Below are 72089 nucleotides of genomic sequence, written 5' to 3'. Positions count from 1 at the left end.
TATGGAAATATGCCTCACTGATCAAAGGGAGTCTGGTGCTGTGGTCACTGCCACGGACTTGGGGTCACTGCCATTCAGGACTCAGGACACAGTTTCACATGCGGGATCGGCTTGTGTTGAACCGGGTTAGTGGCACCATGTGTCGCTGGCTTGTGTTGAAAAGGGTTAGTGGCACCACGTGTCGCGGCTTGTGTTGAACAGGGTTAGTGGCACCACGTGTCACGGGCTTGTGTTGAACAGGGTTGGTGGCACCATGTGTCGTCGATCTTCCACAGTGTAGGCCGGAGGCAGCGGTCAGCAAAGGCCCACAACCACATGACGTTGAATTGAGCTGCACAGATTGGGAGCATAAAGTCTTCTTAACCGATCATACTCTCTTACACAATTTGCATCTGCACTAATCTTGAATTGTTAGCCCTGCTAACCGCATTGTAGGCTAGAGGCAGCAGACATCAAGGGCCCACAGCCACGTGGCGTTGACTTGAACTGCACAGAGTTAGTGGTACTGGCTGGCCTCACTGGTAGCAATGTCTGTTGCCTACTGGACTGCATCATCTGCAATCATGAGTCACTCTGAATTGTGAGCCCTACTGACCGCAGTTTAGGCCGGAGGCAGCGGTCAGGAAGGGCCCACAGCCATGTGTTGTTGACTTGAGCAATGTCTCTTTCCTACTGGACTGCGTCATCTGCAATCTCGACTCCATCTGAATTGTGAGCCCTACTGACCGTTGCGTAGGCCGGAGGTAGCGGTCAGGAAGGGCCCACAGCCACGTGTTGTTAACATGAGCAATGTCTCTTGCCTACTGGATTGCGCCATCTGCAATCGCGACTCGATCTGAATTGTGAGCCTTGCTGTCCGCAGTGTATATCGAAGGCAGCAGTTTGTACAGACATAAGTCCGTGGTGCTGTGCCGCTGGGGGCATGTGTGGCGTAAGCCAGTGATCAGCTGAGGAGGCTGGCGGTCACGTTGGTGGTCTCGTGGCAGGGTGAGGGGCGCAGCCATGGCAGACGCTTTGGCCTTCCCACAAGTGAACCACGCCCAGAGCTCCGGCCTGTTTATTCACACTCCTACACTGAAGTGGTGTAGGTCGGACTAGCCCACTCCAGTTACGCTTATGCTTACCAGGGGGGATGACACAGCTACATGACTGAGATCTTCCCTAGTGTTTGACATAACATGGTTGGGCCCACTGTCCACAACACTACAAGCACCAGTAGTATTTGTGCACATGGAGAGGTGTGTGTTCTGCATACTGAGATGTGTCCAGCACATTACCGCTACACTTTGCATTGTGTGCATTGTTATTCATGGGTGAATTGCTTCCTTCACATATAGTTTGCCCACACCCCCAACAACCTTCTTGGACCCGGAATTGTCCCTGTGCGGTTGGACAAACAAGAATCTTAGTCATGTATAGATTTACATATAAAACATTTTATTTAAACAAAACAACAACAAACAAAACTGAAGGGACTCTGGTGCTGTGTTCGCATGTGGGATCGGCTTGTGTTGAACAGGGTTAGTGGCACCACGTTTTGCTGGCCATGCATATGGAAATATGCCTCACTGATCAAAGGGAGTCTGGTGCTGTGGTCGCTGCCACGGACTCGGGGTCACTGCCATTCAGGACTCAGGACACAGTTTCACATGCGGGATCGGCTTGTGTTGAACCGGGTTAGTGGCACCTTGTGTCGCTGGCTTGTGTTGAAAAGGGTCAGTGGCACCATGTGTCGTGGCTTGTGTTGAACAGGGTTAGTGGCACCACGTGTCACAGGCTTGTGTTGAACAGGGTTAGTGGCACCACGTGTCACCGATCTTCCACAGTGTAGGCCGGAGGCAGCGGTCAGCAAAGGCCCACAACCACGTGACGTTGACTTGAGCTGCACAGATTGGGAGCATAAAGTCTTCTTAACCGATCATACTCTTTTACACAATTTGCATCGGCACTAATCTTGAATTGTTATCCCTGCTAACCGCATTGTAGGCTGGAGGCAGCGGACATCAAGGGCCCACAGCCACGTGGCGTTGACTTGAACTGCACAGAGTTAGTGGTACTGGCTGGCCTCACTGGTAGCAATGTCTGTTGCCTACTGGACTGCATCATCTGCAATCATGAGTCGCTCTGAATTGTGAGCCCTACTGACCGCAGTGTAGGCCAGAGGCAGCGGTCAGGAAGGGCCCACAGCCATGTGTTGTTGACTTGAGCAATGTCTCTTTCCTACTGGACTGCGTCATCTGCAATCTCGACTCCATCTGAATTGTGAGCCCTACTGACCGTTGCGTAGGCCGGAGGTAGCGGTCAGGAAGGGCCCACAGCCACGTGTTGTTAACATGAGCAATGTCTCTTGCCTACTGGACTGCGCCATCTGCAATCGCGACTCGATCTGAATTGTGAGCCTTGCTGTCCGCAGTGTATATCGAAGGCAGCAGTTTGTACAGACATAAGTCCGTGGTGCTGTGCCACTGGGGGCATGTGTGGCGGAAGCCAGTGATCAGCTGAGGAGGCTGTCGGTCACGTCGGTTGTCTCGTGGCAGGGTGAGGGGCACAGCCATGGCAGACGCTTTGGCCTTCCCACAAGTGAACCACGCCCAGAGCTCCGGCTTGTTTATTCACTCTCCTACACTGAAGTGGTGTACGTCGGACTAGCCCACTCCAGTTACGCTTATGCTTACCAGGGGGGACGACACAGCTACATGACTGAGATCTTCCCTAGTGTTTGACATAACATGGTTGGGTCCACTGTCCACAACACTACAAGCACCAGTAGTATTTGTGCACATGGATAGGTGTGTGTTCTGCATAGTGAGATGTGTCCAGCACATTACCGCTACACTTTGCATTGTGTGCATTGTTATTCATGGGTGAATTGCTTCCTTCACATATAGTTGGCTCACACCTGTCCCAAAATTCAGCTATTGTGTGGCTGAGGGGCCATGCTGTTTCCGGAAAGTTCGCTGTCTTGTTCTGCGCAGCCTCGGTGGTAGAGGGGGGGTCCTAGGGGTGGTGGTCGGTGTTGTGGCATTCTTGGGTGACAGAGCTGCTTGATCAGTAGGTCTGTGACACGTGTTGGTCTTCAGATTTGACTCTGGGCTGGGCTCCCTTTCTTTCTGTATGCAGTTGTTTAATATTTAAAAAACAAGAAGACATTATATAGTTTAAATAACAAATTAAAAAAATTACAGTAGGGAGAGGGGTGGTACGGGGGTAGGTCCTGAGGGTTGTGGGAGTGGGTGTTGTGTCCTTCTTGGATGTCAGAAAAAACTATAGGTTAAATGAACATTATAATTAGAAGTTAGCATTATAAAAAACATTGAAATTCACTGAAAAAACCATAGGTTTCAGGGATGTTATAGAAAGAAATGAGTATTTAAAAAACCTTTGAAATTCACTGAAAAAAACCATAAGTTTCAGGCATGTTATAGTTAGAAATTGGCATTTAAAAAAACCTTTGAAATTCACTGAAAAAAACGTAGGTTTCAGGCATGTTATAGTTACAAATTAGCATTTAAAAAACCTTAGAAATTCACTGAAAAAACCATAGGTTTCAGGGACGTTATAGCTAGTTGGACATTTCACTCATACAAAACCATAGAAATTCCACCGTTATAGTTAGTTCAGCTAACTATAACTCGCGCCCCCGCAATGCACTGATGATGTCAAATATTACATAATTCATGACATGGTCAGTGACATCACTGATGACATCACTGATGACATCTCAAATGACATCACTGATGACATCATCCATCTGACAATCTGATGAACCTCCTCACACACTAATATAACCTTTGATACACACACTGTAAAATATAGACTACTATTTTTGATACCATTGACACACTAATACCAGTTACTACATACCCACTCAGCATCGATACAATTCCGAAGAAGGAACGGGGTGGAGAGCGTGAAAGACAACTACGCCAAAAAGGTCACGCTACATTCTAAAGTTAAGAACGCTACATCCACACGGCTTAAATCAATCGGAAGAGCTATACATTCATTTGTAACGTAAAGGGTCTTCTCAGAGAGAACTTTGTAACGAGATAAGAAAAAAGAAATACTAAAAGCAAGGACACAAAAAAAAAAAAAAAAATTAACAAATATATAAAGAAAAGAGTAAAATAAGGGCGGATGAATATGAAAAGAAATGCCGGATAATATAATATATGCATCAATCTAAACAACGGAAGAATTCAAAAGATCAAAAAACAACCCATTAAGTGAAAATTAGAAATAAACAAAGGGAAATATGAAAAAAGAAATTAAAGTATCCCCACCGGAGGGGTATAAAACATTATGAACTTCCATTGTGATACCAATAATGAATTGATGCAAGAATTTGAACTTTCTTCCCCCTTAAGCACATAAGGGTTATATGTATTTACACATGGATATTTCACAAATGATGAAAAAAACAAAAGTGAACACTTCATTGTTTATATATATTTTGGTTACTTTCACTTTCACATTTCAGATTTTAAATTTAAAACTATATCCTCCAGAATGCAAAGGGGCACTTAGAAAACCTACAGGAAATGATGTAACATCAATTTGAATATTTGTATGGGCGGTTTCTAGGTGAATGTTTGATTGTGAGCAAGGTATTGGGGAAAACCGAAACGCGTAGATGTGCTTTGCCAAACATCCCGTTATTGAAGGATTGAAAAAATAAAAATTGCAAAAGGATTATGAGAGTGCGTCCTAATTATCTCGCCGGCTGGAGGGATTGTGTTTGGATGTGAAGCGGCGTGGTTCTGACGCAAGGAATCGCACCCACGGTGAGCGTTGCATATGCCCGGTAAAATGGAACCAAGTGAGAGGAGATATATATATATATATATATATATCAGATATATATATATGACTGCACGAGGGGGCATCTTGCACTGTTGGGATGTTCCGAGGTCTCGGCTGCGCTTTGCGGAAGGGTGAGCGTCCAGGCCAGCTGCTTTTTCCACAAGTTAGATCCAGGTACATTGGGAGAAGAGGCAGTCACCGCCCACCTGGGTAGTACCTACGCCGTTTGACTGCCTTTGCAAAAACTCGGAGTGCTGAGTTTTGAGATACTCCCTAGTACCTGCCAGATGACTACAGCCAATCGCAGTGAGACAAGCTGGTTTAAAAGGTGGACACTAACGAGCATTCATGATTTAAAGGCATTTGAAACAGTTTGACTACGAAACGCGTCATGCCTTGAATAGCCCAATAAAGCTGCTGGACCTGCTGTGCGCGTGTGTGGCTCGTTCTTCTTCTCAGAAGGGAACTTGGTTTTGGATATATATATATATATATACATTCACTGAAAAAACCATAGGTTTCACACACGTTATAGTTAGGAATTAGCATTTAAAAAACCTTGCAAATTCACTGAAAAAACCATAGGTTTCACACATGTTATAGTTAGCTGGACATTTTACTCATAAAAAAACCAATGAAATTCCCCCGTTATAGTTAGTGCAGGCAACTATAACTCACGCGACCGCAATCCTCTGCTGATGCTAATACTGTATTTAGACACTTATTTGCCCATGTCTTCTTCCATTAAATTTTAGCTATACATATATTACAAATATTTTTTTTTCATAAAGACACATATGTCATCAGCAGACCGCGTGCCCACGTTACGCTGGATGGGCCATGTACGCACGATGCGCTTCGCGCACCGTCCGCACACGGAGGACATATTATGCGCTTCGTTGAGAAAGGTAATCTATTAAATGTTCGATTAGATTGTATGCCATGCACACAAGGTGCCCTGCGGGCACCATTTGCACACGGGGGTGGGAAATGGTGGATAATTTTTTTTTTTTAATTAATTTTTACCGTACAGCGTAATCGGCGTTTTTTCGAAAAAAAATAAAATTGAATTTTTTGCCTTGGGGGTTCATTTGGGACACCTTAATCAAGGCAAGGTGGTTAGGAGCTGTCTAACTTGCCCCTTTACATGTTTTCAACCTTTGTTTTTCCTCCCCCCCTCAGAGTGCGAGAGAGAAAATGGCGGCCGCCGCTTCCTGGTTTCGACCGATTCGAATGTTTACTAAGATCTAATAGCCAATCAGAATCGCGCACGCGCACGGCACCGTACGCGTACGGTAAGCTTACCGTAAGCGCACGGTAAGCGCACCGTAAGCTGCCACAGATATATATATTGATTTAAATGCTATTTTCTCAGGAACTACTGAACAGATTTACACCAGACCTACAAAAGGCACTTCCTTGACCTGTAGACTACCTCTCTGCCAAATTTCAAGTAACTCTGTTCAGCCGTTCGGGGTGTAGCTGTGTCTAAAGGTCCTATGGAAAAATGCATGGAAAAACGCGTTTTGGGACCCCCCTTTTTTCTCAGCCCCCGCTTCACGATTCCCCCCGAGACTTTCAGGGTAGATTCGTCAAGCGGGGGCAGAGAAAAAAGGGGGGTCCCAAAACGCGTTTTCCCCATGCATTTTTCCATAGGAACTTTAGACGCAGCTACAGCCCGAACGGCTGAACAGAATTACTTGAAATTTGGCAGTTGGTGTAAATCTGTTCAGTATTTCCTGAGAAAATAGCATTTAAAAGCATATCAATATCTATACGCGCGCAGGGTGCGTGCACCGTGCGCGCACCATGTGAGCACCGTGCGAGCACCCTAACGTGCGCGAGCGTAATTCTGATTGGTGGTTACATGTTAGTCAACGTTCGAATCGGTCGAAATCAGGAAGTGTTTGCCGCCATTTTGTTTGTTTTCAGTGCGAGAGTGAAAAAGGAAGGTGGCGAATGTGAAAAGGGGGCAGGGTAGAGAGTTCCTGACCCCCTAGCCTTTGTCAGGCGGGGGTGCGCGGTGCGCGGGTTGCGCGCACCGTGCGCGCACGGTGAAAAACAAAAAAAAAAATTTAATACGTAGTTTATTGTAAAATAAATATATATAAAAAATAATAATACATAAATAAATTAGCATTTAAAAAACCGTACAAATTCACAGAAAAAACCATAGGTTTCACACACGTTATAGTTAGGAATTAGCATTTAAAAAACCTTGCAAATTCACTTAAAAAACCATAGGTTTCACACATGTTATAGTTAGGTGGATGTTTCACTCGTAAAAAACCAATGAAATTCCCCCGTTATAGTTAGTTCAGATAACTATAACTCGTGCGACCGCCACTCTATCACAAGGATGATGTCATCAGTGATGTCATGAGTGATGCCACTGACCATGTCATGAGTGATGTAATATGTGACGTCATGAGCAGTGGATTGCGGGCGCACGAGTTATAGTATCTGAACTAACTATAACGGGGGAATTTCATTGGTTTTTTACGAGTGAAATATCCACCTAACTATAACATGTGTGAAACCTATGGTTTTTTAAGTGAATTTGCAAGGTTTTTTAAATGCTAATTCCTAACTATAACGTGTGTGAAACCTATGGTTTTTTCAGTGAATATATATATATATATATTCAGATTCACAGTTGCCCAAGGCGAGGCGCACACCCTGTCAGCGGAATATTAGGAACAGGAAAAGGGTGTCAGGCACATCGACGTCTGCAGCTACCTGACGCGTTTCGGGCATACGCCCATCTTCATAGGAATACGCTGCTACCACACATTGCCCCTATATTGGGCTCCCAGTGTTCATCCTTTTATTGAAGAATTCAATCAGCCAATGACACACAGGTGAGTCACAGTACTGCATTCTGGGACTGGAAGTCCATCAAATAAATCCCAAGTGGGGCTGCTGGCAAGTTGAGGTGATTTAACAAATAAAATGTCCTCGGTGAGCCCCCAGCACCTTTTCAAATACTGCCAATCGCCTGCTGATCCGATCTGCTCCTCAGTTGAAAAGCAGCGGAACCGCTCCTTTCAGCGGCGGTGCGCCTCTCGACCGGACCGACCGAATTAGATTCAGATTCACAGTTGCCCAAGGCGAGGCGCACTCCCTGTCAGCGGAATATTAGGAACAGGAAAAGGGTGTCAGGCACATCGGCGTCTGCAGCTACCTGACGCGTTTCGGGCATACGCCCTTCTTCATAGGAATATGCTGCTACCACACATTGCCACCATATTGGGCTCCCAGTGTTCACCCTTTTATTGAAGAATTCAATCAGCCAATGACACACAGGTGAGTCACAGTACTGCATTCTGGGACTGGAAGTCCATCAAATAAATCCCAAGTGGGGCTGCTGGCAAGTTGCGGTGATTTAACAAATAAAATGTCCTCGGTGAGCCCCCAGCACCTTTTCAAATACTGCCAATCGCCTGTTGATCCGATCTGCTCCTCAGTTGAAAAGCAGCGGAACCGCTCCTTTCAGCGGCGGTGCACCTCTCGACCGCACCGGCCGAATTAGATTCAGATTCACAGTTGCCCAAGGCGAGGCGCACTCTCTGTCAGCGGAATATTAGGAACAGGAAAAGGGTGTCAGGCACATCGGTGTCTGCAGCTACCTGACGCGTTTCGGGCATACGCCCTTCTTCATAGGAATACGCTGCTACCACACATTGCCACCATATTGGGCTCCCAGTGTTCACCCTTTTATTGAAGAATTCAATCAGCCAATGACACACAGGTGAGTCACAGTACTGCATTCTGGGACTGGAAGTCCATCAAATAAATCCCAAGTGGGGCTGCTGGCAAGTTGCGGTGATTTAACAAATAAAATGTCCTCGGTGAGCCCCCTGCACCTTTTCAAATACTGCCAATCGCCTGTTGATCCGATCTGCTCCTCAGTTGAAAAGCAGCGGAACCGCTCCTTTCAACGGCGGTGCGCCTCTCGACCGCACCGGCTGAATTAGATTCAGATTCACAGTTGCCCAAGGCGAGGCGCACTCCCTGTCAGCGGAATATTAGGAACAGGAAAAGGGTGTCAGGCACATCGGTGTCTGCAGCTACCTGACGCGTTTCGGGCATACGCCCTTCTTCATAGGAATACGCTGCTACCACACATTGCCACCATATTGGGCTCCCAGTGTTCACCCTTTCATTGAAGAATTCAATCAGCCAATGACACACAGGTGAGTCACAGTACTGCATTCTGGGACTGGAAGTCCATCAAATAAATCCCAAGTGGGGCTGCTGGCAAGTTGCGGTGATTTATTTTTGGTTGATCCTAGAGGATGGTCGTGCATTTTCAGCTACTGTTTAATGCCATAGCTGCAGGATGCCCATTTCCAGAATCCTGGAAAGGCGCAGATGTAGTTCCCTATTTACAAAAAGGGTGACAAGGAAGACCCCTCAAATTACAGGCCCATAAATCTGACTGATGTAATGCAAAAGGTGTTAGGTAGGGTTCTTTTACCGAGATACCGAGAATCCAATCATGGTCTGAAGAGAAGGACATCCTCTCACAATACCAGGCGGGCTGTAGTTGTTTTAATTGGAAAAGGCAGCCTCTACCTGGCATTTATTGACTTAAAAACAGTGTTTGATCTGGTACCTAAGGCTAAATTGTGGCAAATGTGGTCAGATGACGGAGCAGATTCCTGTTGGCAAGGGAGTCTGCCAGAGCTGTGTTATGGCTCCCACCCTGTTCTCTCGATATGTGAATGGGGTGGCGAAGTTCCTGCAAGAGGATCCAGCTGATGCCCCAATCCTGGCGGGCGACAAAATGCCAACACTTCTGTTTGCTGACGACACCTTGCTGATGTCATAGACTCCAGCAGGGCTACAAAAATTATTGAATAGATATCAATCTTTCTGTGATGCACGGGGCTTAGTTATTAATACCACAAAGACAAAGCTCATGGCTTTTAACCCCCACAAATCTTTTAGGAATAATTTTACACTGAATGCACTGGAGGCCCCATTTAGCAAAAATGCTTTTGAACCATAAACGTGTGACCGGGGCACTAAGCACAGAACATCGCTCCTCCTATAGTAGGCCAGTTGCCCCGGCGCTCGTAGTTTATGAAGCAAAGGCAGTTAGCTCGGCTCTGTATGGAGCCGAGCTATGGGGGTTTGAAAACGTGGATGAGTTAAGTAGGTCAGAGCACACATTTTTGAGGGGTTTGGTAATGAGACCTTTAATGTATGACATGGGTAGGCACCGATTCAGAGCAATTGCTAGGCTACGCTCATTGCTTTTTTGGGCACGCCTAAGGCGTACTGAAGAGCTTACCAACTACGCCTCAGCTCTAACGGAGGTAATGAATTTGGATGTGGACCATAGGATCAAGTGAATATCATATGTGAAGACGACTATAATGCAACTTGGCCTAAAAGAATCATGGAATACCCAAATTCCCCCTAGTAAGGTGGAACTTAAGCGTTATTATTGGGATTGGATTGATAGCCAAGAGTACAGCAAACCAATTCTGGGGAGATTGACAGAGCAGTTTCTTATGTTTAAGCAAACTAGAAGCGTAGAGCCCTACCTAGACGTGATCAAGGTCCCACGAGATGGGACTCTGTATATTCAGTTTAGGTTCAGCACGCTCCCTGTTAATACCCTAATGGCAAAGTGGCACACAGCTGAGAGCACAACAGAGAGTTGCCCCTGCTGTGGAGCCCTGGTTGAGTGTGTTGCTCATGTCTTGTTTGCTTGCCCTGCCTACAACAAAGCAAGGATTAAATGGTTAAAACCAATATGCAGTGACATGGGCACCCACGATCACCGGTTTGCTCTGCGCATTTTAAAATCTGATCCCAGTGTTTTATTCTCATGGGAGTGGCCAAGTTTTTGGGTCAAGATTGGTTAGTTAGAACCAAAGCCCTACGTGGTGTGACTTCAATTTAGGCAATTGTGACGCTAGCGGCAATTAAAAAAAGCTGTGTTAGATAACATGTGCTAAAACCACAGATTATATTGGGTTGCTCTATTATTTATAAATTCCGTTTAAGATGGATATAGCACTAGCACTTTATGTACTAACTATTATGATGGACTATGCCCCTTTTATCCTTCTTTTTTTGTATTTTTATTATGACTATTGAGTACCTGGGGTGGAAGGGACTAGTAGAAAGCGACATATACATATTCTTCTAAGATTAATGTTTTTAGTGAGACTTGTTTTATGCTTTGTATTTTAACATGTTGCAACTAATGTCATGCCAAGATATTTTGTTAGACAAGTTTTTATATTTAAAGATATTTTTATTACTGAAGATATATTGTCTAATTGTATAAATGTCAAATAATGCTTTTATGATACATGTTGTCGAATAAAGCTATTTGAACTGAACTGAACTAAATGTTAATTGGGATATGAACGGAGCCGCGGGATGGCGTTACCTTGAGCGAGGCAGTGTTGACTTCACCAATGTAGTGACAACACCCTTCCCACCAGTTCTAGAGGCTCATGGAGTATTGTCCCCTACATTAGGGGCCGCGCTGAGCACCGTGCACCCATCACGTTCACACTAGGAATCGCGCTGAGCACCACACACCCATCGCGTTCACACTAGGGGGCCGCGCTGAGCGCCGGGCACCTACCGCGTTCACACTAGGGAATGCGCTGAGCGCCGCACACCTACCACGTTCACACTAGGGGCCGCGCTGAGCGCTGCACACTCATCGTGTTCACAATAGGGGGCTGCGTTGAGCGCCACGCTAGGGTCGCGACTCCAAATCTTTTTTCAAAAAAACCTGTCTACTTACATTAATTTACATTCGCCCCAGGGACCCCATTACCCGGTGCATGCCCAAATATACTTATTTTTGTTTTTAAATGGAGGAGGGCAGACTGCCACCCCCCTCCAGGGCCATTTTGGGCCCGAGGACCCCATCTCCCGGGACCTGGCCTCATGGTGAGAGACGGTGCGGGGAGCCCCAATGTCCCCATGGTCGCTCCGGCTTGCCTGCTCCTGCGGGAGCCGGCATTGCTTTTCCACACGGGGAACTGCTAACATGCAGCTCGCTGTGTGGAAAAGCAATCTGCTTTGGTCTTTGGAAGCTAGAGCAGGAAACCTGCTCTCGCTTCCAAAAGCCAAAGAAGTGTTTGCTATGACAGGGCGGGAGCGTACGGCTCCCGCCCTGTCATAGCAAACAGCATTGTCCCGGGGTGGTCACCCCGGGACACTGCAGGAGCCAGCACTGGGGTGTGGCGGTCTCCTAGAGGGGGGACCATGCGTCCCCCTCCCTACTAGTGCACAGCCCTGGGGAGGTGGTGGTCCCCGGGGCTCGGGGGTCCATAACGGACCCCCTAATTTGCATTAATAATGCCCTGGGGAGGTGCTGGTCCCTGGGGCATTGGGGGGCTCGAGCCCCCCACACAGGTTTAATTATTTTAGTTTTTTAAAGCCCCGGGGGTGGCAGTCACCAGGGCAGTGGGGGGCTGTGTGCCCCTGTGCATATTGAAGAAAAGTCCTGGGGGGTGGTGGTCTCCGGGGCTTGGGGTGGCCTTGGAGGCCCTCAAAGAATAATTAAAAAGTAGCCCCGGAGAGGTAGCGGTCCCCAGGGCTGCGGGAGCCCAGTGGGCCCCCACAATTATGAATAGGAAAATGCCCCCAGGACCTACCCTACCTGGGGGCCTCATTTAACCCCTTCGCTGCTAGGCCTTTTCCCCCCCTGCATTAAGCCCTTTTTTGGTTATTTGGGGTAGTTCGCGCTTAGGCCCCCTGTAACTTTTTGACCACATAAGGTATCCACGCCAAATTTGCATCCTTTTCTTCCAACATCATGAGGATTCTAAAGGTACCCAGGGCTTGTGGACTCCCCTGGAGGGGACTCAGAAATTAGCCAAAATACAGCACAATTTATTTTTTGGGGGGAAAAATGGGAAAAAGGGCTACAGATGAAAACGTCTATTTTTTTCCCTGCAAATAGTATCAAAAAAGGGGTTGTGGTGCTGAAATCACCATCTTCCAAGCTTTCAGGGACAAGCAGACATTTGTCAGAAAACCAACATTTTTTACACAGTTTGGGTATTTTTCTGGGACATAGCCTATTTTTGCTTCTTTTTGTGCTTTCAACCTTCTTCCAGTTAATGGTAGAAATGGGAATGAAAGCAATAATGGATCCTAGAAAGCTATACATTTTTGAAAAGTAGACAAAATTCTGAATTCAGCAAGGGGTCATTTGTGTAGCTCCTTCAAGGTTCCTATATAGAAACTAACAGTTGAATATAGGAAAAATTGAAAATTAGTTGAAAAAAGCAGCCTTTTGTGCCGTTTTCACCTGTAACTTCTTTAAATTATGAGAGCTGTTTAAAAGCAATATACCGTTACATCTGCTGGACCTTTCTGGTTGTGGGGATATATAGGACTTGTAGGTTCACCAAGACCCCGACGAACCCTAAGCCAATAACTGAGCAGCGTCTTGCAATGGTTATATACCTGGTATAGAGCAATTCATTTGGGAAAATATATACATGGAAAAATCTGTATGAAAGACAGCTATGTATTTATGAAATAGGAACAAAAGACAGAGTTTAGAAGCAGTAGATATTTGCACATTTCCGAAATTGTGAGTACCCATACTAGCATGAGAATGATAGGTCATATTTCAAAATGACTTCTTTTTTACACATTGTCCTTCATTTGGAAGCCAGAAATGCATCAAAAGTCAAAAGGTAATAACAGTTGCTCTACAATCCTGTGTCACCTTAAGTCTCCTGATAAAAATGGTACCTCACTTGTGTGGGTAGGCCTAGTGCCTGCAACAAGAAACGGCTTAAAACGCAAAGTGGACACACTTTTATTTTTACAGTGAAAAATTGCCAAGTGCCTAGCTGTAGATTTTGAACCCTAGCTCTGCCGGCACCTAGGGAACCTAGCGAACCTATACATTTTTGAAAACTAGAGACCCTGGGGAATCCAGGATGGAGTGACTTGACTGGCTCTCACCAGGTTCTGTTACCCAGAATCCCTTGTAAACCTAAATATTTGTCCCCCCCAAAAAAATTCCTCTCATTTCTGAGGTGGAAAGTTCTGGAATCTGCGTGGATCCACAAATTTCCACCCACCCGGTATTCCCCAAAGCCTTCCGAGAAAAATACAACATCACTTGTATGGGTAAGCCTAGTGCCCGTGACAGGAAACGGCCCAAAACGCAACGTGGACACACCACATTTTCAGAATGAAAACTGACCCTTTTTTTGCTAAGTGCCGAGCTGTAGATTTTGAACCCTAGCTCTGCCGGCACCTAGGGAAACCTAGCAAACCTATACATTTTTGAAAACTAGACACCCAGGTAAATCCAGTATGGAGTGACTTGACTCGCTCTCACTAGGTTCTGATACCCAGAATCCCTTGCAAACCTAAAACTTTGTAAAAGAAATACATTTTCCTCACATTTCTGTGGTGGAAAGTTCTGGAATCTGCATGGATCCACAAATTCCCACCCACCCCGCGTTCCCCAAAGTCTTCTGAGAAAAATGGTACCTCACTTGTGTGGGTAGGCCTAGTGCCCGCGACAGGAAATGGCCCAAAAGACAATGTGGACACACCACATTTTCAGAGTGAAAACTGACCCTTTTTACCAAAGTGCCTAGCTGTAGATTTTGAACCCTAGCTCTGCCGGCACCTGGGGAAACCTAGCAAACCCATACATTTAAAAAAAATAGACACCAAGGGGAATCCAGGATGGGGTGACTTGACTGGCTCCCACCGGGTTCTAATACCCAGAATCCCTTGCAAACCTAAAAATGTGTCCAAAAAACAAATTTTCCATCTATTTCTGTGGTGAAAGGTTCTGGAATCTGCATGGATCCACAAATTTCCACCCACCCCGCGTTCCCCAAAGTCTTCCAAGAAAAATGGTAACTCACTTGTGTGGGTAGGCCTAGTGCCCGTGACAGGAAACGGCCCAAAACGCAACGTCGTGAACACACCACATTTTCAGAGTGAAATCTGAACCTTTTTTTTGCAAAGTGCCTAGCTGTAGATTTTGAACCCTAGCTCTGCCGGCACCTAGAAAAACAAAGCAAACCTATACATTTTTGAAAACTAGACACCCAGGGGAATCCAGGATAGGGTGACTTGACTGGCTCTCACCAGGTTCTAATACCCAGAATCCCTTACAAACCTAGAAATGTGTCCAAAAACACATTTTCCTCACATTTCTGTGGTGGAAAGTTCTGGAATCTGCGTGGATCCACACATTTCCACCCACCCCACGTTCCCCAAAGTCTTCCGAGAAAAATGGTACCTCACTTGTGTGGGTAGGCCTAGTGCCTGCAACAGGAAACGGCCCAAAACCTATTGAGTCGACATCAAAATTACCGATCACAAAACAACCTTGTTTTGTAAGGGGGGTCCCATGAGTTTTGGGCTCCAGGCTCGGCGGCCATCTAGGGAAACCTACAAAACCCACACATTTGTGAAAATTAGACACCCGGGGAAATCTAGCGAGGTATGGCTTGCGTGGGTCCCCCAATGTTTTCCTACCCAGAATCCCCTGTAAACCTCATATTTTGATGAAAAAATCTATTTTTTCTCAAATTTCTTTGTGGGAAAGTTCTGGAATCTGCGTGGATCAACAAATTTCCTCCCAACCAGCATTCCCCCTGGTCTCCCGATAAAAATGATACCTCACTCGCGTGGGTGGGTCAAGTACCAACGACAGGCAAGGGCCCAAAACCTATTGAGGCGACATCAAAATTACCTATTACAACACAACCTCGTTCTGCAAGGGGGGGTCCCATGAGTTTTTGGACCCGGGCTCGGCGGCCATCTAGAGAAACCTACAACACCCACACATTTCTGAAAACTAAACACCTGGTGGAGTCCAGCGAGGTATGGCTTGCGTGGGTCCCCTAACATTTTCCTACTCAGACTCCCCTGCAAACCTCAAAATTAGCTGAAAAAAATCACTTTTTTCTCAAATGTCTTTGTGTGAAAGTTCTGCAATCTGCGTGGATCCACAAATTTCCTCCCACCCAGCGTTCCCCCCGGTCTCCCGATAAAAATAATTCCCCACTCGCATGGGTGGGTCAAGTACCAATGACAGGCAAGGGCCCAAAACCTATTGAGGCAACATCAAAATTACCTATTACAAAACAACCTGGTTATGCAAGGGAGGTCCCATGAGTTTTTGGACCCGGGCTCGGCGGCCATCTAGGGAAACCTACCAAACCCAAACATTTCTGAAAACTAAACACCCGGGGGAGTCTAGAGAGGTAAGGCTTGCGTGGGTCCCCTAACATTTTCCTACCCAGGGATTCTCTGAGCATGTGCTCATGACAGAATGGTTCCGTCATGAGCACAGCAGCACTTGTGCTCATGACGGAACCATTCCGTCATGAGCACTGAAAGGGTTAAATCAAGCTGAGAAGCCCGCGCTTCATTTATAAAAAAATTTGGCCAGGATTCGCGACCCCATGTATTTGGCCCTGGGGGTCCTTGTGGGACACCCTGAACAGGCCTAAGGGGTCAGAGTGTTTCTATCCAGCCCCCTTTTCTTGTTTTTAAACATTTATTTTACTGTTTTATTATGACTCGGTTCTACCTAGTCACAAAATGACTGCCAACAGTTCCCAGTTTGGAATGTTTGCAGCCAGTTAGAATGAAGCTCGTGCCCGGGAGGGTTCGTGAATCCACTGCGTCCCTAGATATCAAACTTTTTCTTTTTCAAATTTCTCAGGAACTACTGAACCGATTTACACTATTTAACAAAACGGACTCTTTCTGAACCAAGGGCTACCTTTTTGCCAAATTTGGTGTAATTCCGTTCAGCAGTTCGGGCTGTAGCTTTATCTAAAGTGTCCTATGGAAAATTGCATGACATTGTTTCGGGCATTCCCTTTTTCAAATGCCAGCTCCAACAACGTTTCTCCCATCAGTTCTTTCAAAATACCACCAGTCGTTCTGCCATTGGTGGCTTTCCAGGTGGGCCGGGTCTGAGTTTCTAGCACACCTGCAGTGGCATTGGCGGACTGCAGTTCCCAACATGCACTTCTCACTGCATGTCAGATGAGTACTCCACTCGGCTCCATCATATCCCTTCATGGGTGCTGGAATTTATTAAAAACGCTGTTTAAGATCCGTGGGGAACGATGCTGATGAAACACAATCCCTTCCTGAGTCCCCAAGATGCCTCAACCGCAAGGTTCCACATTCAGTTCACCCTGGAAAAACCGGATACAGTGCTTCTTCATCCTTCGTGCAGTCACGAACTGCAATTAGCAGAGGCATAAAATCTAAGCGTGGTTGCGGTGGGTCAGAACTGTACCAATAACTTGGGTGTGTGAAGAGTGCCGAAGCCGCCTGATTAGTCCTGTCCACTTTGTCGTAAATAAAGTATTACGCGCTCAGAATTTCTATAATATCAATATGATCATGCATAAAGCAAGAGGCAGAGTCCGTGGTATCAGGTTCAAAAGGGCTTTATTCCAATAACTCGAGTTATAGGGAGAATAGTTCCATCACCACAAGGATCAGGATCAGGATTCTCAAAATATTCTCAGAATATTCTCATACTTTATTCACAGAGTACAGTATATATACATTTCATATTATACGTAAGCAGGAGTGCTTCAGGCGGAGCAAGAGAGAATGAGATAAGAGCATGTGGGTGTGTAGGTAGGCGTGAAGGTGGGCGTCCACTTGATGATAATAGGTGAGTGTCATAGGTGGGTGGATGCCTGGAGGGGGTTGCGTGATCAGCTGGAATTTTACTGGAACTTTGCCTTACTTGTGCTCAACTCGAGCATGACGTGTAACTAACGTGGGGAAGGGTTGCTGTGCAACCGGGGAGTCTGGAAGTGAGGCCTTCAGTGTCAGGACGACCAGCACATCTTGTATTATCTGATATCTAAAGTCTGGGGCAGGGACTGATTTGTGACATAGGTTGCCCATCACCAAGAGCCAATGTGGCATCTATTTCTTCATTTACTGCGTGGGCCTTACATGGGGGCTATGGGCTTTTCACTGACGTGAGCTTTGCAATCACACAAAAAGAGACAGAAAGGCTAGGCTTTCTCCTTTGCAGACGGGTGGTGTTTATTCCTCCTTCTCCAGGCAGGAATGTGTTTTAGTAGGAGTAAGCAGATAACCGTGCTCAATACTGTCTCGGCACCTCGGACAGGGCCCCTTTGGCTGAGGCCCAAGTGTGCGAGGCCAAGGATACGCAGCTGCAGTTTTCAGAGCGTCTGAGGCCTGAAACCTCTTTTCAGCTCTGGCTGAGCCACAAAAATACTTTCATGAAATGACACGAGTGCAGAAAAACATGATGCAAAACGTGTAGGCCTCAATGCAGAGTTGTCGTTTCTCTCATGGGAGACTGGATGATGGCAGGCCACGTTATAGCATAAGCATCATGATAGACAGGCCATGGAGGGGAAATGCATAGGTTACATGCATGTGCACATGAGCGACGGGGAACACACGGGGACACATAGGCCTCATAATTTTTATTTCCTCATTCCCTCCTTGTCCCCTAGTGGACCCTTCATGTCACATCTATTCTCATGAGACAGTCGATCTGTTCTTGCAGCATTATTTTTCCATTTTCAATGTTTTGTAAATGGGGATGTGGAACACATGCAGTAGCACACAGGCCGCAAATGGCCGGGCCACACTGCAGACATAGGCAACAACTGAATATCATCAGTAGTATTAACCCACAGACGGTCAACACTTTCCATCCCCATGCCGATATTACTCCCCAGAGCCAACTGGACCAAGTCCACGTGCCTGGGTCTTGGTGTATGCTTTGGGCAATCTTGTGGAGCCTTGTTATTGCTTTGTATACAGACGGTGCGTTATTAGGAATGAAAACGCAACAGCTGGAACCGATGACCGTACAGGCCCCGCCCCTATCCGCCAGGATGACGTCAAGAACAAGACGATTCTGAAGAACGACCATTCTCATAGCAGACTGTTCCTGGGTCAAGTTCCCCAGGGCTGATGCAGTCTCATTAGCAACTGTTTCTAGAATCCTTGTTAGCCTGCGGATAAGTTTACTATTCTGGACGGGACCTATGAAGAAAAAGAATCCTTTGTTGAAATCTGTATATTGCTCCCAAGCTGTTTCAGTCTGGTCAATGCCAGAGGCATCGAGCCCTCGTCTGTGTCTGATAAGTGCTAGTTGGAGATTTTGATGATAGTTCGATGGGGCCAAGAAAACGGGCGGTAAAAGAAATGATATGTAGCACGTCCCACCCCAGTCTAAGGTCAGTTGCACATAGGCTGTCTGGCCACAAATAAAATAGGTGTGTCGTGATGCTCTGAAATAGGACTTTCCTTTGTCTTTAAACACTAGTATAGTATTACACTCGCTGTGCCCCAAATGTACTGAGCCTTCTTTTCTGACACACAAGTTCCCTTTTACTGGCAGGACTGTAATTGAGGATGGACCTAAATTGTGTATGGGCTTGACATTCAACACTATAAAGTCGAGGGTCGCATTTCCTTGCAGATACTCTTCATTTTCTAGATCTGTACCTTTCCTTTGGGGAAGACCTTCTTCGTCTGGGAAACATGCTTCATTCATGACTTTATTCAAGTTACCCCATACCCAGTCGCCCCTACACTCCTTGTCTTGACATTCTTTGGCATCACTGTTGATGGATGTCATTAAGGCAAACCATGCTCCGCAAGAACCATTATGGGAGAATGGAAAAGGGAAAAGAGGCAACACTCCCTTCACCTTCTGATACGGGGGAAGTCGGCCACAGACCCAGCAGTCTGTAGCATTGCTAGTCTGATGTGCATGGTGCAGCATCTGAATAAAGGTATTGTTGCGCAAGGCAAGTCGATACGATAGCTCATGGGATGGTAGATCACTAAATGTGTGCTTTATGGTATCATTAGTGGAAGAGTGTAAGAGTGAAGCAATAGGAGGAAAAATAGCATGTAATATTAAGCTGATACATATTATCGTGATGCACAGAAGAAATAGAAAAATCAAAGTCACTATACATCTACCACGTAATATTTTACAGTATTTGCTTTTCATCTTGCTCTTTTTATCATTATTAGTGTCCAAGATCTTATGCAAGCCAGAATACATGTTCAACCGCTTCACCACCTAGTGGACTTAATTGATCAAACGGGTTCTGACTTTTTAGATCTAAGTTTAGCTTTGTACTCCTGCTGGGGAGTCTCCTCTAGTAAAGGGGGCTCAAAGTCTGAAAAGTTTGTGTCCTTTTTAAAAGAATCGTTATTCCCGAAGTAGCGTTTACAATGATGAAGATGAACCCATCCTTTCCGTCCTTCGACTTTGACAGCAGTCCTCGTGGTTAATAATACCAACTTTGGCGTCTTCCACCTCGGCTCAAGAGGGCTTGTTCTATCAAAGTTCCTTATTAGGACATAATCCCCAGGAGCGAGGGAATGTTCCTTGACCTGGGTGTTGTCAGGGAAGGCGGCAGCAACCTGCGAACGACAAGAGAGTAGTGCAGACATCAAGGAAGCCAGGTAATCTGTCAGCATGCTACTATCAACATCAGTAATCTTTTTAGGCATTGGAGTGCCCCACATATTCGGTGGTCTACCAAAGACCACTTCATAGGGAGATAAGCCTGTTCTAGAATGGGCTACCATTCGCATGTATAAGAGGGCAACCGGCAGGGCTACCATCCAATCTACACCTTTGTCTGCGCAAATCTTTGCTAGTTTTATCTTTAGAGTCTGATTGTGTCTTTCTACAAGGCCTGCTGCCTCAGGATGTCGTACGCAATGGAACTTCCAGGTATACCCTAATAGAAGGGACACCTGTTTCATGAGTTCAGAGGAGAAAGGCTGACCATTGTCGGAATATACGACACGCGGTAATCCATAACGTGGGAAAAACTCTTGCACCAATTGTCTGGCGGTGGTTACAGCAGTATAATCAGGAACTGGATAGGCCCCTGTCCACCGTGTCAGTGAACATACTACTACCAGGACATATTTGTAACCTCTACATCTGTCCATTTGGATATAATCCATCTGGAGGACTTCAAAAGGGTGGTCAGGTGGATGGAATCCACCTTGTTCCATCGGAATGCCTTTACCTGGATTGAATTGGCAACAGATCATACATGTTCTGAACTTTTGTTTCGCTGCTGCACGCAGGTGCTTGTTGAACCATATATTCTGTAAGCTGTCTAGCATTGCTTTCTCTCCTAAGTGTGCAGGACTATGTGCGGTATTTATGATCACTTGTACCATCGAATCAGGAAGAAACCATGTTGTTTTGCTCTTAGTCATCCAACCCTGATCAGTCAGTACCCCTCCTTGTTCCGACCATTTCTTTAATTCGTCTAGAGTAGCATGTGTCTGTATGTCTTGTACATCCTTGGAAGGATCCCTGACTGTCATGGCTTTGGTCATTGATGGTACCTGTGAGTTTGTCATGTCTAGTGGGGTCTGAGCTGTCTGTTTAGCAGCTCGGTCTGCCAGATCATTGCCTTGAGAAATGGTATCTGTGGCTTTAGTATGTGCTTTGCATTTCAGGATAGCTATGGCTGTCGGTAAATGTATCGCTTCCAGAAGGGCTTGTATAAGGGGGCCATGCTGTATCTTGGCCCCATGAGAGGTCAAGAAACCTCTTTCTCTCCACAGTACTCCGAAGTCATGAACTACCCCGAATGCGTATTGTGAATCGGTGTAAATGTTTACTCTCAAGTGCTTAGCTCTTCTGCATGCTTGTGTCAGAGCGATGAGCTCTGCTGCTTGTGCTGACAGTATGTCTATTCTTTTAGTCTCTATGATTTCAGTAGCAGTGGTCACTGCATACGCTGCCACTAATTCTCCCGCCCCCGTCCTCATGCATGAGCCATCAACATATAGTGTTAGGTCAGGGTCTGGGAGTGCAACATCTGTCAAGTCTTGTCTTGGTTTAGTCACGGTATGTATTACTTCAACACAGTCATGTGGGGAAACGCTTTCTGTACTGGAGGGCAAAAGAGTAGCAGGATTCAGTATGTTGCATCGTCTGATCTCTATGTGTGGTTGAAATAACGTCAGCTCATAACCTGTCAGTCTCGCTACAGTCAGGTGTTGTGTTTGTGTCCGGTTCAAGAGAACCTCTACTGCGTGTGGTACTTGTACTGTCAAGGGGTGGCCCAGCACTATCGAGTCACTTTGTCTTATGGCTAAGGCTGTTGCTGCAACAGATTTTAGGCACGCAGGCAAAGCCTGTGCTACTGGGTCCAATGTACTAGAAAAATAAGCACAGGGCTTGTGTTTTCCTGCATGATCTTGTGTTAGGACAGATAGTGCTGTTCCATCCCGCTCTGTCACAAAAAGCATAAAAGATTTGTTGTAATCAGGGATCGCTAAAACTGGTGCTTGACATAAAGCTCTTTCCAATTCTTCAAATGCCACAGTGTGTTCTTGTGTCCAAGGGAGGACTTTAGTAGATGCTGCCTCCTGTGTCGTCAACTGTATTAGGGGCTTGGCTATGTAAGCATACTGAGGAATCCACTGCCTGCAATATGAAGTGAGGCCAATGAATGCACGTACCTCCTTTTGTGTCTTGGGCTGTGAAAGGCCAGAAATCAATTGAATACGTTCTGGTGTCAGTCGCCTACCCTCCTTGGATAGCAAGTGCCCAAGGTACGCCACTTGCTGTTCACAGAATTGTAGCTTCGAAGGGGACACTTTGTGCCCCTTGTCAGCCAGGAAGTGTAAAACAGTGAGTGATGCATCTGCACAGTCAGTTTCTGATCTTGCAGTGATGAGAATGTCATCTACATACTGTATCAGTGCTGTGGTGGTAGGCATATGAATACTGTCTAGTTGTCTTTTGAGTGCCTGACTGTAGATGCTAGGACTTTCCGTGAAGCCCTGTGGTGCTCTTGTGAATCTGAAGCTGCGGCCTTTTAAACTGAAACCGAAAAGATATTGGCTGTCCGGATGTATTGGGATACTGAAAAATGCGTTCTTCAGATCGATAACTGTAAAGAACGTAGCCTTCGCATCAATGGCAGTCAATAATGAAGGAATGTCCGGGACCACAGGGTACTGTGGCACCACACATTTGTTTAATTCTCGCAGGTCCACAACTAATCTATAGACAGGTGATGTATTGGGATCAGTTCTTTTAAGAATAGGAAGAACAGGTGAGTTGCATATGTTTGAATCTGTCTCTATCACCACCCCTTGTGCGATGAGTTCATCGATTATTTTCAGTAACCCTACTTCAGCCTCAGGTGGGATTTTGTATTGTCTAATCCGTGGCAGCACTACTCCTTCCTTGAGGGTGACCTGGTGTGGTGTAATGTTCATGAAACCTACGTCAGTCGGGCCTTGTGCCCATAGGTGCTGTGGTACATTTTGGAGCCTGATGTCAATATCTTTCATTACAAAGTGTCCCTTGAAATCACGTAAATACAGTCGCACTCCTTCTGGCGAGCAACAGATAATTGCTCCCAGTTCCTTTAATGTTTTTATACCAAGTAAGTTTTCTGGACATGATTTAGTAAGCAGTAAGTCTGTTGTATGTATTAGTGGACCAACTCCTAAAGAGACCGGTTCTGAAACCTCATTAATAATAGGCTTTCCTGAAAAGCCCAGGGATATACTCTTTGAGCCCGAGAGGGGTGCCCCTGGAACCTCGGAATGACTGATGGTAGTTCTACTCGCCCCAGTGTCAATCAAAAACTTTTTATTTTGTCCTAGTAAACGTGCATGTACATAGGGACCCGCTTGGTCCACAGGAACTGGAATAAGGGGCAAGTCGAATTCCCTCTCTGGGCTGCTTCATGAATATGCTTGGTATTCTGGATAGTTAGTTTGAGCGTGCTCATACATTTGTGTTGTGGCGTGGGCTGGTGCAGGTGCATGGACAGGTGGCGGCGGCGGTGGAAACGTATCTGATGTCTGATGTGTGTCATTTTCTTTGGGAGGATAAGGACGTGGCTTTGTTTTACCTATAGCTATATTGTGTTTCAGGACTGCACATTCATTTACGAAGTGGCCTGGCTTCTTGCAATAATTACAGGTCCCATTAGTTTGTTTCGTGCTATTCTTGTTCGTGTTTGTGTTTGCCGGTGTCGATTGGGCCACCAGCATCTTCATCTTTGTGTCTTTCATGCGTCTCTTTTCCTGGTCGTGTTCTTCTCTAATTCTGTTCTGGTGGTATTGTAACATCTGTAACATTTGGGAAGGGCTGTTTGCTTGCCAAGTACTCTCAACCTTCAGTACCCTATACTTCACCTCTGGTAGGGAATTTTCTACTAGTTTGCTCATGAAAAGATGGGGATATGAATCGCTACCGGGCTTAAGACCACTATTGATAGTGAAATACTTCTCAAACCTAGAGTAAAAATCGCTAGTGTCCTCGTCTGGTTTCTGTTTACAGGCTGAAATAGCATCCCAGTCTTCTTTCTTGGTAATTAATAATCTGGGCAAAACTTGTACAAGGAGTTCAGGTAAGTCTTTAGCTCGGGGACCCAGACCAACCCCCGGGCCTCTTCCCTCTTCCTCTCTTTCCAACAGATCCCAGCTGAGCTTTTTCTCTCCCACCTCCCAGTCCTGTCCTTTAAGCTTCTCGTAAATACCAGCAGGCAATAGTACTTTTAATAACTTTAGAATGTCGGCATATGTATATTCTCCTAAGCGAAGAATGTCTTTTAGTTCTCGGTGAATACCCCCCGGGTCTTTATCATGGGAGGGCAACATTTTTTTCATTTCCAGTATCTCTAATTTCGACAAGGGGGTGTAGACATACACCCGTTGCAGCTCATTGTTTGCATCCTTTACAGGATGAACCTCTCGTAGGGGGTTCAGCTTGTCGTATGACTGTCCCTTAACCTGTGGTGGAGCGGGAAGCAGGGACCTAGTCACGTATACTATATATTTGTGTCGCTGATCCAGGATGACATTAATCAATTCAGTACCCATGTTCATCCACCTGTCTAGTATTATGTCGTCCAGCAACTTATACAATAGACCAGGACCAGAATATTGACTCTCATACAACGTGATCAAATGTTGGACCATGTAAACACCAGCTATGCGCTGTTCGTTTGGTGGGAGGCTCAAGAACGTCTGTGCTATGATATCATTATTATATATATCATATTGGGATACCCATTGGGTGGCTGACCGTGCTAATTCATTTTCGGTCGGGGTGAGGGGCTGATCGTTACCTAACCGTTTATTCACCGCTTTTTCGGTGATTTGGAACAAACTTTCAAGGGAATATCTTTCTTTTATAGCCGTTCCCTGTTTACGGTGATTGAGGCCCTTGGGCCTATCGAATCGCCGGGCATGGCCCACATAATGTATTCTGTCTTTGTCTCCTGCTTCATCATCAGATGATAACTCAGCCTTTTCGTTTGGGCCTCCTTCGTGTGACGCTATTATTGCCTTTCGGATTTTGGTCAACATGTTGTCTGTCTGGCCTGATTTATCATGCTGACCGGCATCTATGCGATCACTCCAACCAATATAACAACGGTCTACGTCCCCGTCGCCTCGTCTTTTTCCCTGATCAGACAGTTAATTAGGAAGCGAAGGATATAGTTCTTAATAATTACTTTTCTATTTTGTATAGCTTCTGCTATGCACTCAGAATCTTCCCCTGTTCTTATGAATGTGTACATTTTCTTTAGATGTTTATCCATATCTGGTAATTTTTCCAAATCTGCGACTGCTCGTCTAAGCCGTAGTGAAAACACGAGCATTCTGCCCTTTCCTGGATCTGGGTCATATATACATTCGGAGATGTCTACTTTTACTGTCGGCCCCCCTCCTGATGTTGCCCCGGATCCTCCCTCCCGGCCGTCCTCGAGCTCCTGGAGCTGTTCTTGCGTTGGGGGTGCAGGGAAAAATGCGTCCACGTATGCTGGTGGGGATTCCTCTAGGTATGTGTTAATGAACGTTTCGGATGCTGTTTGTTTTATTTTTCGGGGTACTTGCGGTGGCACTCTAATGGGTCTTTCTACTGGGGCCACTTTTGCTAGTTCCTCTGAAAGGACGGGATAAATACCAGCAACGACAGTATTTCTTTTTCTTTCATTCTGCTCTCTTTTTACCCGTTCCCCTTCCTCCTGTAATTTCTCTTCTTTGGCTTTTTCGGACTCCTGTCTACTTCTCTCTGCTTTGTGGAACTCTTTCTCTGTTCTTCTATGTGACTCCTTGCGCCATAACTCAATGGCATCCTTCTGAGCAGGTCTAGATTTTCTCTTCCATATCTCTTCCTCTACCTTCATAATGCATTCCGCATCCCACGTTCCCGTGATGGGCCATCCATACTTTGTCTCTAAATCCTTCGTGTAGTCCACCCATAGTTCTAAAAACAACATGGCATCTAAACCATGCTTACAGTACATGAAATGTCCAGGTGTGTCCCTAGGCGGAATGTTAACTGGTTCCTCTAGTACACCTTTTCTGGTACATATCTTACGCAGTTTCGAAAACAACGGCATGTTGGAATGTAACCGAAAACAAAAATCACAATGACCCAAAAACAAAAATCACAATGAAACAAACTTACATAAAAACCTGACACATTCAAACATAACTGAACCTGACTAAGACAATAACATTCATACAGTTATATCGGTGCACCTGAATACTCGAATTACTTTAATTCTTTAATACTTTAATACTTGATGCATGCTCTTGAACATACCGGTCTCACAAGTGAGACACGTCTTTACCGTGTTCATTAAATGAACCCGTCTTTATTGCAACCCCCATGAAAAACTCACCGGGAAGCAGAACTTGAACTTGAACTTGAAGGCCTCGGACACTTGACGCTGCGCAGGGAATGGCGTATCTTAGGTGGATCTCTAGAAACCTCGGACACAGCTCTCTCGCAGGGTGGGCTCTGGGTCGGGACGGTCCGCAATCCTCACCGCCTCGTATGGATGCCTGGTCGCAGTCCGTCTCCTTCGTTGGCCTGAGGGAGTTGGCGGGAAAACCCGCGACGTGTACACTCGAAGTCCGTCACGGCTGTGGAAGGGGGCAAAACTGGACCTTCATCTCCGGCGCGTGGGGAAAGAGATTTGTCCCTGTTCGGGCGCCATTAAATGTCATAAATAAAGTATTACGCGCTCAGAATTTCTATAATATCAATATGATCATGCATAAAGCAAGAGGCAGAGTCCGTGGTATCAGGTTCAAAAGGGCTTTATTCCAATAACTCGAGTTATAGGGAGAATAGTTCCATCACCACAAGGGATCAGGATTCTCAAAATATTCTCAGAATATTCTCAGAATATTCTCATACTTTATTCACAGAGTACAGTATATATACATTTCATATTATACGTAAGCAGGAGTGCTTCAGGCGGAGCAAGAGAGAATGAGATAAGAGCATGTGGGTGTGTAGGTAGGCGTGAAGGTGGGCGTCCACTTGATGTGAGTGTCATAGGTGGGTGGATGCCTGGAGGGGGTTGCGTGATCAGCTGGAATTTTACTGGAACTTTGCCTTACTTGTGCTCAACTCGAGCATGACGTGTAACTAACGTGGGGAAGGGTTGCTGTGCAACCGGGGAGTCTGGAAGTGAGGCCTTCAGTGTCAGGACGACCAGCACATCTTGTATTATCTGATATCTAAAGTCTGGGGCAGGGACTGATTTGTGACATAGGTTGCCCATCACCAAGAGCCAATGTGGCATCTATTTCTTCATTTACTGCGTGGGCCTTACATGGGGGCTATGGGCTTTTCACTGACGTGAGCTTTGCAATCACACAAAAAGAGACAGAAAGGCTAGGCTTTCTCCTTTGCAGACGGGTGGTGTTTATTCCTCCTTCTCCAGGCAGGAATGTGTTTTAGTAGGAGTAAGCAGATAAACATGCTCAATACTGTCTCGGCACCTCGGACAGGGCCCCTTTGGCTGAGGCCCAAGTGTGCGAGGCTAAGGATACGCAGCTGCAGTTTTCAGAGCGTCTGAGGCCTGAAACCTCTTTTCGGCTCTGGCTGAGCCACAAAAATACTTTCATGAAATGACACGAGTGCAGAAAAACATGATGCAAAACGTGTAGGCCTCAATGCAGAGTTGTCGTTTCTCTCATGGGAGACTGGATGATGGCAGGCCACGTTATAGCATAAGCATCATGATAGACAGGCCATGGTGGGGAAATGCATAGGTTACATGCATGTGCACATGAGCGACGGGGAACACACGGGGACACATAGGCCTCATAATTTTTATTTCCTCAACTTGATAAGGCGGGTCTCCTCATGCGCACCCAGGACATGCACGCACTATATGCCACGAAAAGTTCCCATATATATACACACACACACACACTATTAACAGAAAGGCTCTTCTTAGAGCCACCCTACATCCCAGAATGTTGTCCATTTTCTTTTAAAAAGATATATTTTTATATTTTTGCAATATTTGCAAATGTCACAAATACCTAAAACAAAAGGAGACATTTAATAGCCACTAACACATTCAAAATTCATAACTATATAAGTGATTCTGTGCATCACACTGGGTACATCACTACCTAAATAACTCTTTAAAAATATTTATGAGTAACTGAGTGTGTCTGTGAATGCATGTATACGTTTTTGAGTGCATGAGTCTCTGAGTGGGTCAGTGACTAGGTGCATGAGTGTCTGATTGGGTGTGTACGTGGATGCATGAGTCTCTGAGAGCATCTGTGACTGGGTGCAAGTCTCTGAGAGGGTCCATGACTGGGTGCATATGTGTCTGAGTGTGCCTGTGAGTGTATGTATAAGTGTTTGAGTGGGTCTGTGACTAGATGCATGTGTGTTTGAGTTGGTATGTCAGTGGCTGTATAACTGTCTGAGAAGCGCTGCCAAAAGCTGTGACAAACCAAGTGCATCTATGAGAATGTGTGTGAGTCTGTGAGTGGGTGTATGAGTCACTGAGTGAATCTGTGAGTGGGTTCATGAGTCTCTGAATGGGTCTGTGAGTGGGTGTGTGAGTGTACGAGTGGGCCTCTGAGTAGAAAGTCAGTCTCTGAGTGGTTTTGTGAGTGAGTGTGTGAGTGTCTAAATAGGTCTCTGAGTGGATGTGTTAGTGTCTGGGTGGGTCTCTCAGTAGGCATGTGACTCTCCCAGCGGGACTGTGAATGGGTACAACAGTGCCTGAGTTAGTATGTGAGTGGGTGCATGAGTGTCTAAGTAGGTCTCAGTGGGTGTATGAGTGTCTGACTGGGTCTTATCTGTGTGGGTGTCTTATTGAGTGCATGGGTTTCTGAGAGGGTCTGTGATTACTTGCATGAGTTTCTAACTGTGTCTGTACTTGGGTGGAAAAGTGTCTAAGTGGCTCTGTGACTAGCTGCATGAGTGTCTGAGTATCTTCAAAAGTGGGTATGTGAGTGTTTGAGTAGGTCTGTGAGTAGGTGCATAAGTGTTAAAGTAGGTCCGTGTATGAGTTGCTGCGTGAATCAGTGACAGGGTACATGATTACCTAAGTAGGTGTGTGAGCTGATGCTTGAGTATTTAAGTGGTTCTGTGATGGTGTGTGAGTGTGTCTGTCAGTGGGTGCATAAGTGTCGGAGTGAGTCTCAGAGTGGATGCATAAGTGTCCAGTAAGTCTGTGACTGGGAGCATGAGTGTCTGATTGGATCTCTCAGTGCATATCAGTGGGTCTGTCAGTGATTGCAAGAGTCTCTCAGTGGTCTGTGAGAGCATGCACAATTCTCTAAGTGTGTCTGTAAGAGGGTGCAAGAGTATCTGACTTTCTCTGTGAGTGACTGCATGAGTATCTGAGTAGCTGTGAGAGTCAGTGCATGAGTACATCAGCGGGTCAATGAGTGAGTGTATATGTCTCATTGGGTCTCTGAGTGGTTACATGAGTGTCTGACTGGGTCTGTGAGTAGATGCATGAGTCCCTTAGTAGGTTTGTTAGCAGGTGCATGAGTGTCTGTGTGTGTGTGTGAATAAATGCATGAGTGTCTAAGTGGGTCTGTGAGTGGGTGCATGACTATTTGAGTGGGCCTGTGAGTGGGTGCATGAGTGTCTGAGTAAGTCTGTGTTTAGGTGCATGAGTTTCTAAGTGGGTCTCTGAGTGGGTGCATGATTGTCTTATTATATCTCTGGCTGGGTGTGTGAATGCCTGAGTAGGTCTGTGAGTGGATACGTAAATGCCTGAGTAGGTCTGTGAGTGGGTGCTGCATCCGATTAGGCCTGCTAGTGGGTGCATACATTTCTGACTGGGTGGATGAGTGGGTCTTTGAGTGTCTAATGAGACTGAGGGTGGGTGTGTGAATATATATATATTTATTTTCCACCACTATTCACAAATTTGCTGCAAAGGTAGATGGGCAGCTGTGCTGAGCGTTGTGGTGAATTCATGAATATCACGCATGGTGCAAAAAGACATTTTCTTTTATGTATACGGCCCATACTATATTGCAGAAACACCGCTATATGCCACCCATTGGGTCAGGGGACATCCAACCTGACCCTTTATGTCACTGTCTGTCATTTTGGTGCTGCCCCGGGGAGTTTGCAGACAAACTAAAATGATAGCCTCAACTTTCTGCTCTATTTGATGCCAGCCAAACAAGTTATTATCTGTTGGCACGTGTATTCGTGAATAGTTGCAAAATATTCGATAGGTCATTGTGATAGTAGATATACAAATTTGGATTTCCTTTAATATTTTGCAATCTACTGAACCTTCTGACGGATTTGCACCAGATAACTGAAAGCGTGATCTGCGAGCCAAAAGCTACTTTTCTCTCAAGTTTGGTGTAAGTCCGTCCAGTGGTTCAGGCTGTAGTCTTGCTCAAACCCAGCTGCGGACCATGCAGGTAAGAGAGGTGGGGCGGTGAGGTTGGATGGAGGGGGTTCCGACAGATGAAGATGAGGGAAAATTAATTATTTATGTAATTTTCCCTCCTGGTCGTCTGTCCAATCCCCCAACCCGGCCCTACCGCCCCACCGCTCTTATATGCACGGGCCGCAGCTATTCAAAACTGTGATTGGAATTAGCATAGGAAACTTTTTTTGGCACCCCTCCTTTTTGTTCTTCTTAATTGATCACCCTGAAACTTTCCATACACAACTAGACTCTAGGGCACTTTTTTTGGGAAAAGTTTGTGAAGATTCATCAAACTGCGCCAAAGTTATAGGCAAGTCAAAAAACACTTTTCCTAATAAAACATGGTCCTAACTATAACTACCCACTGGTATTTTAAATACCCAGTGAGTGCAAATGGGTCCTACCAACGCTTATCTGAATGCACCGTCCTGAGTACGTTGGTCTTTGGTGGAATGTTGAAAAGGTATCTATTGTCAACTGCCTGAACCACCCCTGACAGACCCCGTCGACCAATGAAGGTCGTGGATTATGCAAATCTAGTTATGACCAGTCTTTCGATGGACACCTATGGAGATACTGTGTCTAACATCCAGCGGCAGGAGAGGGGTGTTGTATGCACAGTGGCTTGATTCCTAAACTAACCAACAAGCAGCAACCCATACCGGGCAGCATTGAGCTGTGACAGGACTTTTTTTTTTAACAGAGTTTTATATAGCACAAACTTGACCCAAATCGGGTATCAGAATGCCTTACATAGCACCAGTTGCGTTACATGAAGACACATTCATTTTTTGTTAGGCACGTGGTGATTAAGTAATTTGCCCAGAATCACAGGATGTTCAGCAGTGGTGCCGAGACCCGAACCCGGTTCCCCAGATTCGAGGAAGACCGCCCTAGCTGCTAGGCCAACTCCTCTCCTCGAGACTTGAAAAATAATATGGCCAAATTCCTGTGTGGGTGACAGTAATCAGCGTCCAATTGTACATTGAGGCAAGGTGTGTTAATTGGGTCAAGTCCCATAGTCCAACTAATGATATCGGATATCAGTGTGATCCATTTGGCCACAGATCAATCAATAAAAATGCCAAATGCTTTAAATTAACATAAAACTTTGCACCTTGGTCAATGGTTTTATTGCAGAGAGGAAGGCATCTCGCCAAAATACATCTGTGGCTAATAAAGCCATTTTAAATACCCAGTGAGTGCTCTGAACATCGGTGAAGTTGTTCTGGAACAAGTGGGTCCTACCCCACTTATATGGATGCACCTGTCATGAGTTCAGTGGTCTCTCATATACAGTCATGCATCCACACATACCTTATGTATCCAGTAGTAACTAAGCTAGTTGCACACACAGTTACATACCCCAAACTTCAATAAGAAAGCAAGTAAGAAATCCATACAGCCACTACATTCACATTTACAGAACCATATATAAGAGAGGCAGTCAAATAGTGACATAGTTACTTACTGTTAGAAAGTGCCTTTTTTTATCATGGTCACCCCCCACATTTTGCTATAGATAATGTCTTTGTAGGTCTGGAAGTGCACTGGGACCTGCTAATCAGGCTACAGTCTCAGTACTTTTCCCCTTAAACTGTAAATGTTGAATTGGTACACCCAAGTGGGAAGTATTTATCACTCCTTGTAAGTCCCTAGTAGATGGTACCAGTTCTAAGGTGATAAGAGGGGTCACCAGGGCTGTAGCACTTTATTGTGCCACACGGGGTGACTTGAGTAAAAGTATGACTGCAGGTATGTCATTATAGCCCTGTACAAGCAGCCTTTCTGCTCAGGAGTGACTCTTCACACACCATGCGCTGCTGAGCCACACTACTGCCTTAAGGTAAATAAGGTACTCTTAAGGTTGCCCTCCTAAGCCCAGCAGATAGACGGCATTATATTAAAGGTGTGGATATATATGTTTACACATATATAATCATACAGTAACCCTGTAAAGCAAGGTTTTACTGTAAGTGACCGAAAGTCCATAGAGTAACATGGACAGGCTACAGAGGAAACTCGAGATAGCCAGCTCCATTATGGAACAACCAAATTGTGTCATGTTTTGTATCATACACCAAATCATGAGTCTCATGTCGAGGGTGAACTGGCATGCACAGGGGTGCCACCCAATGTGGATAACCACAGAGGGTACAAAACCCCAAGTACCTTGGCAAGCTTCCTGAGACATTTGCCACCAAGACAAAAGTCTGCCCTCTTGTGTGATGTGCTAGCACTTCCCCAGGACTGAGACAAAATCCTGGGTAGGAAGGAGATTACACCTCTCCCCAGGATGGCTAGTGTTTACATTCATGAAAAAGGTGACCTTCAAAGACTTTCACAACCCTTGATGTGTAATTTCTTTTCCCCCACTTGAGGACAAAGCCCTTCTAGCCCTGTCCAGCCTGACCGGCAGGAAAATTAGGGAGTCAGGAGATGGACACCTCTAAAGGTTGGCTACACCTTTAGGGTGGGTTAAGAGGTCTGTACAGCCGAGAAAGGGTTCTGCTATTTTGACAGACCCTAAATTAGAGTATTCTGCGCAGTATAGCGACATACATGAACAGAATGTTGTCACTACAGGGGTGGTTTAGCCACAGGGACCTGTAGCCAATTGGCCACTGTCCCTCAAGCCCTTGACACCCCCTAAACTAGGCTTTAAGGGGCTTCCCTGACATCAGAACTTAGGATCTCATTTGGGTCCAAGAAGAGAAACAAAGAAGAGGCCTTCATCGAAGACAGTATTTTGGACTCTCCTGCAGGGCAAATAGAGAACACTTAAGTGCCCTGAAGAGATCATATACTGAACCTAAGTGTCGACGAGGTCCGTGGAGAAAGCTTGTTGCTTCCAGCAAGAGGGACTTCAGTGGATACCAGAAATCCAAAGCCGACTCCTCTGACTGGTTGAACCAATCACATGCAACCTGCAGAAGAATTGATGTGCTGAATCACAAGAATTGAGACCTAATGGGCCTGTCGAGAGTGATAGCCAAGCTCACCTCATGCTTTGAGCTGCTGGTCCACTCCTGTCGACCTCCAGCTGCCAAAGTATCCAAGGGCTACATTTGCAGCAGCCAAGGCTTGGTGATCGCCAGTTGGGTGATCAACCCCTTGAGTGACAATTCCAGCCCGAGAGTAACTCACAACGACTGACAGCGGCAACAACCCCACTGATGTGTCTCTGCATCCTGAAGTTGGTGTCATTGAGTGTGTGGCAAAGCCACCAGTGATCGACAGCTGCCAGTTACCTCTGCACCTGGAGCTGCAGAGCAAGGTAGAACAAATCCAACTATTCCACCCGGGTCCTGGGAGCCCAAAGGCCTCTGCTTTTCGAGGATAGAGTGTAACTTCATCGCAAAATGTGGTTTTGCCAAGTGCTGCATTTTTTACAGCACCTGCTGATCCCATCCACACCAAGGACATCCAAGTCACATCTGCACCTAGACCCCCTAAGCAAGGTAACAAAGTAGGAGCTGTTGAGTCTTGGCCTAGGGGCCCGCAGAGCCTTAACCACAAGAGGGTTCACTTGAACTCACCCTGCACTATCATTGTGCTAAGTCTGTTTTCCCCATTGACTTCAATGGTGAACATTTGACAGTTTCATGGCATTTATTGCTTTATTCTTTGAAAATGTATAACTTCTGTTATATGCAACGTAACAAGTTTGTTTTGGTGTCAATAATTGTATAGAAATACAATGTATTTTTATAAATTGGTGTCACGGTTTCTTTTGAGTCGTGTGACTTACTTTTGTCAATGCTGGTACCGTGAAATGCTTAGCACATGTTCCTCTAAGTATGCGTGACTGCTCTGTGCCTGGCTACCAGGACTGAGCTTGGACTGCTAAGGGTAACTCTGAGGTCCACTTTTGTATATTGTGTTAGTATTATTTGATAAGGCCCACCAACCATATCACATAATACTTCCACCTGGCAAAACTTACAAATCCAGTGACACACCCACAGAGGATCTGATACAGTCACTCGGATATGTACTCAAATACTGACACTCTTAGTCACCTATCCAGACATGTAGCCCTTTAAAGATGTCTTGGGTGTGCTACTGCAGAGCCTGTGTGTGCAGTTTTACTGCCAAGTTGACTTGGCATTTAAAACCCCTTGCCAAGCCTTAAACACACCTTCTAGTACACAAAGTCACTTCTAAGGTAGGCCATATGGGAGGATGCTATGTGCTTAAAAGGTAAGACATGTACTTTGAAGTTTCAGTGTTACATGTGCACTTAGAGTCCCATACGCCTAGTTATACATCCAAACACCCACACATACTCTTACTCACATACCTATGTACAAAAGCATAAAGCCACAAGCACTCTCAGTCAGATAACGACAGAAGCAGTTACATATTCACTCAAACAGCCACTTATGCATCCAGTAGCAGCAGTCACTAAAACATCCAGTAAGCATTCCATAGAGCCACTTACATATGCATGTACAGACCCATAGAGTTACTCAGAGAGCCAGTCATATAGCAGCAGTTACTTACACATTGAGTTATGCACCCACAGAGGATCTGATAGAGTCTCTCTGATATGTACTCAAGTACTGACTCTCCTACTTACCCATTAAGACAAGTAACCTTTTGAACATGTCTCAGGACTGCTACTGCAGAGCCTGTGTGTGCAGTTTTCCTGCCCGGTCAGCTTGCCATTTAATACACTTTGGCAATTTTTAAACTCCCTTTTTTTTACACAGCAGTAACCCCCCAAGGTACACCCTATGTAGGGCAATGGCCAGGATGCTGTGTAGTTGAAAGGTAAGACATGTACTTTCAAGTTTCAGTCACTAACACACACACTTACAGACGCATAGACCCAGTTATATAGCCAGTCACCCAACTATACAGCCACAAAAATACCTGTTTAAAAAGCCATACAGCCACTGTCACATCCATTCAGAGAATTACAGAATCACTTACACATCCACTCACACAGTACTTTTGTCTCCACTATTAAAAGAGCTACTTGAACGCAGTTACACACCCAAACACCCAATAACACAGTCAGCTACCAATCCATACCACCACTTACATAACCAGTTAAGCACCTGAACAGTCACTATAACACCCAGTCAGATATTGAGACACCTAGTTTGCCTTAGGAATGTGAGTAGTTTAGCACTGTTAGATAGTGGCAAAGTATGTGTGCTTCTCCCCTAAATATAGTTTGACTAGCTAAACCATAATTTGGTCATTTAATTTATCTGTAAGTCTCTAGTAGAGTGCACTACGTGTGTCCAGGGCCTGTAAATTTTATGCTGGTAGTGGTCCTGCACCACTTACAGTTTTTTTAAACAGTTTTTTAGGGAAGAAAATAAACAAGGTAATAAAAGAGGTAATAGAAGGCAACTGAGAAGAAGGAACTGGCTTCAGTCTGTGAAAAACTTGAAGGGAGCAAAAAAATAATTAAAACTCATGTTTTCAATAAGGATTTCTCTCATGTAGAATGCACTCTGTTTCTAGTTTGAAAACACAAAGCCCTGCTATGCTTGGAGCGAAAGTACTCCCCATCAATGTTGCATGTGTTTGCAGGTACAGTGTTCCCTCAAATTCAAAAACGTTCCTAGTCAGAGCTAGATCTGCACATTCCAAGACAAATTATCTCGGTGTGTTAAATTGCCAGTATCTTTACCTAAAGTTTGTCTTATTACACCCAGAGTCTCATCCTGTGGGAGGCTAGTATAAAGTTTATTCACATCCAGACTTAGTAGTAAGTGGGTGTGGGCATTGTATTCGCAATCTTGAATTTGTGTCAGTAAATCTTCAGTGTCTTTTATGTATGTTTTCAACCTAGAAACAGAGTGCATTCTACATGAGAGAAATCCTTATCAAAAACGTATCTCCATGTGTGAGAGATATATAGATGACATCTTTGGACTATGGAAGGGGGACAGGAACACAGCCTTAACCTTAGCTGACTGGCTAAATGGGCAAGACAGAAACTTCAAATTCACTTATGCCATAGACAAAAGCAGTCTTACTTTGCTAGACGTTACCATCTTTCATGAAGATGGGAGACTACAGACAGACATGTATCACAAACTCACAGCAAAAAACAATCTTTTGAGATTTTATAGTTTTCATCCACGACCGCAAAGAGAAAATCTCACTTATTGCCAGTTTCTTCATCTAAAATGCTACTGCAGCCAAACAAAGGACTTCAATAAACAAGCAGAAATATTGACAGACAAGTTAAAAGCTAGAAACTATCCGGAACAACTGATACCTAAGTCATGAAAAAGAGCTAACAAGCATTTACAATGCAATGGTCTCGGTATTGGTAAAGTTAGAGCTATTGGCATTGCTCATGACATTTTTGTTTATGTTTTTGTTTTTAAAACATGTAAAGAAACGGCATTGTTATTTACAATGTCAATAGCTTAATCACTCTCAAATGCGAGGCCTATTGCATTTGCACCCACACACAGAGCCACCGACACACACACTGATTAAGCTATTGACATTGTAAATAACAATGCCGTTTCTTTACATGTTTTAAAAACAAAAACATAAACAAAAAAAAGTGTCATGAGCAATGCCAATAGCTCTAACTTTAACAATGCCGAGACCGTTGCATTGTAAATGCTTGTTCGCTAGCCGAGACCTAAAAACTAAATAAAACATGTTCCGCAGAGGAAAATACAAGCAGCCTTCATTTTGTGTTCAGGCAGTGTTCTTGAGTGTGTACAGTTTTCCCCTTTCAGATGGTTGTGAAATCTAAGATGGGGTTTAGTGGATATGTCACCTGTAGGATTAAGAAGACCTGTGTTGTTATCCTGGCTGTCCTCACTTGACCGGATTGTGGGATCCTACGCATGACTAACCCATCCTGTTACTACGGTGGTGCTGTATTGGAATCACAACCCTTCCTGTTGCCCCGTGTGCAGCGCCTCTTCTGTGTTCCGGTCTTGGCACAGACATGCCTCTCGTAATAAATCACTCATGCATACATCAGTGTGCTCCTCGCAGATGCATTCTCTCAATTATTTACATTTTCACCTACCACTTGCTCTGTGATTTATCCTGGGGGTGTATCCATCCCTCCATACGTGATTAACATAATTCCGAACGAGAACCCATTAGTCACATCACACAAAATCACCATTTCACCTTCCACAATAAACACCCTCCCAGTCTGCAGGCAATAATAAAAGAACCAGATCTTCTTGTCCTATCCTGGAGTTGCTGACAGATAGAGAGTTCATTGGGGTGTAGCTTGAGTCATGGGTGCCCTGAGCAGCGATGGTGCCTGGAAGCTCCTTGTCTGCTCTTGCTGTGAGGTTTTGGAGGGTTAGGCGCTGGCTGGAGGTAGGGCTGGCATGATGGTGGTTCAATCCTTCTGGCCCTACCCCAAAGTTGCCCACAGATGGACAGTTCATCAGGATGTGGCTGGGGACAGTTAGAGGTGCCCCTAGCAGGGATGCAGCCCAGGAAGTTCTCATAGCTTTCACTTGTGAATAATTGATGCTATGTTGCCTTATGATATGCTATTTAAAGAATGTTGTCAGGTATCTGAGCCTGCCTTGAGGGGATGTAATTATAATTCTTACAAAGTCTTACAATCTTCTGCCATTAAGAAGTCTGTAAAGAAAGAATGCGTAAACTTTAACATATCTGGTGTTTGGATATAAAGTAAAGAAAGCTATGTCCTACAATGAATACCAACAGACTGTGGTCTTTTGTCTGTATGTTATATGTTTTGGTATGGAAGGTGTATTATCAACTGAGTACACAAGTGAGAACATTAAGATGTCGGTGTGACGAGGTGCCCACAACAACCCAAGAAGGGGTGAGGTGGAACAGCCTCTAGGAAACACATTTTTTTCTACAAAAGGTACCTCTGAAAGGCTATTAGGACTGGAGAGTGTCAGTTCCTAGTCAGGAACCTTTCTGGTAGGGGGTGTTTTCAAAGGATTCATCGTTGGGAAGGGTCAGTTTGAATATTGACTGCTAGGTGAGGGATACAGTTCGACAATGTTTATTCAGTCCATGAAGAGGCTGGTGGTTCTGGACATCTCCAAAGAAGCAGGCACTGCCAGAAGAGACTAGGGATTGCTCAGGTATAGAGTAATAATCACACCATGTGACATGTGTGCAGATTATTTGTGTAGGTAAACAAGGCTGCTGCCTTTAAACACAACTATGAGCTCTCTTGCTGGCATGCGGGGTTTCGTGAATGCTCACTCTCTCCACCCACCACTGGTCCCATCACACACTAGGCAGGGGAGCTGCAAGGGCCGCTGCTCCCAAATCAGTGGACTCCCAACTCGAGAAAACAACTTCCTTTCACATTTTCCAGTTTCGACACTGTACGTTTTATGGCAATATAGGGGCTTTTAGGGCTGTTCCAAGTGAACAGTTTTCAGACTATTTGGGTTCAAAATTAGTAAAAGGGGTATTATTAACCAATCAGGGCGATTTCAGTGGTAGTTGGCCTTTCCCCGGAAACTGCAACCTACATGTCACGGAGGGCACCGTCTGGTGCTTCGTTTAAATTCATGAATTGATGACCTTTGCACTTTACTAACAGAAACTGGTGTTATCTAAACAGTGGTCTAAACTAAAACCATGTGGAATTGGGGCAATAGAGAGAGGCAGGGGTAGGAGGGGGAAGTAAAAGAGAGATGGAAATAAAAGGACAAAGAGAGAAAAGTGGAGAGAGAAATGGGTATGGAGTAAGAAAGAGAGTAGAAGAGAAAGAGAGAAAAGTGTACAGTCCAAATGTCTCTCCATAGGCCATACAATCTGGCATGGCTAATCTTAAATGTAAGTTTCTCCCTTATTGTGCACTACATCCCAAGACAGACCTGAAATTCTGTATCTCCAGAATGAAGAAAGAGTGGACAGGGAGACGCACCTTTTCCTGTCTAGTGCTAAGACAGGAGACCTTTCAGAAGAAATCTAATGACCCCCTATATGTCTTGTAGAGGGCTACAGTAATTTATTTATTCCGATTAAACTTTGGTGAAATCTTAATATGGCCCTCGCCTGGCATGTCAGTGCCATGAAACCTTCCTGATGACAAGAACTATATAAATAAATATTTAAAAAAGAGAAGGGGAAAACGAGCAGCAGAAGAGACGGCATATATTGTACAGTACTACACCATTTATCTAGCGCTTGTGGGGCACTGAAGCGCTTGCCTAGGTGGGCAGCCAGCTACACCATGTCGGGTATGCGACTGGAAGGCTGTGGTCTTTGTTTTGGGATCCTTTGTGGTGTGTATGATCACCGACATCGTTATATGGTGTTCTGGGGCGCAGTGCGGAGCAGTGTGCTGGATGACGAGGTGTGAGAGATAGGAGCACAGTTCATGGGTTTCAGTAAGTGGCAGCTTTAAGCTGAGAAACACAGAAAAGACGCTCTGAAGAAGGCGAAAGGAAGACACAAAGCAAGAGACGGAAAGAGAGCGTTGTAAACATGGAGAGGGAAGCGAACGAGCACAAAGGGAACGGGGAGAGAGGCAGGGAAAGAAAGTGAAATAGGAGAAGACGAGTAAAGAGAGCGAAAAGCCGAGAGAGGTGAAGAGTGAAGCGCAGAAATATAGGAAGGAGAGTGAGAGTCAAAAAAGAGAAGCAAGAGAAGGCGGGGCAAGGGAGAGAAGAGGACGAGAGCGAGAAAGGTGAAAGTAAATGAGAGAGAGCACTAGAGTGAAAGAGAATTAGGAGAGGACTAAAAAGAAAGAGAGGGGTGGAAAAGAAACATCTCAAAGAATCCCAGCAATATAGGAGATATGCGCGGAAGCAGAGAGAGACGAGGAAGCAGGAGAGACATAGACGCAAAGGTATAGAAAGGAGGAAAGACAGAAACAAAGGTATAGAAAGGAGGACAAACAGACACAAAGTTGCAAAGAGGAGGAAGGACAGACACAAAGATATAGAAATGAGGAAAGACATGGACACAAAGGTATAGGAAGGAGGAAAGACAAAGGTATAGAGACGAGGAAAGACCAAGGCACAAAGGTAGGAGAAGACGTGGAGAAAGATCGGCCTGGGAGACAAGGTGGGAGAGGAGAGGGGGGTATCGGAGCAGTAAATCTCTTAGCCTCTGACATTGTCTCTCAAGGATTAAGTGATCCATACGCACTGCACTGGCGCTGCCTTAAACACTTTATGGTATGGCAATAAAGCAATGTTGTGTCGAGGAGTGGATGGAGGTAAGGGAGTGGAAAGACAAAGAGAGAGAGAGAGAGAGAGAGAGAGAGAGAGAGAGAGAGGGAAGGGCGGCGGCTGAGTGACAATGTGATAAGGGTGGAAGAGGTGAGACATGAGATAGACACAAAGCGATTAGAAGGGTAGCAAAGAGAGAGGACATAGGAGAAAACAATCGGAGGAAGGCATTTCCAGTTCTATGCACATGGAGGAAACAAGGAGACAGAGGAAGAAAAAGAGAGGCGGTGAGGCAGAACAGACAAGTACTGACACTGGAATATGCCGTTCGCCGACAACTTTACATCTTAAAAGAAACAGTGCATTACGTAGTGCCCAATTATGAACTCTCGCGGGATTCCTTACAGCGGGTAACTCTCGGCCACTGACGTAAGGCGGACAATGCAGAAATCATCCGAGTGAGGCGGACGCGTCCCTCGGGCCAGGAGCATGCAAGCCGGCGCAGATTTAAAAAATAAATGTAGCTAAGCCCCGGCACATAAAGCATCTGCTCGACAACTTTGCGCACTTACATAACTTTACATCTTAAAAGAAACAGTGCATTACGTAGTGCCCAATTATGAACTCTCTTGCGGGATTCCTTACTGCGGGTAACTCTCGGTCACTGACGTGAGGCGGACAATGCAGAAATCATCCGAGTGAGGCGGACGCGTCCTTCGGGGCCAGGAGCATGCAAGCCGGCGCACAGGAACCCCTTGGCGGACGGAATTACAATTTCAACCGGAGCTTTCCTGAAAAACATATTATTTCTCTTGCTTTAATGAACCCGGTGGGATGATAGCAAGAGGAGCGCGTCATTCCGATTGATTTATTAACAGGCCGACCTCACAGAAAAGTAAACAAAGAAGCACACCACCGCCTTTCTCCGAGGCAGAGCAGAAATGCCTCGGAGAAACGCAGCGTCCTTTTCGGATTCGGGGGCGTGTTTTGCTGTTGTCTCCTCCCTGAGACTTCTCGCAAAAAACACGCCCCCCCGATCCGAAAAGGACGGGGCCTAATAGGAATGACTGACCTCTTCTCCAATGGCTGGCCAGCATTCAAGAGGCCAGCCAATGGAGAACAGGGGAGAAGAGGGGCGGGTTCAAGCCCCTCTTCTCCAAGTCATTAAATCTCGGAGCGAGACTGCGCAAGCGCAGCCTTCGCAGCCGAGACCTAAAAATCAAAATAGAGAGGCACTTCTGGAAGGCCCAACACATAACAAGACTGATTCCCCCTTGGTATGTGTAACCACGTACAACACAACATCCAACCAGATTAAAAAGATAATTCAACATAGCTGGAGAACTTTGAACATAGGAGGCAGACAATGGGTTCAGCCACTAATTTCTCACAAGAGAACCCAAAGCATACATGATAGTCTGGTTCACACAAGATCTAAACCACACCAAATACCGGTACAGACAATGAACACAATGTAGGGGCTCCCACCAGTCACAGGACACTACCCATGTGGACAGTGCAGCGTATGACACCTGACGTTAGCCACAAAGACCATAGACCTAGGGCTAAACACCCCATGGGAATTGAGAAAACACAGAAATTGCAATACAGAACAAGTGATTTATCTAATTATATGCCCATGCAACCTTAAATACATAGGTATTACAAGAAGATACGTAAACCCATGTATCGTGGAACATAGAAATATGATATGATGTAGACGCAACACCACCAAGATGGCAGAACACTTCATAACAAACAATCATACCCCTAATGATATGAGATGGACAGTTTTAGAACAAGTTTCTGCAGAATCAAGAAATTAGGAAAAAGTCCTCTTCGAAAAGGAACAAAGATGGGTTTATAAATTATCTACACACACCAGAGGATTAAAGGATGATGTTCCATGGGGCAATATTCTCTAAAAAGAACATTCTGAGGATAAGTGACAGCTTTGGATGATGCCCAGCAATGAAATCCTAGGCACCCCTAACAATTCCAACTCCTTTTTTTCTCTTTTTTCTTTTTGAACAGGATATAATGGGCGTAATAACATCATTAGCCTATTACCAGACTAGATCAAACAAGGATTTGACTTATTACTCATAGATATACACAATTTGATATATTTGATATATTGCACTCATTAAAATGCCCCTTTGACAGTGAAGAGATAAAATTACCATATGTACCCTTTAGTGCATTTATGAAAACATGTCCTTGATTGTTTATGTAAAAACAAAGTGTGTTTATTAAGAAATAAGGCTTGTTTCTACTCTTTTCTTTTACCTTGGGTCTGCACTCAATATCCCATAACCCTCCACTCTTGGTACATCAATGGAGAGCAGCCTCGCTTATGCGCACATCACATCAACAGGGGTTTTCTGACTATATTCAATAAATCTGCAGTCATCCACTGGTAACACGACCACATGTTCTACAGCGTGCCTGTGCATTTAACCTGAAATTTAATGAAACACGAGAATATTCCTCATAACAGAGATAGTATTTCCGCTTCTAATCATGTGACACGAGATCACATGATGGAGGCAATTATTCTTCATACATAAAACAGGACAAGGAAGAGCCCTCATCAACATGCAGGGACACAGAGAGACACTTTGAGCTTAAGCGGACGCATACTCTTGACGAAGTAAGGTTTTTCATCCTCTGATTTTTATCCCACACTGAGTACTAGAAATTTGCTGAACATGCAGTAAGTAGCTTATCCAACAAGATGACAAAAAAATAATATTTCTTCGTAGTGTTTGACTACAAACCCTGTCCTCCCCTGGTACCCCATGATGTCTGTTGAAAGAACAAGTGATGTATGTAGTATGTAACGTCTGTTTTTCTTTTTGAGTGTATTTTCATTTTACTTTGTTTAAATGTCTCCTTAATTGTTTTGAGTCTCTATATGTCCTGATTACTTTATTAAGGAAACACATGGCTTTCAGTTCAATGCATGTACGGTTCAATCATACAACTAGTGGTGCTCCTAAAAAGTTGGAGCACCAATTTGATGCCTAATCCGTCCCCCACTTTCTCTCTTTTCAGCTATAACCATACAAGGAAAAGGTCCTAAAGATATGAGTCATATGTTTATTATAAATTAATTGCACAGTAATCGCAGCAGAAATTACTCACCAAAAGCAGGGTTGCAATAAGGTCCTGAAGAAAGCCAACTGATCCTTTGAGGGCTATGCAAAGGCTGAATTATGTTGACCTATCAGATGCCTGGAAACATTAATTCCTTAAAGCATCACACTGTTGTTTTTTACTCTAACCCTAAATCCCATAATAATAAATCTGTTGCACTGCAGAACCCAAAGAATCAGACTGCCACCCTTCTGCCTCGACAACCCCGGCAACCCCTACTCCACCATCCTCCTGGACAATCTTGGCAACATCGGACTGACACAGCTCGTCACCATCCCTACCAACAAGGCAGGACACACCCTCGACCCCAACTTCGCAGGTGCGAACAACATCCACTTCAGCCACACCACGCAACCCTCATGGACGGACCACCACTGCATACACTTCCTCATCAACAAACTCATGCTGCCCAAACCTGCACCCCGCCCACCACGAAAAAACTGGAGCAAAGTCACTGAGGAGCAGCTCCACTCCACCCTTAACCTCAATGCCCCCACCACCTCGACTGACGCTAACCTCACAACCAAAGAACTCCACAGATGGATCACCAACTGCACAGATGAGCTCGCACCCCTGCGTAACCCCAACAGACAGCGTCCCAGGAAGGCCACCTAGTTCACCATGACCTCCAAGAATCCAGACGCACCTGCAGACGTCTCGAGAAGAACTGGAGAAACAGCAAATCCTCAGATCGCCATACCTACAGAAATGCCATGATGTAATACCACCAATGTATCAGATCCATCAAAAGAACCTTCAACCAGAACAAGATCCTTGCCAACTCCAGCAACTCCAAGGAACTCCTCAGCGCCATCCAGGAATTCACCACACCCCCCAGCGAAACCAGGGACATCACCCCCACCCAGGACCTCTGCAACAAGTTCGGCTCCTACTTCCATGTGAAAATCAAGGGTCTCCACCACAACTTCAATGACCAGACACCTGACTCCGAAACCACTCCCTTCTCCAGCAGCGCCAGCCAGTCCACCATCTCCTCCTGGACCCCAGTCACCACCGAAGACAGCGAATCGACCATGAAAGGCATTCACTCAGGAGCCCCCATGGACCCCTGCACCCAGCACATCTTCCACAGAGCTGCCGCCGCTATCGCTCTGGAACTACAACACACCATCAATGCCACCTTTGAAACAGGCATCTTTCCCGATGACTGGAAATGGGCAGAAGTCAAACACCTACTCAAGAAGCCCTCAGGACATCCCACGGACCTCAAGAACTACTGACCCACCTCCCTCCTCCCCTTCATGGCCAAAGTCACCGAGAACACCGTCAACGTCCAACTAACAAAATTCATCAAAGGAAACTCCATCCTCGACCCTTCCCAATCCAGATTCTGCAGCAAACACAGCAGCAAGACTGCTCTACTCGCTGCCACAGACAACATCGGCACCCTCCTCGACCAAGGACACACCGCTGCCCTGATCCTACTCAACCTCTCTGCAGCGTTCAACACCATCTCCCACTACACACTCACCACCAGACTCCACGCCGCTGGCATACAGGGAAATGCCTTCGGCTGGTTCCACTCCTTCCTCACCAGCAGAACCCAAAGAATCAGACTGCTACCCTTCCTCTTCTAACATACGGAAATCAACTGTGAGTACCCCAAGGATCGACGCTTAGCCCCATGCTCTTCAACATCTACATGGCTCCCCTCATCGCCATCGTCAGACAGCACAGACTCAGCATAGTATCCTACTCCAACAACACCCAGCTCAACTTCTCCCTCACCAAGGACCCCATCACCACCAGACTCAACTTCCTCGAAGGAATGAAGAATGTCGCATCCAGGATGAGCAACAGCTGTCGGAAGCTCAACTCTGAAAAGACAGAGATCCTCATCCTCAGACCCTCCCCCTCTGCATGGGACAACACCTGGTGAACCACCACCCTCGGGAGCCCCCCCCCCATGGACTAGGCCCGAAACCTCGGCATCGTACTCGACTCCTCCATCTCCATGACCCGACAGGTCAACGCTATCACCTCCATCTGCTTCAACAGCCTCCGTACCCTCCTAAAGACCTTCAAATGAATCCCCCAGAATCAAGGAAAAGCGTCACTCGTGCACTCATAACCAGCAGACTAGGCTACAGAAATGCCCTCTATGCCGGGTTCAACAAGTTTCTGCTCTGAAAGCTCCAGACCATACAGAACACCGCAGACTCGCCCTCGGCATCCCTCGACAAGAAAACATCACCCAACACCTGCGTAACCTCCACTGGCTCCCAGTTGAGAAGAGAGTAACTTTCAAGATACTCACCCATGCCTACAAATGCCTCCATGACACCGGGCCCCGGACCCCAATATCTCAACAATAGAATCTCCTTCCACGTACCCATGAGAAACCTCTGATCCACCAACCTCGCCCTCGCTGAGCCCCCACACATCCGCAGAGCAAGAACGGGTGGAAGAACCTTCTCCTACATTAAGGCAAGGACCTGGATCAAGCTCCCAATCAACATCAGATGCGCCCCCTGCACATCTTCTGGAAGACCCTCAAGACCTGGCTCTTCGACTGACTGCAGCTGCCCCCCCAGCGCCTATAGAGCCTCACAGGTGAGTAGCGCAGGTGAGTAGCATGCTTAAAAATTCCCTGATTGATTGATTGATTGATTAATTGAAGGTGTACCTCAGTGTCGAGGCTTTGAAGAAGGAACAGGAGCTCCGAAATGCATCAGGCTGAAATTGTCATCGAATGCAGGCTTTCAGTTTTCCTGGAAATAAAGGCTTTTTCAAAGTCAGATGCTGTTTGAGTGCGTCCTTGCTCTTGGGGCACTTGTTGGAAACATTAATCACAGCAGCCTGCCATGGAGGACTGCAACACCCTGTAATTAAAGGGGCCAATGGGCTTAGAATTATGCTGAGTCTTCGAAGTGAGATAGAAAGCTTTTAGTATTGAAAACTGACTTGCACTCTGAGGCCCATCGAAGGGCTGTGAATATTGGTTGATAACAGCTCGAGGGACACAGCACCCATTTGGGTATGGATTTATTCTGATACACACTACAAGTCCCAGAAGGCAATGCGGAATTACTCACCTGAATAGGCCATTAGAGGGCACTTAATAATTTATTCATAGGTGTGTCAGCAACAGTGTGAGCCTCAGTGTTGAGCCTTTGAAGAAGGAGCAGGAGCTCTGAAATGCATCAGGCTGAAAATGTGATCGGAATGCAGACTTTCAATTTACCTGGAAATAAAGGCTTTTTCAAAGTCAGCTGCTGTTCAAGTGTGACCTTGCTCCTGGAGCACTTGTTGGAAACATTAATTACGGCAGCCTGGCTGCGGAGGACTGCACCACCCTTCAATGAAAGGGGCCAATGAGCTTGAAATAATGCTGAGTCTTCGAAGTAGGACAGCAGCTTTTAGGATTGAAAACAGCTCGAGTGACACAGCATCCATTTGGGTATGGATATGGGTGAGATCTTTTATTCCAAATGCCGTTTGGTGCCGTGGGGCTGAGGGGCCTAATTAGTGTAGATGAAAGTGTGGAGGTGTATAACCTGAAAGAAATTTTAAAAACAGGTAAGGGAGTACCAGCAAAGACTATTTTAATCAATGGGTCTCCCATCCTGATTAAAAGAACAAAGGCGCATGTCTGAGATTATGTCTCAGGCAGGATACTCTATTGTGCGGTCAACATGTTTCTCGCCTGGTAGTTAAACAATCTGGTGACGATTGTTCAGGACATAATAAAATCAAATCTATTTACACGTAGGTGGTTGTATTGTGTGATCTACCCTTTTAAACCAATATAACACATGCTATGTGTAGTACCTGATAGCATATGACCAACCTGGTAAAGGAATAAAAACAGTTCTTAGTATCAGATATACCAGTATAAACAAAACTCTTGTGTTCCCTGTGTGACAAGCTCACAGCACACAGTGTTGATGACTAAAACATACATAGCGTGAGTGCTATGTGGGTGACTCTCACAAACATTTTATCGTGAGGATTACACAGGCGCATCTGGTGGAACACCACCATAGATGCAGAAGGAATTGATGAACTCACTCTAGTTGGGTTTATCTATCTACTTCATCGATACCCGTCAGGTATCTCACAAGGAATTTCCTTGTGTGCTGCGTGGTTTGTGGGTTAAAAGAAACAAAAATGAGAGCATATCACATAAACTATGTAATTAAGGTGTGTTAAGCAATGCAGGAGTCTTTCAAACTAGTAACAATGTTACCAGCGGTTGACAATAAAATAAAGTGAGTAACGGGCTTCGCCGCTACCACGAACAGCCTAGGCATGAATATTACCTTGCTTCAAATTAACAGCACTAGTATTGGTGTAGGTATGGCATATCTGGTCTATAAATAATCTGAAAGCAAATTGTTTGCGGCGGGGCTGTGGGCGTCTAGCGTGATGTTGAGCAGACTAGTTATACAGCGGCTGAAGCTTCCCAATGTATGGGCAAATAATAAAGTTATCTGATCAATATTACCTACAAGAGCACAGTGTATTGTGCCATAGTGTACTCACGTTTTGCAAAGTCTGCAAAAGGCCGACAGACCTACCCTCTTCTGTCGGGAACGGGTGGTGTATTCATACACGAACTCATGCACATATACAGTTATCCACACATGTAGTGAGGCACCCACACATACACTCAGACACCCACTCAAAATCCCATAGTCAGTCACACACCCATTTACACATGCAAACCTCTACTTACATAGACCCACAAACCCATACAGTCATTCACACACCCACTCATGCAGCCAATGACAAACCAGGCCATGCACCAATACAACTACTTATACACCTTGCTATAAACTGATATACCCACTGACACACCCACATACTCCAACACTGCTGCTCACACACCCACCCATCCACTGTTAAAGCCACACAGAGACTGACATATCCATGCACAGACCAATACAGTCAATGACACACCCAGGCACTCACCGATACAGCCATTGACAGAACCAGGCTCACACTGATACAGCCACTGACACATCTAGGAACATACAGATAGATCCACTGACATATGCAGACAAACACTGATACAACTACTGACTCACCCAACCACACTCCGATACAGCAACTTACACACCCAGGCACATATTCGTGTGGCCAATAACACACCCAGTCTCTCACTAATACAGATGCTAACACACCCATGCACACATTGTTACAGACACTAACACACCCAAGCACAGACTGATATAGCCACTGACACACTCAGGCACATACCAATACAGCCACTGACAGACCCAGGCACACACCTAGCCACTCTTGGATACAGAGACTCATACATTCATGCACACACCAATACAACCACTGACAAACTCAGACACACACCGATATGGCCCCTGACACACCCATTCTCACACCGATACAGTTTTTTACGTATTAAAAACACAGAGTTAGCTCTTTGCTTGACCAGATGGTGGTTCTAAAAAGGACATTTTTTTCTAGAAGGATTTTTTAAGTTTTTTTTTTTTAACAATTAGTGAACAGGGTAGCAAAATGGTAAGAAAAGGGAAATGCAAAAAAGAAACTCGCTTTAGTCTTTGAAAACATTATGAGGTCACTGGAAGCCAAAAAAACCCAGCAATGCTACTTCACTGTATTCATGAATGCACCCACAGAAGACATTTTTACAGTGACAAGCATGTAGCATTTCGCAGTGAGTAACCATCTCACTCAATTCTTCGCAGACATCTTGTATTGTTGTTGTATGGTTCATTCTTTCTAAAAAAAACTGTGCATTTGTTTGCCAACATAGACATCAAAACTGTGCAAGACTGATTCCCACACACCATCAGGATACGTTGGCCTTGGTCCTGCTAGCTCACAGTGCACCAACTGTACCCCGAACCTGGTAAGGCAACAGGTGGACATGACAAGCCTGACTCCCCAAGGAAATCATGAAAACAGAACTAGAACCCTTTTGTTTGGTAACTCATGCATACCCAAAGAGATACACAAGAAATACACTAAATGGCATTTCAATATTTATTGAAGCATTATGATTCTTGTGTTGCAATTATTAAAAGAAGGAAACAGAACACTGTAATCAGCATTACGAGAATGGTGGAGAAAATAAATAATTGAACCATTTTGCTGTTACATAGGATATATACCTGCATAAGAGTGCTGTTATATTTTGTGGCCCTACCTAGCGGTACCTGTCCTAGTGTGTCAAGTGTGGGTGAATCTGCCAGAATCCCTGTAGGGTGATCTAACTACCCCGTTACCTGTGGGTTAGTGCCTTCAAGGAGCCTGTCTTGGTGGAGATCTGGGTATCATCCCTTGCAGGCGGTAAACAGGAATCTGCGTAGCTGAAGGTCTGGCATGGGGTGACCTCAGCAGTGTCAGCAAATTGCTCTTCTGTCTTAACAAAGGAGTGATGTTGTTTGCATTATAAACTGCACTCATGTAATCATGCCAAAGCCCCAGTTAGGCTGCTTTGGTTGTTTCTTCGTGATAACTCAGTCACCGAGCAGACAATAACAAACAACAGACTTTTACATAGTAAACTTAGCCCTTGTACAGAATGTTCAAGTCACTTGATAATATGCCTATGAAGAAGTGTAAATGTAAGCAAATACATTTCAGTGAACATTATCCTGCGCATGCATTCAAGCAAATGTGTGTCAATTGTCAGCGTTTAAGCAAAGATGGCAACTTTAAAACACAAGCATGTAAAATGGTGGTGTACCTACTCGGGCCTAAATGTGACGACATGACAATGTAATGACTGCAGCTGATGAAAGTTCTCCCAAGGGTGCTGTAGAGGTGGACTGCCCTTCTGCACTTGCTTTCTCACACATCTACTTGTTATAGATCCTTTCATTAATTGTTTTTAGGTGCTTCCACTTGGAACTTGTCCCCTGTGAATTCTTCTTGGCAGTGCCCCTGAATAACTGCTACAGAAAACAATGCACTGCACATATTTAGCTCTAACCTTCTTTTCCCCTGAAGGTATTGTAAAGCACTTCCAATCATCACTTTGTTTTCTTGGAGGTGTTGTATCTTCCTCCTCATCCTCAACAGGTTCTGGATGTTCATGCTGGACAGAAGATGAAGCTTCATCCATTCTATGAAAGCAGAGCACCACTGGTCCTCACTCCTCTTTCTACAGAGTTCACTTTAGCTATAACTATTTTTCAATGTGGTTTTTCATGTACAAGGGTGGGGTCCTAATGTACCCAATCAAAAGGCAAGGTTTGAGTGTGTCATCGGATAAATCCACAAATCTGGTCACGGGTATGCAAAACTCATAGAATTTGTAACTTTTTTGAGAACCAGATATAGGGGTCCATGTACATACTTGTAAATATGTTCATACTGATGTCATTAGAGAAAATAAGGGTAGATACATATGTGAAACAATCTTTAACATTTTCTGTGATTCTGCAGATCATGTGATCAGAATTTAAACCATACATTACTTGTGGTCCTGTCTATGTTTTCCACCCCGCAGAGGTACCACAGAACCAACAATGTATTAAAAAATATATAAACCTTGTGTAATTACATTTACAAACATATTATATATTTTACATTATGTATGTATGTCATTTATACTTTTTAAAACATATTTTAAGTATATTGTTTGAAAGAAATCTCTGCAGTTAAAAGAAATGGTCAATTAAAAATCAAAATAAATTGTAGTACGCAAAGTATTAAAAATTACCCCTAGAAACTAACTCAAAAACAAAACATTACAGGTACATAATCCATTAGAAATAGAATTTTAAATAACTTTGAAATTCACTGAAAAAACGAAAGGTTACGGGGAAGTAATAGTTAGGAAATAGAATTTAAAAACCTTTGAAATTCACTTAAATGAAATAAAGGTCACAGGGATGTTATACATAGGAAATAGAATTAATAAAGCCATAGAAACTCACACAAAAAAACAAAGTTTAATTGTTAGGCTCAGATTTCATATGCACAAGACCACCTACCTTTCCAACGGACCCCAGTTTGTCCATGTGGGTCCCTCCAGGTAAAAAGAAAATACCCATTGCATGTGGTGTCCACCGGAAGTCCATAGTGTCTCCTGTCATCTTCATCCTTACAAGGAGTCACATGGTGCTCTAATCACAGATAAAAGCATCAAGGGGTTGATGAAGAACAACTCTACAGGAAAGTCTTCTCTGCTTGTGACATCCATTGCCTCATACACTGCATGCACAGCTTCTAAACAAGGAAGTCTATCATCTATCTGCAGCGATACAAAGTGACTACAGGCACATGGGTGTGGGAGCTCTGGTTCTCTAACATCTCTTTGATGGTTGTTTTTTATTCCTTACAACACTTTCAGGTTGCTTGCTCAATATCATCATGGATTGATCATATATTTTGTTCCTGGAGAGCCTCACGCATTTGAGTCCACTACTTGGTTAATGCTATTTATGGATGTCATTTTTTATGAATGAATTTTTATCAATCTCACGGTGTGATAAATGCTGGTACTAACAGTTCTATTGCGTGATTATGGCACTCTGAGGCATGGTGTCAGCATTGGTTCTTAGTTACTTTAATGGAAGTAGTACATAGTAAGTTTTTTGAGTTCTCGCATTTTATTATGAGGTGATGGGCCTGCACTTAAGTTATGCAGAGCATGGCACAATGCGCTTTTTGTCACTTTTGCTGTCCTGCAGGGTCGTTTTCATTTGGTGGCTAGGACAGATTATCATTAGGCATGTTTTCTTTCTATTTTTCTCTGCATGTACATATGACACACAGCTGTATGTTTCAAAATTCTTTATGGCAAGCAATTCTCTTGCACTGATATTTGTTTCTCTTTTCTGACCCCCTACAAGCTGCCCAAATTGACCCGGATGTTTCTCATTTAATTTGTAAATACCCCTGATGAAGGGTCCTTTCTCGAACTGCTTTGGGTTATGAGTTCAATTATTGGGATATCAAGATTGCTTCAGTGATACATTTTGCTATCCAGATTTTAACAAGTGTGAAGGAACATTTGTATAAGCATCACGAATGTTGAGGGTAATATTTGTCTAAATAAACTGCAGATGACAACAGTCTTGAAGAGGAATTTGTTGATCAAGAAAGGACAGGACTAAAAGACTGATGATATTATTAGCCTACCGGCCTTTAAAGTTGTGCACTTTGAATGTGGATCAGTTATTCATTAAATAAAAAACACTTTTGTCAGATTTTAAGCCTTCCTTTTAAAAACATATGTCACAGCTAAGGTAGGCCCTAAACAGTCAACAGGGCAGGGTGCATTAGATGCAAAAACAGGACAAGTGATTTTAAGTTTTACAAGTCCTGGTAGTGAAAGACTCCTACGTTCGCCCATTAAACAACATTGGGTTACCTTATTACCCTTAATGCGTGCTGACCTTCTATTGGGAACTGATAGGAATGCCAAGTATGGACTCAGATGAATTGTAATTTAATATCCTCTTTAACGGCAAAGTCGAAATTTAAGTCACAATTCTGAAAATCCTACTTTTAGAAAGTTCAAATACACAAAAGGTGATGGGAGGATGCTTGAAATAAATCTATCCACTGACAATATCTCAGAGCAGCATTCCATGCCATCTTTCTTTTACCCACCATGCCACCTCAGGTTAGACTTAACCATATGCAAATCAGTCTGGACCCTGCTCCAATAGGAACAGTTCTGCGAAGCCAGGTCCTCTCAGAGCTGGAACAGAAATAACCAAAGACCGGTTTTCCCCTGATTAGGGCTCTTCAGTTGGGTGTAGCTTGATTCAGTGTAGGCCTGGGCGAAGCACTACGCTACGCTCGCGTAGTTTGCGAAGTTCGCGCTACTTCGCACTACGCGAACTGCACGTAGCACAGTGCGAACACGCGTAGCGTAGTGTTGCGTAGTGCTGCGGTCATTTTTTGCTTGCTCGCGGTCCTCAACGTCAAGTTGGCGACCGCGAGCAAGCAAAATGACATCCTGGCGAGACTTTTTCCTTGTTCGCGATCGCGAGCATGGAAAATAAACCTCCCGGCGAGATTCCCAACGCGAGAAGGTCAGGTTTCTCATTGCGAGGGGTCGCGTATGCTCGCGACCGCTCGCGATGAGAAACTACCAGTTCGCGTTGAGAAAGCTGCAGCTCGAGTAAAAATCTACTCGAGCAGCAGAAAACTACAGCTCGCACTGTGCAAGATGCCATTTTCAATGATTGCACAGTGCCGGTTGCTTGTCCGCACTGTGCAATCATTGAAAACAACATCTTGCACAGTGCGAACATGTTACTTCGCAGTTCGCGAAGTGCTACGCGTAGCTCGCGTAGTGCGAACTTCACTTTGCGTAGCTTCGCGAAGTGCTACTTCGCGAACTACGCCCACCCTTAGCACAGTGAGCAAGGGATCCACGTCTGGGCTTATCCTTGGCTAATTAGAGTGGTACATAAAACACACAAAACCTGATGGGAGGAAGCTTACAATATGTCTAACCCCTGGCAATCTCTAGGGATAGAGGTAGAACCCATCATTCTTTTGCACTCCATACCACCTCAGATTTGACCCAGCCATATGGAAATAATTCTTGACCCTGCTCCAATAGGAACAGCCCAGCCCAGACTACAAATCCAGGTTCTCTATGACCTGGAACACTAGCATGTGTACTTTAGTATTTTGCCCTAAGTGGGCTCGGTATGCCCAGACATTGGTCCTGTGCACTCTTTTTTACGGTAACCAAACTATACCATGCTAATGAGCTCTAACTAGGGGGAAACTGGTCCTGGGTTGCATGAATTGCGGGTCAGGGAGGACCTGGTCTGGCAGTTCAAAAAGGATTATTCCCAGGGTTAAGACTGATTTGCATATTTGCTTAGGTGGCACGGTGTGCAAAATAACGTTGGACTGGGATGCTTACCAGTGGCTGGGATAAATTCAAGCATTCCATACATCACTTTTTCTGTATAAACTTTAGAAAGTTGCCATTTTCTTGCATTAACCATTAGCTGCTCGCTGCCTGTGTCCTAGGTCACTGTGAATAGCTTCCAGATTGGCCTTTGTGAATTCCTCCCAGACAGTAAGACAAAGGGGCACTAGTTGTTGTGAAGTAATCTAATAGTAATCCCAAGGGCCACACTTACCAGTGGTCCGCAATATTAAGTCAATAATAAGAAGTTGGCAACGTAGAAGGTTTAAGCGTTTATTGGCCACAACAGAACTCTACATAGAGGAGCCTCATCGAACCTCACCCATCAGGTGCGCCGAGGAAGACTGGTGGCTCCTTGACAGAACCACACTTATATACATTACAGATTCAGCATACAAAGCATTGCAAGTGGAAAAGTACCAGTTAGTCCTAGAGCTCCTAAATGAGCTCATACCATCTGCCCGTATAAGGTTACTATCTCGTTCAAAGAAGGTCGGCCGGGTGACTCCCTTTCGTCTCGGGCACAGAGGAATTTAGCTTAGTACTCCCTACTGCAGATGTGACCTTGGGCCTCGGCCGTAAATACAATTCACCCTGTCTCTAGGCTTTCACGAGCTAAATCATACAGAAGGGGGTAGAGAGAGACACGTGATCCGAAGCACGACCGTTCATGATTCAAGATGGCCACAGTATGGTTTTTCGGCCCTTTCTATCATGTAGGACACGGAGACACGAAGAGTTACTTTATAAAGCAGTTCTCGATGCATATGGAGTAGAGATACAGTCTAAGATACATTATGCTAACTACACATATTTGACTCGAATCCCACAGAACGGCCCTTTTTAGCATAATGTAGCTATTCATGGAACTATTCTTCGAAAATCCCCTCGTCTATTTGCATTATGTCGTGTATCTCTTTCTGAACTAGTTGAGCGTTTACCTTACCCTGGCTGGCTTTAGTAGTAGGTAAGGCAAGGCGAACTTAGGTGGCACAATAGGAGCAACAAACGGGCCCACATTGGATGCAGACACAACAGGTGAAAGGGAAACCTCCTATTCCTAGAAGGACCATGAAGATATTCCAACCCCAGGTGGTAAGGAGATCCCAGAACCAGCCTGAAATAGACCAGGTTCCGGTCTCCATGTGAATCTCGGATGCCAATCGATGTAACTTCTGTATGGCCAAATGGACTGAGGGGGCGGAGTCAGGTATATATACACAGCAGGAGCTGCCAATTACTCTACATGCTCCTCTGCGATCGGCTAGGATAACGTCTAAAACAAGGCGGTTCTGAAGCGTCACAAGTCGGGTCGCTTGAAGCTCGACTGTGATATTGGTCAGTATCCCAGCGGTGGTATTTACTACTCCCTCTACTACCCTGGACAATCTTCTAATTTCTTTACTGGTCAAAATGGGTCCCCATATAGGCAGAACTCCCTTTATTATATCAACAAAATGTTGGGCAGGGGTATCAGTCTGTTCAGTAGCATCTTCATTAGTTTTTACTGAGTCTAAGCTTCGTCGGTTCAGCGAGTGGGATCGGTGGTAATCAGAAGGTGCTATATAAACAGGCGGGTACAAGAAGGACAAGTAGCATTTACCTGACCATCCTCTGGGAAGCCAAGTGTAAGCATTTTCTCCACACACAAAATATACATTCGGGGGAGTGAGTATAGGTGGGCTGCTAAAGGTTTGTAATCTATAGGTATAGTTACATCTACTATAACCAACAAATAAATGGCCAGTACCATGTATGCAAAAGGAGGATGTGCTATTCAACACGGGGACCGGGATGATTCTTTCATTCGACACATTTCGCTCCTGGAAATATCTAAAATCCTCGGTAAAATTGAAGGACACAAAATCCGATACCTCATCCCTTAACCCGGTGTCATTCTCATGATCCGTATACACATTCATACAGGCGGTAGGATCCAGGGTACCGTCCGTACCCTCGGCATTGGGAGTGAATCCCTGATGTCTTTCTATATAGGCTAGAATCAGTTCATAATCTTTTTCTGAAAATCGGTGCCCATCAACTGCATAATGTTCATACATCATCGACAATAATCTAAACCATGCTTCACAACTGCCTAAATATGACAACGGCATTGAAATGAACAGATCATGTTTGTGCATTACTGAGGGGAGGAGCCCACATACCCAGCAGTTTGTGGTATTCGTTGAACTGTGGGTTTGATGCAACATTTCAATGAAAGCATTATTTACATAGGTCTGGCGGTGTCTTTCTTTATGCGGGGCAAAAGTCTGAAAATGGTGCTCCTCAGGGACAGGGGTAGTATCTATCAGGGTATGCACAGGATAGCGGAACTCTAGATAAATAAACATTCCTAAGCATAACATTAATGAAACAACTATTATGACAATAAAAACGATCTTGGCACGCAAGCTCCAAGTGGAAAACATTGGCAAGTGTGGATGCAAAGGGCGGTGTACTATGGGACGCTCCTCTTCAGGGACAAAACGAGCAAAAGGGTACATTCTCACTAAAAGTCCAAACCTAAACTTAGGGAAACAGAGAATCTATAAGCAGTCCAACCTGCCGGAGGGTACTTCTTTCCTGTGTCCGTTATAGAGCCTCACAGGCAGACTCCTATTGTTCCATGTAATCACAAAAAGAAAAAATGAATACAAAAACTTCTCGCGTTGGAGTTGTACTTGGCGCAACTCTTGTAGAAAGGAAAACTCCACCTGGGCCCCCCCACTAATCAACCAATGTCTCTATCTTCTTTCTGAACAGAGCAATATCAAAAAGTTCCAAGCTCTCAACGGGTTCAGTCCAGTGTTCTTACTTATTCCCAGAGGCTACCCAGATCTCTCGCTTTCATTCTCTAGCCTGAGCCTGGGATCTTTGCTTTTGGTCGGGGCTGCAGGTTATAGCGAACATGACCCGGTGTTTCAGGATTAATGAAAAGAAAAGGCACAGTGGGGTCAGGTAAAGGATTGGGTGCGTGACTTCTCCTGTTACTCGTTGTAGCCCCGGATGCCTGATTACCTTTTACAGATGTCGCCGAACTTACGACACCCTCCTCTCGCCCATCCGTTTCTCCTTGGGCGTCCGGGGAAGGTGACTCTTCGGTTGATTTACCGCTTTCGTGTCTTAACACCTCGCTTTGGTCCCGTTGGTCATCCGGCAAGGGAAGGGGGACCTTCTTTAGGTGGGACACATGGATCCAATGCCGCTTCCCTTCGACCTTCACAGCCGTCCTTGTGGCCAGAAGCACCTGGAAAGGCTTGGTCCAGCGCGGGTCTAGACTCGATTTCCGTTGGTAGTTCCGAACCAGAACCCACTGTCCAGGCTCCACGCCATGTCCGGGACCCTCCGGCAGAGGCTGCAGCACTGCGGTTATCTGTTGATGAATGGAACGAAGATCTTTAGTTAGTGCGTAAAGGTAATCTGCCAACATAGGGTACTCGATGTCTCTAAGGGATTTTGGTCGCGGCACGCCCCATACATTAGCGGGCCTACCAAATATCACCTCATAAGGCGATATTCCACTACGGGAGTGAGGAGTGGTCCTTACAGATAGTAAAGCCAGAGGTAAGAGATCGGGCCACTTTAGACCTGTGGTGTCCTGCAGTTTGGCCAACTTTAATTTAAGGATTCCATTATATTTTTCCACCAGCCCTGCTGATTGGGGATGGCGGGCCGCATGAAACTTCTGCTGTATTGCCAGGCCCTTACAAACATGTTTAACCAGGTCGGCATTGAAATGTTTCCCATTGTCACTCCAAATCACCCGGGGTACCCCATAGCGTGGAAAGAACTCCTTTACTAAGGCCTTCGCGGTGGCTAAGGCAGTATTTTCTTTGGTAGGGTACGCCTCCACCCACTTGCTAAACGTACAAACCACCACCAAAACGTACTTAAGATTGTTAACCCGTTCAAACTGAATGAAGTCCATTTGTAGCACCTCAAAAGGTAGGGTGGGTGGCGCGAAGCTGCCAGTCAAAACAGGGATGCTACCCCCTGGGTTATGCTGTAGACAAATCATGCAATTCTGGACTAGATGCCTCGCAGTCCTGTGGATGTTGGTATTATACCACACAGGATCCAGGATTGCGCAAATACCTTGAATTCCCACATGTGCAGGACCGTGTGCCATGGACACAACCGCAGTCACAAAGGCGTTCGGCAGCAGCCACCTACATCTTTCTGACAGATCAATCCAGCATCCATTGTCATCCAACTTCCCTATCTGCTCTTGCCAGTATTGTAGTTCTTCAGGGGTTGCTTCTGATTGCAAGTCTCTTACGCTGTCTATAGTGTTACTAAATGCCTCCGCCTCTATCATCCCGTTATGCGAACTTGTTACAAACATGGAAGTGGTATTGGAACGGACGGTTTCTTTAGCGATTCTGTGCGCACTGCATTTAACAACTGCTATGGCTTGGGGCAGGGTCAGGGCAGCTAACAATCTCAACACCAATTGACCATTCTGTATCTTTTGACCATGGGATGTAAGGAAACCTCTCTCCGCCCACAATCTTCCAAAGCTATGTGCTACGCCGAAGGCGTACTGGCTATCGGTGTAGACATTTATCCTCAACCCTTCACCCAATTCACAAGCCCTCAGTAGTGCGACTAACTCGGCAGCCTGGGCCGATCGATAAGGTACTTTGGCCGCCTCAACTATTGTTTGCAACGTGGTTATCGCATAAGCAGCAGTCATAGTGCCATTGGGTAATCGAAAACATGAGCCATCGACATACAATTCCCCTTGAGGGTCAGATAAGGGAATGTCTGTCAAATCTATCCGCCCCTTTGTTTCCTCTTCTGTCCGAAATATGCAATCATGTATATCTTGACTATGATCCTCCGGGGGGAGGGGTAGTAACGTAGCAGGGTTCAAAGTGACACAGCGTTTTATAGTGATGTGTGGTGCAAACAGGGTCAATTCGTACCCCGTGAGACGCGCACTAGTTAAGTGCTGAGTCTGTGTCCTGTTCAACAATACGTCCACAGCGTGGGGTACCATCACTGTCAGGTCCGTATTCAGGACAAGCCCTTCCGATTGTCGGATCGCCACTGCAACCGCAGAAGTGGCTCTCAGGCAACTGGGAAGTGCCCTGGCGACATTATCCAATACCGCCGAAAAGTATGCACAAGGTCTTTGCTTACCACCAAATCCTTGTGATAACACTGAAAGCGAGCAACCGTCCACCTCATACACGTAGAGTACAAAAGGCTTCTGGTAATCAGGGGTGCCAAGCACAGGGGCGGAGCAAAGAGCAGATTTCAGAGCAACAAAAGCATTCTGACATTCAGCTGTCCAAGGTAAAGGTTCATGCACATCTTTAGTCGTTAGATGCAGGAAAGGTTTAGTCAATAGAGAATAGTTCGGGATCCATTGGCGACAGTAAGAAGTTATGCCAAGCAAAGCGCGGACATCACGTTGCGTGCAAGGAACAGGCATGTTAGATATGGTTAGAATACGATCAGGGGTTAGCCGTCGTCCCTCCTTCGACAGGAGATGACCGAGATAGGTCACCTCCGGTTGACAATATTGAAATTTAGACAATGAAACTTTGTTACCGTGGTCTGCCAGGTGCTGTAACAACGCAGTCGTTGCTAGTTGGCAACCATGCTCAGTATCAGAGGCCACGAGAAGATCATCCACATACTGCACTAAAACGTTACCGGGTGGCAAGGTTAATGTGTCCAACAACGTTTTAAGCGCTTGGCTATAAATACTAGGACTCTCTGTATAGCCTTGTGGGGCGCGACAAATCTGAAGCTGCGACCTCCTAAGGAGAATCCGAAAAGATAACGGCTATCTGGATGTATGGGAATACTGAAAAAAGCATTTTTCAAATCAATGACAGAGAAAAATCTAGCCGTCGGGGGAATCATGGTCAGGATAGTAGTGATGTCAGGCACTACAGAATATTGGGGTACGACAATCTTATTGATTTCTCGCAGGTCGATCACAAAACGATAAGTATCAGCATAATCAGGACTCTGATCTATCGGGGCCCGTTTAAGAATAGGAAGAATAGGGCTGTTGCACGTGTTAGAAGCCGTCTCTTCCACCACCCCCATGCGGATCCAATCATGGACAATGGACAGTAATGCCCGCTCCCCTGCGGGGGCAATTTTATACTGCGGAACTCTGGGTAATCGAGCATTTTGTTTCAGAGTAATCGAAATGGGTGGTATGCTCAACAACCCTACATCAGTGTCTCCAGTAGCCCAGAGACTCTGCGGAATCTTGGCGAGCTCAGGGGGCAAAGGGTCCGTTTTAGAGAAACATTGTGCAGAGGGAGGTAAGGGTTTCCTAATCGTTAAGTAAACTCCATCGGGAGAGCAATAGATGCGGGCGTACAGCCTCTTCAGTATATCCATACCCAAAAGATTCTCACCACATTGTGAAGTCAGAAGGAAAGGTGAGTCAATTGAAATCGGCCCCAAGTTAAGAGAAAGCGGTTGGGAGATGGGGCTTACCACTGGAGTTCCGGAGAAAGCGACAGACACATTATTCTGGCCAGACAGAGCAGCCCCAGGGACAAGGGCGTGTGAAACAGAACTATTCATAGCCCCTGTGTCAACCAGAAACTTACCTGATGCATCCATTAAACGAGCATGTACATAAGGTCCGTTTTGGTCGATCGGAATTGACACGCGTCCCCCACTCTGTCCTCGGCCTCCCTATGCCTCACTGTAGCCTGCCGAGTCATTACTTACACATCCGTCATTATAGTACTGTTTTCCTCGACCATGGTCGAAACAATTCTGGCTATCCTCACCTTGCCCAACTCCGTCCTGTCTCGTATATCCACCTCGACGACCACTGCCGCGGCCTCTTCCTTGTCCCCTTGAAACCCCGTTCTGTGCCTGCAGCAATGGACACTGAGCTCGCCAGCGCCCTTCCTGCTTACAGAAGGCACACTGATTTATTCCTAAATCAGTTTGTCCTCCACCCTGTCCGAGCCCCGTCCCTCGCGGGGAGAAATTCTGTGTTCCCCTACTCCTACCACGTCCCCTCTCAACTTGCTGTAACATGACCCTAGTTTTCAAGTCCTTCGACCTCTTTTCCGTCTTTTCCTTACTCTCGTTTTCCCGATGCTCATAATATTGAGCCATGCTTAGAATCGTCGAGGGGGTTGATGTAGTCCAGGTACTCTCCGCTGCCTGAAGTCAGGCTGATATCTCAGGCAACAGGTTAGTCACAAACCTGTTGACAAACAGATGTATGCCACCCTCCTTAGATAAATCTTGCCCACTAAAATCAATAAAAACTCCCTCGAACCTTGTGAAGAAGTCAGACACGTTCTCGTCTTTCTTCTGCTTGCAAGCAGTCAATTTGTCCCAATCCACCTTCCTGGGGGGAATTAGGGAATGCATATAGGTTATTATTTTCTCCGGTAAAGCCAATATCTCACTTCTAGGTTTGTCTCTTGGCTTACGATCCCTATCCCAGTCTCTCAATTGTTCCCATGTTCCTCCGAACTCAGCCACATGATCCTGGTCATGTACCTGCCGCCATATGTCCACAGGTACCAATAGAGCAAAAAATAGCTCAATGTCAGCCCGTGTCATCACCGCCGAGGAGGCGGCTTCTGTCAGTTCTTTATAATATGCGGTAGGATTCTTCCTGGGGTCAGGCAACTGAGTTTTCAACGAAAGTACCTCACTACGTTTCCAGGGGGTATATACCCATTGTTCCTGAAAACGGGCGGCTACTCTTGGGCGGGTGATCGCCCCTTGTGCGTCTACTACCTCGGTTACTTCGGGGTGATAAATAGGGTGCACCTCACGCATTGAGAACTGCTGTATCCCTACAGGGCTAGCTGCAGGCAGGCGCATTCTGTAACTGACCAAAGTGTTCACATTCCCATACACCGCTTCTGGACTCAGCTGAGATCTATGGGCCTGAGTGTAAATATCATATAGGATGGCCGGGGCCCTGTCCTCTTTATAGGCTTGTTCCCACAATGAGATGAGGCGTTGGGCCATATGGGCCAACGCGTGTTGCCGGTTCATAGTCTCGCATGGTATTCCATATGTCGGCCAGGGTATAGATAGGTTGCCGCATCCACTGGGATGCCTGGATTGCAATGGCCTCCTTCTCCCCGGTTCCTAAGGCTGACCGAGTGAACAACTTCCTACCATCTAATGAACTGGTCGGATGTACTGGAGTTGAAACAGCTGCGAAAGGGGTTGCACTCGCAGAGGAAGAGGTCAAGGCGGCAGGGGAATACATGGCCCCCGGTGACAGCTGTGGAGCTTCAGCTGTCGAGGCCGACAGCAAATTGGGCCATAGGGCCATACTTTCCGAGACAGAGGAGGACAGCCGCGAATGATCAATGACCGGTGCAAGGGAGGGGGGCTGAGGCGCTGACGCGACTGAAGTTGCTGGAGAGGCAACGGGCGCCGGCGCGGGGTCAACAGTCTGTGCTCCGGCCGATACAACAGCAGCCGTCATCTCCGGATACAACCGTTGCGGGGCATACGGGGGTGGTGGTCGCATGTCCAGCAGGTTTTCTATCTCATCTACTGCATTGGGTCGGGCCACATAACTTTTATCAACTTTTAATCTAAACTCCCGATTCATACAATCGATTCCCTTCTCTACTCTCGCTCTGTCATGGGCTACAGCTTTCTGAGTTACAGTCTGTCCTGCCTTGGCTCTCGCCAACTTCTCCCCCCTCATCCGTCTTTGCTTGGCCTCTTTCTGCCAGGCGTTTAAGGCATCAAACATAGACTGCCTACTGCGTCTGGAGAATAGTTGCTCCTGTAGAAAGGCAACTTTCTTTTCGTCAAAGGACCCAGTCTTCGGCCACTGCAATTCTTCATTACCTTTTGTATACTTGTGGCACAGGGTGTTGAACAATATGGGGGCAATTCCGTGCTTCTCATACATGAAATGGCTGGGGCTGCCCTCCGGTGGGGCAGGCTGACTCACGGCTAACCGAGAGTCGCTGGTCCGACAACAACAACCAAAACAGTTCAATTTGCTGAAACACGACATGTTGGTTAGTAGACAAACATAAATACCATATAACAGACTTTACGCCACAGATAACAGATATGTCGACATTACTTCTCTGCAGTTCAACCTATCCAAATTTGATGCATCCAAACAAACGAACGGAGCCCGTCGACTCCCGTTCGTGGAGAATTATTCAAAAAGGATCAACAAGATCACAACAGGCCATACTGGCAGGAGATGGTCAGACAGGGGTGACCACGGACTGGACTACGGACCATCCCATGACCTCCCTGGTTCACCACTGAGACTGTTCTGATGTAGACCAAGCCGTATCTCAGATATGTCTCATGGCTACCCAGTTATAGCCGCAGGGTTTTCCGAGTGCAATCCGGCTGTGCATTACTCACAAGTAACAACTAGGCATCTGATCTGTCTCTCAAGCATCACAAAGGATCCGCGGAGTCTCTACAGTCAGTCCCTACTGGACCACCCTGCAAGACCTCCGTAATTCTCCTAGGGTACTCACGACCCCTCAAATCAAATACAGTTAACTGTTCCAGATGCCCCGCTCAACAGCGCGTGCTTCAAACCAATGCACCGCTCAACAGCGCATGTTTCAAACAAACAGATTACTCACCGGGTGCACCCAGGTACGAATGTTCGTTCTCCGCTGCCAACTTCTTACCACCAATACGGTCAGCTCCTGGGTCAAGCCCGTAGGACTCCGGTGAAGGGTCACTAGCAGCAGAGGGTGCCCCGAGCGGGAGCGCGGAGCGGACGTAGACTCCCCTCCGCCCACCCGGCCAAGACGCCCCCGATCGCCTCACCCGCTTACGGGGAGGGAGAAGACCCTGTCACAGGGTCCCTTCATGGTCCCCAACTGAAGTAATCTAATAGTAATCCCAAGGGCCACACTTACCAGTGGTCCGCAATATTAAGTCAATAATAAGCAGTTGGCAACGTAGAAGGTTCAAGCGTTTATTGGCCACAACAGAACTCTACATAGAGGAGCCTCATCAAACCTCCCCCATCAGGTGCGCCGAGGAAGACTGCTGGCTCCTTGACAGAACCACACTTATATACATTACAGATTCAGCATACAAAGCATTGCAAGTGGAAAAGTATCAGTTAGTCCTAGAGCTCCTAAATGAGCTCATACCATCTGCCCGTATAAGGTTACTATCTCGTTCAAAGAAGGTCGGCCGGGTGACTCCCTTTCGTCTCGGGCACAGAGGAATTTAGCTTAGTACTCCCTACTGCAGATGTGACCTTGGGCCTCGGCCGTAAATACAATTCACCCTGTCTCTAGGCTGGTACGAGCTAAATCATACAGAAGGGGGTAGAGAGAGACACGTGATCCGAAGCACGACCGTTCATGATTCAAGATGGCCACAGTATGGTTTTTCGGCCCTTTCTATCATGTAGGACACGGAGACACGAAGAGTTACCTTATAAAGCAGTTCTCGATGCATATGGAGTAGAGATACAGTCTAAGATACATTATGCTAACTACAAATATTTGACTTGAATCCCACAGTTTGCAAAGTGGGCCATTCTGTAAGGGTGGGTGAGGCAGAGTTTCTTCCTGACCCACTTACATTTCAAAGGGCTGCCTCCTACAACTTGTAGCCGAGAGCAAAAACTGTCATAATGCTGAGCAAGAGTTCCCTGTTCTAGAAAACAAGGAATTTGCCTTTTTGTGTCTATGATGTAATCTTGGTAAGAATATCTACAACAATATATACAAAGTTTCCATAACCTCTACAAGCATCCTTAAGTTTGCAATGTAAAACCATTCAAAGTAATCATACAATTTTAACTATGCAACATAGAACAAAAACGGATCACATTAAACTTTTATGATCACTAATGTTCTGAACACTTTCAACTTGAGAGCTTTTAATTGGCTCAAACACATCAATACATTATACAAGGGGTTTACGATATAATTATCATTCTTTTCGAAATAGTTACCAGAAGTAAGTATGCAGCTCAATACAGACCTCAGAATACAATTTGTATCTTGACATTTTCCACCGTAAACAAAGACAGAATGTTTAAACATTCTGTAAAATGCTGCTACTTTAATGTCGGTCGAAATCGCTGTTCTAATTTGTGCAGGGTTTAGTAATGCAAGCAACAAACGGCGCTGTTTCTGAAACCTTATTATATTTGGAAGACCCTTGCTTGACTGTGGCTTTTCGAGCTCTCCAGCCTCAATGACCTGGCATCATAGTTAGCGAGCATCCTGCAGAAAGCGGGGACCCAGTGCTCTATTTTGGTAAACTATTCCAATCGGGATCTGATGAGTTTGACAAGCCATCTGTGGCTGAGTGCAGCAGACTCGAGGCAAGTCAATCGAAAAGACACTGCAAGGGTCTTTAATACATTACGTATAGACTGGCATTCATAGAGCCGCGTGTCCTGGTCTACTAGCTTTTTTATACTGTCACTCAATATGTACGTTTTAAGTCGGATTGAAGACAGGTGCATGCAAACATAAAGCATAATCTAAAAAGATAATTGTGATCAAATTATAAGGCATTTGAGGGGAAATTGTTCGTTTTGGAGGGGTTGTTACCATTGTTTAAACTCATTTGCACTCTGATAATGCTGTTATCCTGGAAGTCAGTGGAATTATATTGTCTAAGGCACTGCATTAATGCTTCTAATAAACTATAAAAGCAAAAAGAACAAATGATGTACAGAATGCTGAGCAATCTATACATTCACCCAGTCACAAAGATCTGGGTTTAATCCATCATCTTGTTGCTCACCACGCCACCCCATTTTTTACCCAGCCATATGCACATCAATCTCAAGCCTGCTCCTCATGGGAACAATCCAGCCCAAACTGACAGGCCAGGTCCTCCCTGGACCAGGAACAAGCATTCTGGGACCAGTTTCGTGCTATCTCCCTTCATCAAACAGGTTTTTTTTAATCCAGTGTCATAGTGACCGCAGGAACCCAGTGTCATAGTGACTGCAGGAACCATAACCTTCCGACTTTGGGCGACAAAAGCAAAAAGAACAAATGATGGACGGAATGCTGAACAATGTAAGCATTCGCCCCCAGTCACAAAGATATGGGCTTAATGCATTGTTTTTTTGCTCATCACACCACCCCAGTTTCCACCCAGCTGTATGTAAATCAGTCTCGACCCTGGCCTGGCAGTTCAGGTTGGAATGTTCCCGTGAGGAACAGGGACAAGACTGATTTGCATATGGCTGGGTCCAAACTGGGGTGGCGTGGCAAACAAAAGAACAAAGAATTTAACCCAGATCTAAACTTAGGTAAATGCTTTACAATGTTCAGCATTCTGTCCATCAACTTTTTGTGTTGCTATAGGTCACCCTTAGTGGGAAGGGTATGCCCAGACATGGGTCTCCTGCTCGTATGCAACTGGACTCAAGCTAGCTTGGCTGATGAGGGGTGATACCATAAATAAGGTCCCAGGATGTTTGTTTTCCAATCCAGGAACGACCTGACTTGGCCGTTCAGGATGGACTGTTCCCATGGGAATCAGGGTCAAGACTGATTTGCATAAGGCAGTGTCCAAACTGGGGTCACGTGACAAACAAAAGAATGACAGATTTAACCCAGATTTGTGACTGGGGTGAATGCTTGACAATATTCAGCATTCCGTCCATCAACTTTTTGTTTTGCTATAAGTGGGAAGGGTATGCCCAAAAGTGGCTTCTGTGCTCTCTATGCCACTGGATTCAAGCTAACCAGGCTGATGAGGAATGATACCCCGAAACCTGTCCTGGATGCTTGTTTTCCAGTCCAGGGAGGATCTGCCTGGAATTTCAGGCTGGACTGTTCCCATAGGGAACAAGGTCAAGACTGATTTGCATATGGCTGCGTTCCAACTGTGGTGGCGTGGCGAGGAAAAGAATGATTAATTTAACCCAGATCTGTGACTGGGGATAAATGCTTGACAATGATCAGCATTCCATCCATCAACTTTTTGTGTAGCTCTAATAATCTATAGGCTTATTTCACTATCCAAAAATTTCAGGGTTGGAAAATAGAGAGAGACTAATTTGATTGAAAATAATGTGTAGTGGAACTATTCAGATGTCCACAAAGTAAAGCAGAAAACCTAAACGTTATATCGACACTTTGTTTGGCTTTGTTAACATAATTGTTTCACAATTGTTCACATTACACAAGGCAGTTGCATTTCTAGCATTGAGACGGAGGGCGATCATTCGGAATACCTCAAAATTGTTCAGCACTACATTTTCTGAACAGCATCCTGACACACCTCCTTCATCATCAGAGATGGGAATACTCTCTTTACCAATGCTGAAAATTAAAAAAATGAGAGGAAACTGGTTCTTTCTCCTCTGACCTAAAACACGTCGTTTTCATGTTTTTTGGGCGTAATCATATTCACTTTTGTAAACCAACTGCCACCCTTAAGTTTATATATTTTGAGTTAAACAGTTTTTTAAAGACAGTATTACATTTGTTATCTACCTGTCAAAGCTCTGGGAACTACAAGCTCTTAATCTTAGTAGCATTTACTCTTTCCACTCTGACTAGTGGAATGCAATCTACTAGATGTATGACTGCAGAGAATTCACAAACGATGACATTCTTTTATTCTCAAGAAACACTATGGGCCATATGTATCAAAATTGAATTTTGCGAGTCTATATTAGCGAATTTTACCGATTCGCTATTATAGACTTTCATGTATGTAGGTTTCAGCAATTGTTTTGCGATTCCTACACATTCCTTATTTGCAACTCGCAAATTGCGAGTCACAAATAAAGAATGGCTTCCCATTCATTTCTGAGGTCCATAGGAATAAATGGGAATTGCATGCGCAATTTGCGAGTACCCAATAGGTAGTCGCAAATTGCGCATGCAATTTCAAGGGTGTAAGGGTTCCAAAAGGACACCCTGTTGCACCCCTGAAATGTGCATGTGTGCACATGGGGCGCACATACATGCCCTATGTATGCCACATGGCACTTTGAAAAATACGAAAAAGTGCATTTTTCTAAGAAAACGCCAAATTTGAGATTCCTTAAAGCAATATCGCAATTTGCGATGGCTACCAGAATAGCATTTAGGGAATCGTAAATAGCGATTCCCTATACACATTCGCAATTTAGGTAACCGCAAATAATTTCGATTACCCATATTGCGAAGTCAAGATGTTTGATACATCTGAAAACGCAAGTTTGCGTTCGCAAACGGGAATAGGCCCGTTTGCGACCACAAAAAGCGTTGATACATATGCCCCTTTGCCCCCAAATACCATTATTACGCAGGAGTCAAATGTGACACAAAGCGTGGGTGTCGGCATTTAAAGGTTTGGTTTCAGCCTTGAAATTGTGTGAATACCACAAGCATTTGCATTTGCGGCAGCTCGCAAACTCCTGTATTTCCCTTTGCGAATCTGTAGATCTTCGGAGAATTATTCAATATACAATATAAGGGTTCTTTACTCACTTTCTTCCACATACAGCATAAGCTTGCAATTTCTACCAATCACATTTTAATTTTTCATAAGATGCGAGTGGCTGATAAAAAGGAATATATGTCGTTACTACGCATTCCGTTGCAACGCATGCCTTTACCACGCATGCGTTACAACGGAATGTGTTTTCCACGCTTTGCCGTTACCTCGATTTTACCTTTACTCCGCTTTTTCTTTTTTGGGGGGGAGACCCCCCCCCAAGCCCCCTTTCATCTTTTTTTTTTCCTTTTTCTGCAGGTCTCCGCCGACACTGAAAACGGACTGATGCTTTTTTTCGGATTAGGATGACGTTGTTCCGTGATGACGTTGCTTGCGTGGTGAAGATGGCCGTTGAAGCGTTACGCATTGTGAAGACGTTTACGAGGTAAGTGTATCGTTGTAAACGTAATGCGTAGAAAATGCTTCGTGGTAAAGGCTGTTGGTTGAATATTTATTTCCTGCCATCTTGCGATTCAATATAATGGTAAAGGTAAATCTCTTTCCATGTTGGAAAATTGAGCAGAACTCCTCTAAACAATATCGGGGTGGAAAGGACTGAGTTAAAACAAAAACAAACTTTTTTTTAAATGTGCTATTGTTGAAAGGTACTGCCAATGTTGAATGATTCGATCCCTACAAAAACACTGTGGGGAAATGCCAACGACGAAACAATACAAGCATGGCCAAAGCCAATAGGCCTGGCTTATATGTGAAACTGTTTCTTCTTCCTTTGTTTGGATCAGTGATTGTGTGGATTCCAGATATATAAAAAAAAGTTAGATCTATTAATAAAGCCAGTAGGCATGCCTACTTTAAGGTGGACGTGGTTTGCATTGCTGAATGGCAAAGAGAGGACTACACGTGTCTCTGCTCTTTTTAGATGTGACTAATGCTGTGGTCGCTGCTGTATTAGCAGCTGCTGTTGCTGCTGTCGCCGCATTGTGCTAGCCACTGTTGTAGCAGCTGGGATCTCTGATTTGGTAATTGTTGTTTATACTGATGTTGTACCCAGCATAGAGGCTGCTATTGCGTCTGCTGTGGTGACAACTCTGAGTGACGCTGGTGTCTCTCTGATGGTGACAAATATTGGGGCATATTATCAAGCCAGGCGATAAAATTATCGCCGCTTTAGCGGCAGAAAACTGCCGCTAAAGCGGCGATAATGGGCTTGATAATATGCTCTATGGCATTCCAATTGAAGCCCATGTTAAATGTGAAGGACATCTAACATGGGCCTCAATTGGAATGCCATAGAGCATATTATCAAGCCCATTATCGCCGTTTTAGCGGCAGATTTCTGCCGCTAAAGCGGCGATAATTTTATCGCCTGGCTTCATAATATACCCCATAGGGGCATATCAGCATGGCAAGGCGATAGAATTATCGCCGCTTCTGCAGCCGTTTTCGGATGAAAAGCGGCGATAATTTTATCGCCTAATTAGCAATCTCACGCTAACGCGTGAAAACTTGCGTAGCGTAGGAATTCCTAACGCCCAGCTTTGCATCTCTAATGAGATGCAAAGTGGGCGTTCCTGGCCTGACATGACAGGAGAAATGTCACTAAGCGACATTTCTCCTATCATCAAACCCCGCGCTATGAAGCATAGCGGCAAGAAAAGTAGCGATAACCCCTGTTATCGCTACTTTTCTTACGCCTGCTTCAGGACTGACTTAGCCACGATATCCTATGGAAGGTGGATATCATGGCTAAGTTTGTGGGGACCTATCAACAAGCTAACGCCACCTTGCGTGAGATTATCGCTGGGTTTCCAGCGATAATCTCACGTTAGGCAGTTAGCGTGAGGATTTTTATCGCTTTTGAGATAAGTGTTGCTAATAGCACGCTATCTCAGCGATAAAAATCCACGCTAGCCGGCGATAATTATCCTAACGCTAAGTGCGCTTAGCGATAATTATCGCCGGTTAGCTGATATGCCCCTTAGTTTCTACTGTGGTCTTTTTTGTGCAAGTTGTTGGTGCTGTGGTCACTGCTATCTCACTGTTTTTACAGCTGCTGTGACTTTGCTGTGTTGAAGACTGGTGTCGCTGTTTTGTGTGGAACCAGCTGTAATCTTTTCCATGGTTACTGCATGGTTACTGAGGGACCTAAGAAATTAAGGGGCATATTATCAAGAAACAGTGTCAAAATTATCGCCAGTTCAGCGGCAGAAAACTGCTGTTAAACCGGCGATAATGGGCTTGATAATATGTTCTATGGAATTCTCATAGAAGTCCATGTTCTGGTGTGAACATTGGCTTCTATGGGAATTCTCCAGGGCATATTATCAAGCCCATTATTGCCGGTTTAGCGGCAGTTTTCTGCCACTAAACCGGTGATAATGTTAACGCCGTCCTTGATAATATGCCCCTAAGTCACTTAACTTACCGAGATTTACAGTTGGAGAGATGCAAATGAATGAGAATGCTCTACAAATGCGTAAAACAAATTCAGAGATAAAATAGTGTTTTATATACATTGCATCCTGTCTTACATGTAGTAATTAAGCCAAGATTTTGATGACACCAAATCCGAGGTTGATTGGTTAAAGCAAGGCACGATCAAATACTGCTGAAAGACAATAACATAATAAGCTTTGGCAGGTCCAATAGGTCTCATCTATGTGAGCGGTATTGACTTTGTCAATGTTTTGTTTAAAAATGTTGACAGCATCATGTCTGCTGTGCAGCATGGCTAAAAGTGAAGAAAACTAGCATTTGTAATGCAATAGGTCTAGTGTTTACGAGAGTTTTAGCTATTGGCCTTGTAATTGCAATTTTGGAAAAAGCGCCCATGCCGCGTTTTCATGTTAATGTCGGCCATGCCCCTTTCTTTAGACGAGACGCATCTGAAGAAAGGGGCGTGGCCCCCATAAAAAGTGAAAGTGCCGTATGGGGTGAATTTACAAAAAAAAGCATCTGTTTGTCAAGTTGACAAACAGATGCTTTTTTCGGTAAAAGTGCCCA

The sequence above is a fragment of the Triturus cristatus genome, chromosome 2_1, assembly GCF_964204655.1.
Source record: "Triturus cristatus chromosome 2_1, aTriCri1.1, whole genome shotgun sequence".
Lineage (NCBI taxonomy): Eukaryota > Metazoa > Chordata > Amphibia > Caudata > Salamandridae > Triturus > Triturus cristatus.
The sequence above is the reverse complement of the archived record's forward strand: the minus strand, read 5'-3'. Positions refer to the sequence as shown.